At 42.2% G+C, this 72,089-nt stretch overlaps 2 protein-coding genes across 3 annotated transcripts; both read left to right on the top strand.

Moving 5' to 3' along the window:
- The first annotated feature begins 207 nt into the window (after nt 1-207).
- On the top strand, nt 208-27,699 carry slc4a1b (solute carrier family 4 member 1b (Diego blood group)). The gene is made up of 16 exons (XM_038990452.1): nt 208-367; nt 5,303-5,438; nt 8,933-9,002; nt 9,163-9,205; nt 9,651-9,835; nt 10,218-10,428; nt 13,371-13,574; nt 13,850-13,998; nt 14,753-14,947; nt 15,333-15,581; nt 15,922-16,011; nt 16,364-16,530; nt 17,198-17,439; nt 26,261-26,430; nt 26,812-26,985; nt 27,411-27,699. Exons 1-16 carry the CDS (start codon nt 208-210, stop codon nt 27,489-27,491), a joined length of 2,526 nt encoding a protein of 841 aa, XP_038846380.1. The 3' UTR covers nt 27,492-27,699.
- A 4,380-nt stretch (nt 27,700-32,079) lies between these two features.
- On the top strand, nt 32,080-50,553 carry LOC120046376 (nucleolar transcription factor 1-like). 2 transcript variants are annotated; one of them, XM_038991558.1, is made up of 16 exons: nt 32,080-32,128; nt 32,609-32,705; nt 33,174-33,346; nt 33,802-33,885; nt 36,831-36,986; nt 37,162-37,226; nt 37,329-37,452; nt 37,796-37,915; nt 39,273-39,394; nt 41,792-41,939; nt 45,765-45,847; nt 46,083-46,278; nt 46,518-46,565; nt 47,836-47,895; nt 49,643-49,708; nt 49,804-50,553. In XM_038991558.1, exons 2-16 carry the CDS (start codon nt 32,657-32,659, stop codon nt 49,888-49,890), a joined length of 1,581 nt encoding a protein of 526 aa, XP_038847486.1. In that variant the 5' UTR covers nt 32,080-32,128; nt 32,609-32,656; the 3' UTR covers nt 49,891-50,553. The 2 variants fall into 2 exon arrangements, with proteins under 2 accessions (XP_038847486.1, XP_038847485.1); XM_038991557.1 differs by having other exon boundaries at nt 32,086-32,162.
- Nucleotides 50,554-72,089: the final 21,536 nt, after the last annotated feature.

Here is a 72,089-nt window from a genome sequence, read left to right as displayed (position 1 = left end):
CCTGTGGCTCCCATAGGCCTACTGCTATATTACTTCATCTGTCCATATATATTTACATTGATACATGCTGGAGAATTAAGCAAAAGATTTGGGGGACAATGTGTGTTAATTTGGGAACTCACTTAGTCCACATGCGATCCCTCTCAATTCCACACTGCCAATATCTTGTGTCTCCCCATGCAGGCCTACGTGGAGCTGAACGAGCTGATGAATGACCAGCAGAACCAGCAGGGCTTCTGGCAGGAGACGGGCCGATGGGTGGGCCATGAGGAGAGCTACGACCCCGAGGCCGGGGGTTGGGGACCCTCACACATCTCCTACCTCACCTTCAAGAGCCTCATCCAGCTGCGCCGCACCATGAACACAGGTCAGAACAGGGCCGTGTTTATTAGGGTACACAGTGGAAAATGTTCTGAAACGCTTTGCAATGGAAAACAAAAATGTACATTTCTTAGTCCAGGTAGAACCTTGTGTTTTGTCCCATGGTTGTGTTCATTAGGCACCAAACTGAAGAAAATGTACTGAAACAGGGAGGAACTACCTGGGCTTGTCCATTGAGAAATGCTCATTTTCATTTTAAGTTCTGAAATGTTTTAAGACGTTTTCCGTTGCATGCCCTAATGCAGCGTTTACAAACTAGGGGTTGCAACCCCATGTAGGTCGCTTGATTTGAAAATAGGGTCACGAGAGAAACTCTGGAGAAAAATTGCTGCTTGGTTCATAGAACCATTGTGATGTGAGTAACCTTTGATATCCGCTGAACAGGTCGTGACAAACAAAGCGGTTTCTGTTTACTTCCTACAAATGTCGCTCTAACTTGTGAACGGTTGGAGCTATAAGCTATTACAATGCTCACAAGCCACACACAGGACCAGCCACGCACAGGACCAGGCACCAAATCAGACTCAGGGGGGAAAAGAACATCATCATTGAAAGCGATGATGGTGTTCTTTTCTACACAGAATGTCATGCACAATTATTGCCTGATAATCTTCTGAACTTCCTAATATCTTTCTGATGCATTTCAGTCACTTCAAACCATACTTCCTTCAGATTGAAGTACTGTCAGACTGATTTGTAATAGACTGTCATAGCGCCCAAATAAAACATGAAACATTAGCTATTGATTACATCACTTTCTTTACATGGTGAGGTCGTAAAAAAAATATATATTTATATTTATCAAAATGGGGTCACTGGCCAAAAACATTTGGGAACACGACCCAGTATAGAGTTGAATGGAGGAAAAGGTCCCATTCCAATAGTTTTCAAATTAGTTCTTCCTCCTTATCTCGTAGAAGTATTACTTATCTGAATGGAATTTATTTGAATTTGAATGGAATAGAATAGAATAGAATAGAATGGACTGAAAAGCCTGCCAACTGGGCACGCCATGTCATTTCAAAGTGGACGTTTGGGTAATATTTGGTTGAGATTTCAACCATTATTCACAGACTCAAAAAGACAGCCAGAAGTTTTGTAAATTCCCAATATGTTATCAATATGCTTTCAAACATCTAAAACACAACTAAATTCCAATGGAAAAACAATATCTGCTTTTTAGTTTAGGTGTCATCTAAATGTCTTATCTGCGCTTTCAACCATTTAAAAGCACAACAAAGTTCAAATGGCAATACAATGGCAGATATGTTGTATTTATACACTGTGTTTCATCAAATAGCACAGCCAAATAACCTGGATTGCAGTTGAGATTACATTAAAAGTACATATTGCAGAGCCTCCCGAGTGGCGCAGCGGTCTAAAGCACTGCATCGCGTCACTACACAGGCGTCACTACATAGGAGTCACTACAGACCCGGGTTTGATCCCAGCTGTGTCGCAGCCGGTCGCGACCGGGAGACCCATGAGGCGGTGCACAATTGGCCCAGTGTCGTCTGGGTTAGAGAGGGGTTTGCCTGGCCAGGATGTCCATGTCCCATTGCGCTCTAGTGACTCCTTGCGGCGGGCCAGGCGCATGCACGCTGACTTTGGTCGCCAGCTGTATGGTGGTTGTTCCGACACATTGGTGAAGCTGAGTTCCGGGTTAAGCGAGCAGTGTGTCAAGAAGCATTGCAACTTGGCGGGGTCATGTTTCGGAATATGCATGGCTCTCGACCTTCGCCTCTCCCGAGTCCGTACGTGAGTTGCAGCAATGGGACAAAACTGTAACTACCAATTGGGGTGAAAAAAAGTACACGAAGTGATCAACGCTGTTCAAGATTCTGCACAGATTACAGCAAGTGTGAAGATCTCCACAACTTGCGACCTTTACATGCTATCTTGAACATGAATACTTTCTATGATTAAGTAGGAAGACATTTATACTAGTTACAGTAAACTAAACTCAAAATGTAGCCATGGATGTGTTACACATTTTAAGGTTGAAAAAATACTGTTACATTAATTTCTATGATAGCCTTAACTTTAAGCTGTTTACTGTAATACAAAAATACAGTGGCAAGAAAAGTATGTGAACCCTTTGGAATTACCTGGATTTCTGCATAACTGGGTCATAAAATTTGATCTGATCTTCATCTAAGTCACAACAATAGGCAAACACAGTGTGCTTAAACTAATAACACACAAATGATTGTATTTTTCTTGTCTATATTGAATTCATAATTTAAACATTCACAGTGCAGGTTGGGAAAAGTTTGTGAACCCCTAGGCTAACGACTTCTCCAAAAGTTAATTGGAGTCAGGAGTCAGCTAACCTGGAGTCCAATCAATGAGACAAGATTGGAGATGTTGGTTAGAGCTGCCCTGTCCCATAAAAAACAGTGTTTGCAATTCACAAGAAGCATTGCCTGATGTGAACCATGCCTCAAACAAAAGAGATCTCATAAGACCTAAGATTAATAATTGTTGACTTGCATAAAGCTGGAAAGGGTTACAAAAGTATCTCTAAAAGCCTTGATGTTCATCAGTCCACTGTAAGACAAAATGTCTGTAAATGGAGAAAGTTTAGCACTGTTACTACTCTCCCTAGGAGTGGCCGTCCTGCAAAGATGACTGCAAGAGCACCGCACTGAATGCTCAGTGAGGTTAAGAAGAATCCTAGAGTGTCAGCTAAAGACTTACAGAAATCTCTGGAACATGCTAACATCTCTGTTGACGAGTCTACGATACGTAAAACACTAAACAAGATTGGTGTTCATGGGAGGACCCCACGGAAGAAGCCACTGCTGTCCAAAAAAAACATTGCTGCACATTTGAAGTTCGCAAAAGAGCACCTGGATGTTACACAGCGCTACTGGCAAAATATTCTGTGGACAGATTAAACTAAAGTTGAGTTGTTTGGAAGGAAAACACAACACTACGTGTGGAGAAAAAAAGGGACAGCGCACCAACATCAAAACCTCATCCCAACTGTAAAGTATGGTGGAGGGAGCATCATGGTTTGGGCCTGCTTTGCTGCCTTAGGGCCTGGACAACTTGCTATCATCGACGGAAAAATTATTTCCCAAGTTTATCAACTGGGCGGCAGGGTAGCCTAGTGGTTAGAGCGTTGGGCTAGTAACCGAAAGGTTGCAAGTTCAAATCCCCGAGCTGACAAGGTACAAATCTGTCGTTCTGCCCCTGAACAAGGCAGTTAACCCACTGTTCCTAGGCCGTCATTGAAAAATAAGAGTTTGTTCTTAACTGACTTGCCTAGTTAAATAAAGGTTAAAATTTAAGTCGCTCTGGATAAGAGCGTCTGCTAAATGACTTAAATGTAAATCAAGACATTTTGCTGGAGAATGTAAGGCTATCTGTCCGTGAATTGAAGCTCAACAGAAGTTGGGTGATGCAACAGGGCAACAACCCAAAGCATATAAGTAAATCAACAACAAAATGGCTTCAATAGAAGAAAATACGCCTTCTGGAGTGGCCCAGTTAGAGTCCTGACCTCAACCCGATTTGAGATGCTGTGGCATGACCTCAAGAGAGCGGTACACACCAGACATCCCAAGAATATTGCTGAACTGAAACAGTTATGTAAAGAGGAATGATCCAAAATTCCTCCTGACCTTTGTGCAGGTCTGATCCGCAACTACAGAAAACATTTGGTTGAGGTTATTACTGCCAAAGGAGGGTCAACCAGTTATTAAATAGGGTTCACATACTTTTTGCAATGTGAATGTTTACACGGTGTGTTCAATAAAGACATGAAAACGTGTAATTGTTTGTGTGTTAGTTTAATCAGAGTGTGTTTCTCTACTGTTGTGACCTAGATGAAGATAAGTAAAAATTTGATGACCAATTTATGCAGAAATCGAGGTAACTCCAAAGGGTTCACATACTTTGTCTTGCCACTGTATTGTTGAATTGTGTTTGGTTGACAACGCAGGAGAGTTTCATCTGAGCCACTGGCTTTATCCTATTCTTTAACTTTAATTTTTTGTTGAGATGAAGACGTGAATCCAACATATCAATTATTAATTTGTAGACAAACTGGAATTAAAGGCAGACTAAGTCAGTGGCACAGATGGAGCTATCCAAGCAGAAGATACATCTCCTTCAAACACAACTCAATATCCAGTTTGTCTCAAAATTAATAATTTGATACTGTATGTGCGATTCACATCTCCATCTCAACCAAAAATCTAAGTTAAAGAAGAGGACAAAATCTTATCAAACTTGAAATGCACTTGAAATAAAGTTTGATTTCATTTAGTCCTATTCTTTCACTTAGATGTTTGGTTGAGATGGTGACATCCAACGTATTAATGATTACATTGAAGCAATGTTGATTCAATCAGTTTGTGCCCAGTGGGTACTTCCTTCTTCTTTTAGTGAGGTAATCAGTGATCTGGATTGGCAAAAGCTATGTTGTAACTCTGCCTTTGTTGCAGTAGCTGCCTTGTAAAGGGACAGGAAGCATTTATTGAAAAGTGTTTGAACAGGTTTGAAGATGAGTGAATATCATCAAGATGAGATCTTGAGAGAAATGATCATATTTTGACCTTGAAGCTCGAGTGAGCTCCGTCAACTGCCCTCTAACTATAGAACCCGTCCGAACCTGTATTTCTAGGTTGTGTTGCAATATAAGAGGAAATTACCTATAGGGGTACTGCACCTGCATATTCCTTCCCATATAACCAGTCTACATCAATGTCCTGATTCAGAGGGGTTGGGTTAAATGCGGAAGACACATTTCAGTTTAATGCATTCAGTTGTGCAACTGACTCTGTATCCCCTTTCTGTTTCCCTTCCTTCGTAGTTACGCTCTCTCTTCCACCCCTCTTACATCCTTCATTCTTATTTTAACCCTGGCACTGTCCAACCTCTCACCCTGTGATGTTTCCTGTGGATTGTTCAGGTGTGGTGATGCTAGACCGGGTGGAGCGCAGTCTCTCCGACATCGCTGAGAAGATAGTGGACGAGTTGATCAGCAAGAAAGAGATCAGGCCCAGCGATCGGGATGGGGTGCTCCGTTCCCTGCTCCAAAACCGCAGGTAAAGTTCACTAAGTGTTCACTAAGCTACGCTTGTATGATTAGTCACCTTGCCTAAGACTTGAAGACTTGTGTTTGCTGTCTAAGTAAACGTCTAGGCTTTAGCGCAATGGGTTCAGATGGTCTTTGTATCGGAGGTGGTTCAAAGCCAAGCCATACCACTGTCCATATAAATACTAACTAAGGGACCAGTGAGGAGGAAGGGGAGGAGCATCCCACTCAGTGATTTTAATTTTTTAATTTTCAAAAAGTTATTATTTTTAGATAAAATTATACTAAATATATTCACAACACCAAATAACTGCTAAAACACATGGTTTTGCAGTGAAGATCTACAGTAGCCTCAAAAGCACCCTCTAGGGTAGCACCATGGTGTAGCCTGAGGACAGGTATTTTCTGTCCTCCTCTGGGTACATTGACTTCAATACAAAGCCTAGGAGGCTCATGGTTCTCACCCCCTTCGATAGACTTACACAGTAATCATGGCAACTTCTGAAGGACATCCTCCAACCTATCAGAGCTCTTGCAGTATGAACTGACATGTTGCCCATCCAATCAAAGAATCAGAGAATCTACTGAAAGCTACAGCTACCTAGTACTACAGTGCATGAAGTGTGGTGAGTAGTTGATTCAAAGAGAGAGAAAAACAATAGTTGAACAGTTTTGGGTAAATACATTTCTTCAAAAATGAAGGAGAAGCAGCAGAGACAGAGAGAAAGCTAGCTATATTTTGTTGTACTTATTTCTTCCTTGTTAACCTGTCACTTACTTAGCTAATGCAGCTAATTTAGCCTACTCAACATGTTGACTCAGAGAGGAATGCTATTTATGTTAGCTAGCAGACTAAGGCTTTCCAACACTGCAACTCTTCCAAGTCAAGGTAAACTTGAGGTTTTATTAATTTATGCTAAACTGCTTGCTGTACGCTGTACTGCATGATTGTACACATGGATTGGATTGTGAGTTTACTAACGCGTTAATTTTAGTTTGTTGACAATAACATTAATAGGGTGAAAATTATGTAGGCTGTGTAGCAGCTAACGGTTATGATATGAAGGTTTGGCTTGGAGAGGGTTTTGCGCCTGGTCAGACAGCTGTTTTGTTGTGCAATGAAGTCCACAAGCGAAGGGAAAAGGTGAGAGGAGGAGAGCATGTAGATTCGAAAAGGAATTATACAACGAGCAAAGTGATGATGCTATATATGGCTGCTATGAAAGTGAACTCTATACGCAGGTGATCAGGGTGTATTCATTCCGCCAATTCTGTTGCAAAACGTTCCTTAAACGGAAGCAAACGGAACGAAATGGGGAGGGACATACCTGAATTTGTTCAATAGAAACTCTCTGTTTTTTTGCAACAGTTTGGACTAATGATTACACCCCAGATCAGCTAGAAGCAGGCAAGAATGTGCAAGGTGGTATTGAATGTGTCACTGTCTGTCACCTTGATTACTCCAATTCGTCTCCCGACGGATGTACCCACATTATAAACTTTCATTTGAAGGCTAGGTTGTAGCAACCTCATGATGGTTATAGGGCAAATTTGAGTATCATGTAGTAGCCTAAACCTATTGATGTTACATTGAGTTAAGTGAATGGAATATGAATGACAGTCATTCAATATGCAGTAGTAGAAATAAAGCCATACTGTAAGGATCGACGCTGGAGACGAGAAGCAGGTACAGGGAGTGAACATTTAATAACCATGGACAAGAACAGAATACAGACAGCGTCTGGACAGGGGGAACGGAAATGACAATAATGCTGACACGGGGATGAAACAGACAGATATAGAGAAGGCAATCAAAACGGGAAGGAGTCCAGGTGAGTCCAATGAGCGCTGATGTGCGTAATGATGGTGACAGGTATGCATAATGAAAGGCCGCCTGGCGCCCTTGAGCGCCAGAGAGGGAGAGTGGGAGCAGGCGTGACAGTACCCACCCTCTAGGGACGCCACCCGGCGTCACACCAGGGCGAGCCTGACGGGCCGGGCGAGGCATGGGCGTTGGACAAGCCGGCTGGGGGAGTAGAAGCCCGACGAGCCGGCAGAGGCATGGGAGCCATGAGAGCCGGCTGAAGTGTGAAAGCCTGACGATCCCGCTGAGGCGTGGGAGCCTGATGGGCTGGCTGAGGCATGACGTGGGATGGGAGCCTGCCAACCCAACCGGGGCAAGGAAACCTCTCGAGCTAGCTAAGGCGTGGAAGCCCGAGAAGCCAGCTGAGTCACCCTCGATTCCATTGGCGATGGCACCCAGACCCGACGTCACCAACAAAACAAAAAACAAAAACCTCCTTGAGGCTTCGTAAAGGGGTGTCAGCATTCTGTAAGGATCGACGCTGGAGACGAGAAGCAGGTACAGGGAGTGAACATTTAAGGACCACGGACAGGAACAGAATACAGACAGCGTCTGGACAGGGGAAACGGAAATGACAATAATGCTGACACGGGGATGAAACAGAGGAAACAGACAGATATAGGGAAGGCAATAAAAACGTGAAGGAGTCCAGGTGGGTCCAATGAGCGCTGATGTGCGTAACGATGGTGACAGGTGTGCATAATGAAAGGCCGCCTGGCGCCCTTGAGCGCCAGAGAGGGAGAGTGGGAGCAGGCGTGACAGTACCCCACCCTCTAGGGACGCCACCCGGCGTCACACCAGGGCGAGCCTGACGGGCCGGGCGAGGCATGGGCGTTGGACAAGCCGGCTGGGGGAGTAGAAGCCCGACGAGCCGGCAGAGGCATGGGAGCCATGAGAGCCGGCTGAAGTGTGAAAGCCTGACGATCCCGCTGAGGCGTGGGAGCCTGATGGGCTGGCTGAGGCATGACGTGGGATGGGAGCCTGCCAACCCAACCGGGGCAAGGAAACCTCTCGAGCTAGCTAAGGCGTGGAAGCCCGAGAAGCCAGCTGAGTCACCCTCGATTCCATTGGCGATGGCACCCAGACCCGACGTCACCAACAAAACAAAAAACAAAAACCTCCTTGAGGCTTCGTATAGGGGTGTCAGCATTCTGTAAGGATCAACGCTGGAGACGAGAAGCAGGTACAGGGAGTGAACATTTAAGGACCACGGACAGGAACAGAATACAGACAGTGTCTGGACAGGGGAAACGGAAATGACAATAATGCTGACACGGGGATGAAACAGAGGAAACAGACAGATATAGGGAAGGCAATAAAAACGTGAAAGAGTCCAGGTGGGTCCAATGAGCGCTGATGTGCGTAACGATGGTGACAGGTGTGCGTAATGAAAGGCTGCCTGGCACCCTCGAGCTCCAGAGAGGGATAGCGGGAGCAGGCGTGACACATACTCATTTTTAAAAATGCCACTGACCACCGCTGTTAGGGACAGACCAGGGGCCAGTTAAACCAGTTGAGTGTATGCCTGCTCGTAACTCTAAAACTGACATAGAATGGGGACCTGTTACATTACCTAGGCATAAGCCTTTCTGTGAGCTATACATACAGTACATGAATATAAGGTGTGATTCTCTCCCCAGCCAAACCGCAGTAGAGAGCCAACCCTTGGTTGTGGGGGCGGAGATGCAGACATTTTCTGTCAAAGAGAGGGTACGTGTAATGGGTCATTCAGCCAGCAGTCACCCTAAACAGTAATAGATCAACAATACCAACATTTAAAAACACACAAATTCAATGTCAATGTGTTCAAACAGCCATTTTAGATAATTGATTTGACTAAATACAATACACATCACTTTTCTTTCCTCAGAGAGATGCAACTGACACTGTAGAGGCCTCTATGGTGCTTGTTGGTAAGTGCAAATCTGAATTGGTTATCAGTACACTGTGTGTGTGTGTGTGTGTGTGTGTGTGTGTGTGTGTGTGTGTGTGTGTGTGTGTGTGTGTGTGTGTGTGTGTGTGTGTGTGTGTGTGTGTGTGTGTGTGTGTGTGTGTGTGTGTGTGTGTGTGTGCACGCATCTTCATGCCTGTCTATGTTTATGCATACTCATACCTCGCAGGAGGTTGGTGGCACCTTAATTGGGGAGGATGGCTCATAATAATGGCTGGAATGGAGGGAATGGAGTGGTATAAAACACATGGAAACCATACTGTATGTTTGATGAGTTCGATACGATTCCATTGATTCCGTTCCAGCCATTACTATGAGCCAGTCCTCCCCAATTACGGTGCCATCAACATCCTGTGTCATACCTATGTACGCTTATGTATGTTTGTTTGTGTGTGTATGTGTACCAGGAGCTCTGGACTTCCTGGAGAGGCCCACAGTGGCATTTGTGCGTCTGAAGGAGGCTCAGGTTCTGGATTCGGCCCTGGAGGCCCCAGTGCCAGTCCGCTTCGTCTTTATCCTGGTGGGCCCTACCAAGAGTGACATGGACTACCACGAAACCGGCCGCGCAATGGCAGCACTCATGGCCGACAAAGTGAGTTAGCAAATTAAAAGGTCCAATGAAAGAGCAGGAAGTGGAGATGAGCGAAACTGTACAGGAAATGAGAGCAGGTAAACAGGAAATGGTAATCATCAAAAACGGGATTCATGACACATTGTTTAACCAGCATCAGTACATGTCTGTAAAATATGGGTGTTTCGAGGACTACAACCATGATACACTCTCCATTTAGGAGAAATGCAAAACAATTTCTCCATTGAGCATGTTAATTATTCCAGGACTAGGCTTAATCTGTGTCAGGGAAACAGGCCCAAAGTATATAACTTCACAACAATACAAAAAGACACTAGACATCATCCTCATACTTTCTCACATCCCCATTTCTTTCCCCTCTCTTCTTTTCCCTCTATCCCAGGTGTTCAACCAGGCGGCGTTCCAAGCGCAGGGCGAACGGGAGCTGATGGACGCCGTGGCTGACTTTATGGACTGCAGCATCGTGATCCCTCCCACGGAGATCCAGGACGGGGCGATGCTCCAGTCCATCATCGGCTTCCAGAAGAAACTGCTGCAGGAGAGGCTCCGTCCCTCCGACCCCGTGTTACGTCTGGACTTGAAGCCCCGCAAATGTGGGTGGAGGCTCATTAACATATTCTACAATAATACAATGGATTAGAATGAATTAAAATAGCATCAATACATGAGCATACACATACATAAGTGTTGCAAAAACCCACTTGCATCCATAGCACCTATTTTGTAGTTGGTTAATGGAGGTCTCCCTTTGATTAAAAAAAACATACAGTTGAAGTCGGAAGTTTACATACACTTAGGTCGGAGTCAATAAAACTTGTTTTTCAACCACTCCACAAATTTCTTGTTTACAAACTATAGTTTTGGCAAGTCGGTTAGGACATCTACTTTGTACATGACACAAGTCATTTTTACAACAATTGTTTACAGACAGATTATTTCACTTATAATTCACTGTATCACAATTCCAGTGGGTCAGAAGATTACATACACTAAGTTGACTGTGCCTTTAAACAGCTTGGAAAATTCCAGAAAATGATGTCATGGCTTTAGAAGCTTCTGATAGGCTAATTGACATAATTTGAGTCAATTGGAGGTGTTCCTGTAGATGTATTTCAAGGCCTGTTTGGCCATAATGACCATCATTATGTTTGGAGGAAAAAGGGGGCCGCTTGCAAGCCGAAGAACACCATCCCAACCGTGAAGCACGGGGGTGGCAGCATCATGTTGTGGGGTGCTTTGCTGCAGGAGGGATAGGTGCACTTCACAAAATAAATGGCAACATGAGGGAGTAAAATTATGTGGATATATTGAAGCAACATCTCAAGACATCAGTCAGGAAGTTAAAGCTGGTCGCAAATGGGTCTTCCAAATGGACAATGACCCCAAGAAATCTTCCAAAGTTGTGGCAAAATGGCTTAAGGACAACAAAGTCAAGGTATTGGAGTGGCCATCACAAAGCCCTGACCTCAATCCTATAGAAAATGTGTGGGCAGAACTAAAAAAGCGTGTGCGAGCAAGGAGGCCTACGAACCTGACTCAGTTACACCAGCTCTGTCAGGAGGAATGGGCCAAAATTCACCCAACTTATTGTGGGAAGCTTGTGAAAGGCTCCCCGAAATGTTTGACCCAAGTTAAACAATTTAAAGGCAACGCTACCAATACTGATTGAGTGTAAGTAAACTTCTGCCCCACTGGGAATGTGATGAAAGAAATAAAAGCTGAAATAAATCATTATCTTAACTATTGTTCTGACATTTCACATTCTTAAAATAAAGTGGTGATCCTAACTGACCTAAGACAGGGAAATGATAAAATGTCAGGAATTGTGAAAAACTGAGTTTAAATGTATTTGGCTAAAGTGTATGTAAACTTCCAACTTCAACTGTAACCTTTTCCCCCAACAAAAATTCATATCAGTGTTCCTCTCTAATTTAAATATGTTTTATTAGAAGTACAGTACCAGTCAAAAGTTTGGACACACCAACTCATTCCAGGGTTTTTCTTTATTTTTACTATTTTCTACATTGTAGAATAATAGTGAAGACATCAAAACTATGAAATAACACATATATGGAATCATGTGGTAACCAAAAATGTGTTGAACAAATCAAAATATATTTTATATTTCAAAGTAGCCACCCTTTGCCTTGATGACAGCATTCCACACTCTTGGCATTCTCTCAACCAGCTTCATGAGGTAGTCACCTGGAATGCATTTCAATTAACAGGTGTGCCTTGTTAATTTGTGGAATTTCTTTCATTCTTAATGCGTTTGAGCCAATGAGTTGTGTTGTAACAAGGTAGGGGTGGTATACAGAAGATTGCCCTATTTGGTAAAAGTCCAAGTCCATATTATGGCAAGAACAGCTCAAATAAGCAAAGAGAAACGACAGTCCATCATTTCTTTAAGACACAAAGGTCAGTCAATGCGGAACATTTCAAGAACTTTGAAAGTTTCCTTATGTGCAGTCGTAAAACCCATCAAGCGCTATGATGAAACTGTCTCTCACGACCACCACAGGAAAGGAACACCCAGAGTTACCTCTGCTGCAGAGGACAAGTTCATTACAGTTCACTGCACCTCAGATTGCAACCAAAATAAATGCTTCACAGAGTTCAAGTAACAGACACATCTCAACATCAACTTTTCATGAGAGACTGCATAAATCAGGCCTTCATGGTCAAATTGCTGAAAAGAAACCACTACTAAAGGACACCAATAAGACGAAGAGACTTGCTTGGGCCAAGAAACACGAGCAATGGACATTAGAGTGGTGGAAATGTGTCCTTTGGTCTGATGAGTCCAAATTTGAGATTTTTGGTTCCATCTGCCGTGTCTTTGTGAGACGCAGAGTAGGTGAACGGATGATCTACGCATGTGTGGTTCCCACTGTGAAGCATGAAAGAGCAGGTGTGGGGGTGCTTTGCGGGTGTCACTGTCTGTGATTTTATGTAGTATTCAAGGCACACTTAACCAGCATGGTTACCATAGCATTCTGCAGCAATACACCATCCCATCTGGTTTGCGCTTAGTGGGACTATCATTTGTTTTTCAACAGGACAATTACCCAAAGCACACCTCCAGGCTGTGCAAGGGCTAATTGACCAAGGAGAGTGATGGAGTGCTGCATCAGATGACCTGGCCTTCACAATCACCCGACCTCAACCAATTGAGAGGGTTTGGGATGAGTTGGACCGCAAAGTGAAGAAAAAGCAGCCAACAAGTGCTCAGCATATGTGGGAACTCTTTCAAGACTTTTGGAAAAGCATTCCTCGTGAAGCTGGTTGAGAGAATGCCAAGAGTGTGGAATGCCGTCATCAAGGCAAAGGGAGCTACTTTGAAGAATCTAAAATCTAAAATATATTTGATTACATATTTGTTATTTCATAGTTTTGATGTCTTCACTATTATTCTACAGCGTAGAAAATAGTACAAATGTAGAGAAACCCTTGAATGAGTAGGTGTGTCCAAACTTTTGACTGGTACTGTATACTCCAAACCTTCCCAGCTTAGCTATACCTAATCTTTTCCTAGCTTCCAAACCATCTGGGCCTGCTCCTGAGGATCCTCTGGTTCGTACGGGTCGGCCGTTCGGCGGGATGATACGAGATGCGAAGAGACGCTACGAGCACTATGTGAGTGACTTCACCGATGCCCTCAACGCTCAAGTTCTCGCCGCTATCATCTTCATCTACTTCGCTGCCCTGTCCCCTGCCGTCACCTTCGGAGGATTGCTAGGTAAATACTGTCTGTGTGTGTGTTGTACATGCTTGATTACGTGTTCGCATGTATGTGTGTGTGTGTGTGTGTATATACATGTGTGTTCGTGTTATCTATGTGTCAGAGTGAGCCTGTCAGGTGTGCCAGATGGGTGTGATTTGTACTTTGGGGACTATTCCATTGGGTTAGGCAAGCTCAATCTAATGCAACTAAAATATTTGAAAGAAAACAAATACTATTCAAACCCATGTCTGTAACGCCATAACCTCTCCTTTCCCACTTCCCTACTTCAGCTGATAAGGTGGACAACATGATGGGTGTGTCTGAGCTCCTGGTCTCCACCTGTGTCCAGGGAGTCATTTTCTGCTGCATCGCAGCCCAGCCAGTCCTGGTCATCGGCTTCTCAGGCCCACTTCTGGTGTTTGAGGAGGCCTTCTTTGCCGTGAGTGACTCCTCTTGTAACGCAGCACCTGCAAAATGACTAAAGAGCTATGGCTCTCTATATCTGATTGAGATAAAACTGATATTCCATCGTGCATGCAACGATGCATCTTATTCAAGTGTTTTTGTTAGTGTTTTTTTTTCTTTCTGTTATGTATGTGGTGTCATATCTGTTTCATCATATTTAATGAAATGTATGATGAATAGTAAATGGTCATATGAGAATGCTAAAGATGTGCATACGGCATATCCTATTAGTCCAGGCAATATGTGACAAATTCTAGGTGATATATTCACTTTTTAATAAAAGTATGAAACTTGGTACACTTGTACAGTTTGGGGCCCTGATTATTTTCAAATATGGAGCCAGGTGGTTGTGGCGGAATAGCAAAATGGCCACCATGGCCGCCTGGAGTGATTTTTGAAGTTGTGCATGGCATCATTGTAAACATAGGAGTAGACGTAGAACATTTTATGTTATTATGTTTGGTTTTGGAGATATGAGGTAAAATACATTATTTGGTTATGTAGGAATGGAAAATGGCCACCACAGCCGTCCTGAGTTGTTTTTGTGATGGATCCATATCTGAAAATGTTCAGGGCTCCAAACTGTTGAAGTGTACTAAGTTTCATGTTTTTATGAAAAATTTCACATCATTTTCACATATCGCTTTGACTACAGTATATGTAGAATACCACTAAATATCACTGACCACTGGCAATAACCTGGAGTCTTTCCATTCCATTCCATTCAGTTCTGTAAGTCTCAGGACATTGAGTACATTGTGGGGCGTGTGTGGGTGGGCGTGTGGCTGGTGGTCATCGTGGTGGTCATCGTGGCGTTCGAGGGCAGTTTCTTGGTCCGCTTCATCTCCCGCTTCACCCAGGAGATCTTCTCCATCCTTATCTCCCTCATCTTCATCTATGAGACCTTCGCCAAGCTGGGCAGGGTATACATCACCATCCCACCTCTGTCCATCCTGTTACATGACACTACTCAACTGTCATTAATGTTACATTAATTCAGTCTACTGTCATTGTTTTTCCATTACATTACTCCACTGTCATTACTGTTACATTACGTTAATCCACTGTCATTACATTACATTTCTCCACTGTCAATACTGTTACATTACATTATTACACTGTCATTACTGTTACATTACTCCACTGTCTCCAATCCTATTGCTCTCTCTTAAATTTATTTCAATATCCATTACTGGTATTTGACTCAAAGGACCGGAGAAATAAATCATTGTTTTTGCTAAAAAATAGGAATGTAAATACAGCTTTTTCAAAAAGCACAATCAACATTCATCCAATCGCTGTCTGTAGATTTTCAAGGCCCACCCATTGATCCTGAACTACGACCACCTCAACAACACGGTGGAGGACCCATGGCACCCAGTGGTGATCCACAACCACCTGTATGACAACAGCACGGGCAACACCACCACCACAATCAACATCCTGGACCGGGCCTACCCCAACACGGCCCTGCTCTCCATGTGCCTCATGTTTGGATGCTTCTTAATCGCCTTCTTCCTGCGCCAGTTCAAGAACGGGACCTTCCTACCTGGAAAGGTAATGATATTAATTAATACATGTTTATTCGACAATTGAATGTACATTGAAAGTGGCCTCAGCTATTTGAATACAACAATGCACACATTGAGGATAACGTCAACAGACTCATTTCAATTGTAGCATGGTTTCCTTTCAATAGGGCTTGTATCTTTAGTTTTAACAATGTTTTTTACATTCCCATCCCCTCCCGGATTGGGGATCAATAAAGTTCAACTCAATTAAATTATTCAAGTGCTATAAGCACTTTAAATTATAAGACAGGGTACTCGGCACTAGCCTTGGAACCAGTCAGATACACTTGTCAAGCTTTGTTGTTATGTGTTTGTCTGCCTTTCAGATCAGGCGCTTGATTGGGGACTTTGGGGTGCCCATTGCTATTTTCTTAATGTGTGTTGTGGACATCAACATAGAGGATGCGTACACCCAGGTTAGTCCTTGCTAGCCTGGTCTCAGATATGTTTGTGCTCTTTCCAACTCCATTGCTCTGTCATTGTCGGACCAAACATGTTGGTATGGTGGCACAAACAGACTGGCACTCAAGCTAAGTCCTTATTTCTATGACTTCTATGACATTTCTGGAAATGTTCAGACTACACAAAATTATAAACCATATTTTATAAAGTATTTTCAACCCTACTTTCAACTAAAGTATAAATTCACTTTGTTATAGAATAAACTTGTAGTGTGAGTTGAGCATAATAAGCGTAACTTACCTGAGGTAGGAATAGATCAAATTAATTAAAAGTTCGCCACCCTAACTGGTGTCTTTCCCTGCTTAGAAATTGGCAGTACCCAAGGGTCTGACGGTGTCAAACCCTGCTGCCAGAGGTTGGCTCATCAACCCGTTTGGCGAACACAAGACTTTCCCCGTGTGGGTCATGTTCGCTTGCTGTGTGCCCGCTTGTCTCGTCTTCATCCTCATCTTCCTCGAGTCCCAGATCACCACGTGAGTGACGGCTGTCAATCAGTAATCAGGCGATTTACAACGTTTACAGTTTAAAATCAGGCCATTTGCCAAAAATCTGGTTATTTAACTTGTAAATCAGGCCATTTACAAGTGAAATTGTGTGATTGTGAAATAAGTCATTGGATAGAAATTTCAGTTACAAAAGTAACTGAGATATGGAATAATAATTGATTGTGGAAACATACTCAGAGAGCAATATGCTTGTGTAACGGATGTGAAATGGCTAGCTAGTTAGCGGGTACGCGCTACTAGCGTTTCAATCAGTTACGTCACTTGCTCTGAAACCTAGAAGTAGTGTTGCACCTTGCTCTGCAAGGGCCGTGGCTTTTGTGGAGCGATGGGTAACGACGCTTCGTGGGTGTCAGTTGTTGATGTGGTTCGCGCCCGGGTATGGGCGAGGGGACGGTTTAAAGTTATACTGTTACACTTGTATCTCCACCTTGCCCTCAGAAAGGCTACTGTAGGTTGTAGGGGCTAGGTTGTTTTTTTCTGGACAGGGTTACATTATGATGGCCCTGTCCAAAACCCCTATTCCCCATCTCCTACACATTTGTTTCTAAGGATTGTTTCTGGACAAGGCCATAGATACACAATCCTTACCCCTAACCTTTACCCATAACCAAACCTTTATTTTCTTCCTTGTCAGTCTGATTGTGAGTAAGCCGGAGAGGAAGATGGTCAAGGGATCCGGCTTCCATCTGGACCTCCTCATCCTGGTGGGCATGGGCGGGTTTGGTGCCATTTTTGGCGTGCCGTGGCTGAGTGCCACCACCGTGCGTTCGGTTACCCACGCCAACGCCCTCACCGTCATGAGCAAGGGGCCCAAGCCGGAGATCGAGAAGGTTGTGGAGCAGAGGGTCAGTGGGATTCTGGTGGCTCTGCTCGTCGGTGAGTGACCTCACTACTTGATCACAGCGGTGGAAAAAGTACCCAATTGTCATACTTGAGTAAAAGTAAAGATACTGTACCTTAATAGAAAATGACTCAAGTAAAAGGTCACCAGGTAAAATACTCCTTGAGTAAAAGTCTAAAAGTATATGATTTTAAATATACTTAAGGATCAAAAGTTAATGTAATTGCAAAAATATACTTTAGTATCGAAAGCAAATGTATAAATCATTTCCAATTCCTTATATTAAGCAAACCAGACGGCACCATTTTCTTTTCTTTTTTTATGGATAGCCGGGCACACTCCAACACTCAGACACCACTTACAAACGAAGCATGTGTGTTTAGTGAGTCCGTCAGATCAGAAGCAGTACAGATGACCAGGGATGTTCTCTTGATAAGTACATGACTTGAACCATTTTCCTGTCCTGCTAAGCATCCAAAATGTAACGAGCACTTTTGGGTGTCAGGGAAAATGTATGGAGTAAAAAGTACATTATTTTCTTTTGGAATGTAGTGAAAAAAAAGTCAAAGTTGTCAATAATATAAATAGTCATGTAAAGTACAGAGACCCGCCAAAAATACTTAAGTAGTGCTTTATTAAAGTATTTTGACTTAATGTAGTTGTAACGATCTGGGTGTCGTGGGTGTGAAGTCAGGCGCAGGAAACAGAGAGTTCAAGGTAGTGCTCTTTAATGCACACACGGCGGACATAGGCCACCCCACGAAACACTGGGTGCTGAAAAACAAATGCCCCAAACACGGGGACTAAAACAATCCAGCAAAACCCACGAACAGGAACAAACACGTTCGTGTCCAACATACACAAATGTTACCACAAACAATCCCGCACAAAGAAACAGGCGGGCCGGCTGACTAATAAAGCCCAACTAATCACCACAAACGCATAACAGGTGTAACCAATAAAGAGACAAGGAGGGGGAGGAAAGAATCAGTGGCAGCTAGTAGGCCGGCGACAACGACCGCCGAGCGCCACCCGAACGGGAAGGGGAGCCACCTTCGGTCGGAGTCGTGACAGTAGTTCAAAATACATTCTGAAATACATTAAATAATGTATTTTAGAATATATGTTTAATGTATTTATCGCTATATTTGGTAAATACAAAAAAATGCATTTAAATGTATTTCTAAGAAATATATTTTTTTATTAAAATATATGGAAAATATAAAAAATGTGCCAAATCGTATTGTAACGAAATGGTGACTGTCCTAACAATGTAACTTTAAAGATGCACTACGCAGGAATCGCGCCGCCATTTCCTGGTTGCTAAAATTCTAATAGTTTGCCTAATTTCAGTTTATGTGACAAAACAAGCAAGTATAGTGTAGAGCAGTGGTTCCCAAACTTTTATAGTCCCGTACCCCTTCAAATATTCAACCTCCAGCTGCGTACCCCCTCTAGCACCAGGGTCAGCTCACTCTCAATGTTGTTTTTTGCCATCATTGTAAGCCTGCCACACACACACTATACAATACATTTATTAAGCATAAGAATGAGTGTGAGTTTTTGTCACAACCCGGCTGGTGGGAAGTGACAAAGAGCTCTTATCGGACCAGGGCACAAATAATAATATAATAATAATCAATAATTGTGCTCTTTATTTATCAATCTTGCATATAAAAACGTATTTGTTCATCAAAAATTGTGAATAACTTACCACAGGTTAATGAGAAGCGTGTGGGCCTCCCTGGTGGCGCAGTGGTCTAAGGCACTGCATCGCAGTGCTAGCTGTGCCACCAGAGATTCTGGGTTTGAGCCCAGGCTCTGTCGCAGCCGGCCGCAACCGGGAGGTCCATGGGGCGATGCACAATTGACACAGCATCGTCCGGGTTAGGGAGGGTTTGGCCCGGCAGGGATATCCTTGTCGCATCGCGCACTAGCGACTCCTGTGGCGGGCCAGCGCAGTGCACGCTGACCAGGTCGCCAGGTGTACGGTGTTTCCTCCGACACATTGGTGCGGCTGGCTTCCGGGTTGGATGTGCATTGTGTCAAGAAGCAGTGCGGCTAGGTTGGGTTGTGTTTCGGAGGACCCATGGCTCTCGACCTTCGCCTCTCCCGAGTCTGTATGGGAGTTGCAGCGATGAGACAAGACTGTAACTACTACCAATTGGATACCACGAAATTGGGGTAAAAATAAATAAATAAATACATAAATGAGAAGGGTGTGTTTGAAAGGATGCACATAACTCTGCAATGTTGGGTTGTATCGGAGAGTCTCAGTTTTATATCATTTTCCACACACAGTTTGTGCTTGCATTTAGTTTTCATGCTAGTGAGGTCTGAGAATCCACTCTCACATAGGTACGTGGTTGCAAAGGGCATCAGTGTCTTAACAGCACAATTTGCCAAGGCAAGAAACTCTGAGCATGTTCCAACATGTTTTAAGCAGACCACCATAGTCCCTGTGCCTAAGAATACCAAGGTAACCTGCCTAAACGACTACCGACTTGTAGCACTCACGTCTGTAGCCATGAAATGCTTTGAAAGGCTGGTCATGGCTCACATCCACACCATTATCCCAGAAACCCTAGACCCACTCCAATTTGCATACCACCCCAACAGATCCACAGATGATGCAATCTCTATTGCACTCCACACTGCCCTTTCACACCTGGACAAATGGAACACCTATGTGAGAATGCTATTCATTGACTACAGCTCAGCATTCAACACCATAGTGCCCGCAAAGCTCATCAATAAGCTAAGGACCCTGGGACTAAAAACCTCCCTCTGCAACTGGATCCTGGACTTCCTGACGGGCCGCCCCAGGTGGTAAGGCTAGGTAACAACACATCCGCCATGCTGATCCTCAACACAGGGGCCCCTCAGGGTTGCGTGTTCAGTCCTCTCCTGTATTCCCTGTTCACCCATGACTGCACGGCCAGGCACGACTCCAGCACCCTCATTAAGTTTGCCAATGACATAACAGTGGTAGGCCTGATCACCGACAAAGACGTGACAGCCTATAGGGAGACCTGGCCGTGTGGTGCCAGGACAACAACCTCTCCCTCAACATGATCAAGACAAAGGAGATGATTGTGGACTACAGGAAAAAGTGGACCGAGCACGCCCCCATTCTCAGCGACTGGGCTGCAGTGGAGCATGTTGAGAGCTTCAAGTTCCTTGATGTCCACATCACCAACAATCGAACATGGTCCAAGCACACCAAGACAGTCATTAAGAGGGCACAACAAAACATATTCCCCCTCAGGAGGCTGAAAAGATTTTACATAGGTCCTCAGATCCACCACCATACAGCTGCACCATCGATAGCATCCTGACTGGTGGCATCACTGCCTGGTATGGCAACTGCTCGGCCTCCGACCGCAAGGCACGAACAGCCCTAGTACATCACCTTGGCCATGCTTCTTGCCATCCAGGACCTCTATACCAGGCGGTGTCAGAGGAAGACCCTAAGACTCCAGCCACCCTAGTCATAGACTGTTCTCTCTGCTACAGCACGCAAGCGGTATCAGAGCACCAAGTCTAGGTCCAAGAGGCTTCTAAACAGCTTCTACCCCCAAGCCATAAGACTCCTGAACACCTAATCAAATGGCTACCCAGACTATTTGTATTTTGCACACAAAGCAATCATACAATGATGGAAAGACCTGTGTGTTGTCCTTGTTAATGCAGACAGAAAAGAGCTCCAACTTCTTAATCATAGCCTCAATTGTGTCCCACACGTTGAATATAGTTGTGGAGAGTTCCTGTAATCCTATATTCAGATCATTCAGGCAAGAAAAACATCACCCAGATAGGCCAGTCGTGTGAGAAACTCATCATCATGCAAGTGGTCAGACAAGTGAAAATGATGGTCAATAAAGAAAACTTTAAGCTCGTCTCTCAATTCAAAAAAACGTGTCAGTACTTTGCCCCTTGTTAACCAGCGTTACATGGTCGCTGCCCATATCATTGCATAATGCAGAAAATAAACGAGAGTTTAGAGGCCTTGCTTTAACAAAGTTAACCATTTTCACGGTAGTGTCCAAAACGCCTTTCAAGCTGTCAGGCATTCCCTTGGCAGCAAGAGCCTCTCGGTGGATGCTGCAGTGTACCCAAGTAGTGTCGGGAGCAACTGCTTGCACGCGCGTTACCACTCCACTATGTCACCCCTGTCATGGCTTTTGCGCCATCTGTACAGAAAACAACAAATCTTGACCACCAAAGTCCATTTGATGTCACAAAGCTGTCTAGTACTTTAAAAATATCCTCTCATGTTGTCCTGGTTTCCAGTGGTTTGCAGAAGAGGATGTCTTCCTTAACTCTCTGAACCACCCATCCCGGATCCGGGATCATTGTCATCAGAAACGCTGACTAGCATAGCCTAGCATAGCGCCACAGGTAAATAATATAATATAATATCATGAAATCACAAGTCCAATACAGCAAATGAAAGATAAACATCTTGTGAATCCAGCCAACATGTCCGATTTTTAAAATGTTTTACAGTGAAAACACAACATACACAACATGTTAGCTCACCACCATATCCAAAAAAACACAGCCATTTTTTCACAGCAAAGATAGCTTTCACAAAACCCACAAATAGAGATAAAATTAATCACTAACCTTTGAACATCTTCATCAGATGACAGTCATATGACATCATGTTATACAATACATTTATGTTTTTTTCGATAATGTGCATATTTATATCCCCAAATCTTGGTTTTACATTGGCGCCATGTTCAGAAATGGCTCCAAAATAGCCAGAATAATTACAGAGAGCAACGTGAAATACAGAAATACTCATCATAAAACTTTGATGAAAGATACATGTTGTACATATAATTAAAGATAAACATCTTGTGAATCCAGCCAACATGTCCGATTTTTTTAATGTTTTACAGCGAAAACACAACATATATTTATGTTAGCTCACCACCATATCCAAAAAAACACAGCCATTTTTTCACAGCAAAGATAGCTTTCACAAAACCCACAAATAGAGATAAAATTAATCACTAACCTTTGAACATCTTCATCAGATGAAAGTCATATGACATCATGTTATACAATACATTTATGTTTTTTTCGATAATGTGCATATTTATAGCCACAAATCGTGGTTTTACATTGGCGCCATGTTCAGAAATGGCTCCAAAATAGCCAGAATAATTACAGAGAGTAACGTGAAATACAGAAATACTCATCATAAAACTTTGATGAAAGATACATGTTTTACATATAATTAAAGATACACTGGTTCTTAATGCAACCGCTGTGTTAGATTTAAAAAAATAACTTTAGTAAAAAGCATCCCATGCAATAATCTGAGACGGCGCTCAGCCATTCTCCGCCATGTTGGAGTCAACAGAAATACGAAATTACATCATAAATATTCCCTTACCTTTGATGAACTTTCATCAGAATGCAGTGCCAGGAATCCTAGTTCCACAATAAATCGTTGTTTTGTTTTATAATGTCCATTACTTCTGTTGAATTAGCAACTTTGGCTAGCATGTGTAGTTCACGTGTCCATACAAATTTACGCTAATGAACGAAAACTTTAAAAAGTGATATTACAAATCGAATAAACTGGTCAAACTCAGTTGAGAATCAATCTTCAGGATGTTTTTCTCATATATATCCAATAACGTCCCAAACGGAGCATTTCTTCATGTCTATATAACCCATGGCAGAGAAGGACATCACATGCCCAGTGTGCGTGACCAAGAACTGGCAATCTGCCTGACCAGTCACTCCAATGGCTCTCATCCGGTCCCACATCAAGCTAAACGCTTCATTCCACGGTCTACTGCCTGTTGACATCTAGTGGAAGGCGTATGAAGTGCATACAGATCCATAAATATAGGAGAATTGAATAGGCGATGACTTTCACAGCGACCCATTTCAGAATTTTCACTTCCTGTTTGGAAGTTTGCCTGCCATATGAGTTCTGTTTTACTCACAGATATAATTCAAACAGTTTTAGAAACTTCGGATTGTTTTCTATCCAATAGTAATAATAATATGCATATCATATGATCTAGGACAGAGTACGAGGCCATTCAATTTGGGCACCAATTCATCCAAAAGTGAAAATGTCGCCCCCTATCCTAGAGAAGTTAATTGACCCCCCAAAAACATAATGGACACATACCAGGAGCTGTGCCAGGCCCGCCACATCTGTTGACTCATCCAGCTGTAACGCATATAATTCACTGTCTTGTATGCGAAGCAGTAATTGTTTCTAAACATCTCCTGCCGTGTCACTGATGCGTCGTGAAACAGTGTTGTTTGATGAAGGCATTCTCTGTATAGTTTTTTTGGCCTTTCCCCCCAGCATTGTCCCAGCCATATCCGCAGTAGCAGGAAGAATTAAGTCCTCCACAATAGTATGGGGCTTGCCTGTCCTAGTCACTCGGTAGCTCACCATATAAGACGCTTCTAGCCCCTTCTTATTAATGGTATCTGTTGATTTTATACATGTCTTACTACTCAAAAGTCATCTTTATTCTCGCTCAAAAAACTCCCATGGCTTATTTTTCAATTTGTCATGTTTCGTTTCTAAATGTCTGCTTAAGAGTGAAGGTTTCCCGTGAGAGAGTAACGGTTAATGTGATTGGATGTTAATTGTTTGACTAGGCTACCTGTATTTGACATTGTGTTGTTATTTCGCTGAACACTAGATGGTTTGATTTTATTTTTGCTAGTGAAACGAGGCTACTCAGGCGAGAAAAAAACTCACCCAAATGTATAGCCTCGTTGTAAAATATAAATGTACTGTTTGAAAAGAAGAATTTGAATCACATTTTTATTTGGCGTACCTCCGACGGCGTTGCGCGTACCCCTGTGAATTATAATATCTTCCACAAGCAAAAATATAGTATTTTTAAATGTTTGAAGCTGGTGTACAAAACCGAAAGTAAAATACGCAAAAACAAAACTTAAGAATGGGAAGCATAGAAATAGAGCTCATGGAACAGATCTACTGCTTCTTAGACTTCCTTTCAATGAGAATGACAGATCTACACTGAACAAAAAGATACACGCAACATGCAACAATTCCAACGATTTTACTGAGATACAGTTCATATAAGGAAATCAGTGAATTGAAAATAATTCATTAGGCCCTAATCTATGGATTTCACATGACTGGCAATAAGATATGCATCTGTTGGTCACATATACCTTTACAAAAGGTAGGGGCACAAAGTGAGGTCCATACAGAAATGGTTTGTCGAGATCGGTGTCGACCCCATCAAACAGCTTTGGGATAAATTGGAATGCCAACTGCGAGCCAGAATGCAAACTAATCGCCCAACAAGTCCCCGCAGCAATGTTCCAACATCTAGTAGAAAGCCTTCCCAGAAGAGCGGAGGCTGTTATAGCAGCAAAGAGAGGACCAACTATTAATGCCCATGATTTTGGAATGAGATGTTCGACGAACAGGTGACCACATACCTGCTCTAGAGAACTCTGGAACAACGGTACAGTGAAGCCTAATCATTACAACAATTATTAACTTGTTTTAAAAAATTGGCCCCACTGGTGCTCCCAAAATTACATTTCAGGTCGCACAGCCAAATATATAAGAGCATATGCGACCAAAATGGTACCACTTAAGAGCCCTGGTTGTAAGGTATAACAATAACCATAGGAGCCACGAAAATAATTTGTACACTATGTTCGGTTTCCTTTCGAAGTCAAAATCACCACAGAAACAACCTTTCGAAATGGCAATAAACAACCATATTTTCAGGGGAACAAGTACAAAGATATAGCTGTCTGATTATCACCTGCCATATGCAGAGTACATGACCTGATGTTTACTAATTCCAGTGGTGGAAAAAGTACCCAATTGTCATACGTGAGTAAAAGTAAAAAAGTAAACCTTAATAGAAAATGGCTGAAGTAAGAAAGTAACTCAGTATAATAGTAGTTGAGTAATAGTATAAAATTATTTGGTTTTAAATATACTTAAGTATCAAAAGTAAAAGTATAAATCATTTCAAATTCCTTATACTAAGCAAACCAGGAAGCACACTTTTTAGATTTTTTTTTAAGGATAGCCAGGGGCACACTCCAACACTGTTTAGTGAGTCTACCAGATCAGAGGAAGTAAGCATGACCAGGGATGTTCTCTTGATAAGTGCGTGAATGGGACTATTTTCCTGTCCTGGTAAATATTCAAAATGTAACGAGTACTTTTAGGTGTCAGGAAAAATATTTTAAGTAAAAAGGACATTATTTTCTTTCGTAATGTAGTGGAGTAAAAGTAAAATGTGTCAAAAATATAAATAGTAAAGATACCAAGAAAAAAACTGCTTAAGTAGTGCTTTAAAGTAGCTTTACTTAAATATTTTACACCACTGACTAAATACAAAAACCTTGAGAAACATACACATAGGATATAGCCATAAACCAGGGGAGGCTGGTGGGGGGAGTTATAGGAGGACGGGCTCATTGTAATGGCTGGAATGGTATAAATGGAACAGAGTTAAACACATTGTTTCCATGGGTTTGATGTGTTTAGTACCATTCCATTGATTCCATTCCAGACATTACAATGAGCCATTCCTCCCTATAACTCCGCCAACCAGCCTCCACTGCCACACACAATACAGTAACTGTTCACTGTGTCCTTTTTGCAGTATTATTGATAGATAGTGGCCCATTTTATACTGTAGTATTGTTTTCCCTAGGTAAAAACAGATCTAGGATCATTTTCACCCCCCAATCCTAACCTTAACCATTAGTGGGGGAAATGCAAAACTGACCCCATCAGTGTTTAGGGGAATCTTCATCCTTCACCTGTATTGACAAAGCTAATTAATACCTGTTTGTATCCAGGTCTGTCCATTCTCATGGAGCCCATCCTGAAGATGATTCCGATGACGGCTCTGTTCGGGATCTTCCTCTACATGGGAATCACCTCGCTCAACGGGATCCAGTTGTGGGATCGCATTCTGCTCCTGCTCGTCCCCAAGAAATACCACCCCAATGAGCCCTACGCCACCAGGGTATATTAACAGACAGCAAATCCCTGACACAGTATGCCCACTGTATCAGGGATCTGGGCAAAATGTGGCATATGATGTGACGTCTTTATGACACCATTTTCTAGTTATAAACTGTTTTTTGGTTGAGAAGAGGCAATATAACCAGATTACAACCAACTGGACTCTTACAACCAGTTAAAGACTAGATCAAGACGCCATGGGAAAGATGTCATATTTTGGTTATGATGTGTTTGTTTTTGTAGGTCAGATTACCAGATTACGATATCACGCTGCATGCCTCTGTATTCTTGTGTATTGGCTAGGACTCCCTCAAAAAGGAGATGGTATTAGTAAATAAATAAGAATCAGAATTCCCTTTCGCCCTATTCATACTTGCACTAGGTGTCAACGGGCAGGATGCACCTATACACAGCCATCCAGGTGGTGTGTCTTGCAGTGCTGTGGATCGTCAAGTCCAGCCCGGCCTCCCTGGCCCTGCCTTTCGTTCTCATCCTCACTATCCCCCTCCGCATGGCCATGACCGGACGCTTCTTCACCGAACTGGAGATGAAATGTGTAAGTAGACATCAGGGTGTTGTGTGTGTGGTCCTATTATTAAAGCTTGGTGCTGGTATTGGTAAAGTTGTGTGTTCAATTCCCGAAGGGGATCAGATACACATACGAAAAAAGGAATGCACCCACTGTACTACAAGTTGCTTTGAATAAAATGATCTACTAAGTGGCATATTATTATTATTTGTACAATACAGAACAATACAGTACAATGAAGCATACCTACAGACAACCTCACTCCCACCCTCATCTATACCATGATGTTCATCATTGAGGGTTGAATCTTCATTTGAAATCAGTCAATCGAAGGCCTTTGTTTGGTTTGGTCTCATACATAAAGCAACCAATGAGCACAATGTTTGTTGAGGTTGACATCGAATGAGATTGTTCCTTACTGTTATGTATTTCCTTGCTCTGTTGTGTTTCAGTTGGACGCCGACGACGCTAAGGTGACATTTGAGGAGGAACCTGGACAGGATGTCTACAATGAAACTCAGATGCCATTGTAGACATCTGGACCCGTCATTTTTATCCAAAAGCCCTTTATTTTATTTATCTGACATGACAAAGTATTTTAATAGGATTCTTGTTTTTGTCGACTACCGTATGAACTGACATATATATCTTTTGGACTGTTTTTAAACCATCATGAAGCCCAAATAGTAGGTTATGACCCTTAGATTTCAAATATAAGAAATTGTCAGTAAAAGAAAATTATTTTTTAAAGAGTTGAATATACCTTCTGTATATTTGCCTATTTCTTTCCAGTCAAACATTCCTGCAGCCATATATGTGTGTATTTATGCAGCAAACAGCTCTCCCCGTCATAATAATACTTTGGCCTATGATAGTGTGTTAATTTCATATTGCCCTATTGACTTTCCACCTTTGTAAGGCCTTTAAAAAGGTTTTGACTTAGAACTATTATCTTGCAAAAAAATTGTACAAGAAGGCTTCATTCCATATAAGAATGATGTTTTGCACATCTGCCCACTATTATGGTATTTTTTAACAGTTGAGCTGAAAAGCAGACCGCTGTAGACTGAGGCCATATCAGTGTCAATATCTTTCACATTGTTAAGGAGTTTTATCCATGAATTACAAACCTACCATATGACTGAAGAAGCAAAATCACTCAAACTTGCCTTTCGGATAACTTTTAGGTATTGTTTTACGTATTGATATGAAATACCATGGAGATGGGATAAATTCTTAAAATGCTTTTATTTTAATTTAAGCACCTGGGGATTGTGGAATGTTATTGATTTAAATATTGTATAAGAGAGATTTGAACAATAGAGCTCGCAAGCTTGTAGTCCTAAAAATAGAAATGAGTAACCTCTGGTTTGTTTAGCCATTCCTATGGGGAAAATTAATGGGGAAAGAATGTTTTGGGATAAATTTTGAAAAAAAGTTTGAGGAGATCTTATAAGTTTTGTTCTATGAGATAATATCAGTCAGTTAGCATGACCTTTATGAATTATGAAGCCTTTATGTGCTGTATGTGCTTGTTTTGATTACATAAATGCTTCGACATTCACAAAAAATTACGTTAGCGGATGAAGATTATCTCATAGAACAAACGTTAAGATCTCCTAAACCTGTGTTTGCTACAGACCTTATTTTCAGCGTTTATCCAAAACCCCTCTAAAATAACCATTCATTTTCGCATAGGCTTTGGCAAACAAAATGTGGTGGTTAGTGCCTATAGAAAGACACCATTACTATTATCTATATGTACATACATCAAAGCTAAAATCATAAATTAAAAGTATATTTGAAGAGAGGATGGAGGTATGCATAGGGGTGTGTTTAATTGAACTTTTTATTGATAGGTCTGACAGTGTTTCTTTGTTGTTGTGATCTCTTCTCAACATCAATTAAATGCTTAAAAAAAATATACATATAGTGATTTCACTTTTTTTGTATTCGTCACTAATCGGATGCCGTCGGTAAATCTTCCCTTTCGTCCATCTGATTGGTTACTTTGCACTGACCCGCTCATACTTAAAAAAAAAAATGTTTTAATTTTTTAAATTTAAACACGGACATATGAGAGAAGGTAACTTGCATTGGCAGGGGGTACGTTAGAGATGGCGTCCCTTAATGAAGCAAGAAAGAGATTTCACTGCGGAAAAGTGGAATATTTTCACAAGGAGTCGTTTAATTGGATTTCGGAGGAGGAATGGAGGGAAAAAGAGAGGTAGAAGAGTTGAAGAGAATGAGCGAGGCAGAGGTAGAATCTGTTGAAGATGGCAGAAAATAGGGAGGAGATGTGTCGTAGAAGATTGGTGTTAGGTGCAAACAGTGTTCCCTACACCAGATCGAGTTCTGGGGGTGAAATGGAAGTGAATGAGGGCGAGTTAAGTGAGGTGGAAAGTGTGGTGAAGACGGAGCCTAATCCATTTGTGGTTTCAGGGTGGGTGGGGAAGGAGTTGGTTTGAGTTGAATCAGCGTGGAATTATGATAAACTGGAATTTTTCTTCAAAACAGGTTGTAAAAGCATGTTAGACATTTATAGAATAAATCATACCTAGTTTGATTCTGTGACAAACAGTGAATTAGTTATTGATTTATACAGCTTTAAATAGCATTTTAAAGATTGTGTGTATTTCCATCAACTGGATAAAAAAGAATATCTAAACAAAGGTCTAGCATACTTTTACAACACTTATAGAATAAACCATATCAATTTTTATGTTTCTGTGATAATCAATTAAATAGTTGGTTAGAAGTTAGTTCGTTAGCTAACTATAACTAGTAATCTGTGAATGAATGTTTTCCCTCTACAGTATGTGGTTAATTTTCAGAATGAGATAATTAGGTGACAATGAGGCGTTGCTTGTTAAACAAGTGTAGCTGGGCCTGTCTTAAGATGGATGTCACTATAGAGGTGAAAGGAACACCACACACATTCCCTCTTTCTCACTTTTACAATACAGTGGCTAAAAAGGGGTATGCCAGGTGTACTCTCTGCCTGAAAGAGATAAATTATGCCAACAAAGGGTATAATTCTCTGGTGGCACAGATGTCCACTGGCAGAAAGTGTACAATGTAATAATGTTCAGTGTAGCCCAAAGATATTGCTTTTGTTGTGTTGAACTTGACAGTAACACTTGTGAGTGAGGGGGGATTCTTACATTTTTACTCAGTGAACGTTATTTTTGCACACATGTAGCCTTGTGCACTTGATCGATGTCTATAGTGGCCACTATAATAGAGCAAAAATAGAATGCATGTTTGTTTCATTCTATTTCTACGTTATGTTTTTTTCCCCCCAAGTGCAATATTTAGGTGTGTGTGTGTGGTCACAAGCGTTCTATTATAAAGGCTGTCATGGGCTAACTGCAATATTAATGTATTGTTCTTTCTCATTTGCAGTAGGCAACAAGTCTAGGCAACAAATAACATTGGATTGCTTTCTTTACATTTTTTAGCTGTGAGTTAGGTTCACATTAACCACTTATTTTACACACAGAGACTGATCATGTAAATCATATTCTTTGTTGTTTAATTAGTTAAAACCTGCATTTCCCCCTAGCAGGATTTTTTTGCATGTTTCAGTGCAACAAAAAAAAAGTGTCACCCATCCCTGCTTTAGTCAGAACTGACTTTTTGTAGCACGTTAGAAACATTAACATAGCAGGTTAGGATAATTAGGTTAGGGAATGGGTTAACTAAAATGCAAAAAAAAAAAATCTACCTTTGACAAAAGCTGTATTCCAGTTGAGTGTGGATTCTGGGGACGAACCGTTTTTATTATGGTGTTTAAGACAACTGGAAACACGAAAAACTGAACTAATTAAAATCATGACATCAGTGATCATATCGGAAAGCCGGAGCTGTAGAAAGATGCTGGAGTTCCTGAGTGATTTACTCAGTCGGAGCTAATTTTTTCTGAGTTCACAGTTGTCTTGAACGCACTGAAGTTGGAGGTCGAGACTTGTCGTGGGAAACGACCAATCGGAGGAGAGAGTGTGACTATGCGCCTGACCAGCTTGTAGGGGCAGACTATTTATTTATACACTAGATGACTAATAGAGGGCGCTGTGTTGAAGCCTCCGTGCCTCCATCTTGACAATCCCCCTTCCCCCTTGTTAAAATATATTTTGGAAGCTATAGAAATGCATTTATTAATGTCTCCATTTATTTTTGCCACATTTATTCTATTACAGACACCTAAATGCATACTTTTACAACAAAATACTTAAACATGTAATTTTGTCCTTTAAATATTTTAATTGAAATACTGTAGAATTCAATTAATTCCTATGAAGAACTGCTTCTACTGGGGAGTGCCAATATGGCCAACCTGTGACATCAAATGGTCGTCACTAGTTACGAAAGCCACAAAGTCATAAGCCCCACCTATTTCTATAATTGATCTTTTTTATTTTAACTAAACAATTCCGTTAAGAACAATTTCTTATTTTACAATGACGGCCTACCCTGGCTAAACCCTCCCCCAACCCAGAAGACGCTGGGCCAATTGTGTGCTGCCCTATGGGACCCCGATAACGGCCGATTGTGATAGACCGCTCCGCCACTCGGGAGCTCTATCTTCTTAAAATCTTATTTCAAACCTAACTTTAACCACTCTGCTAACCTTATGCATAACCCTAACCTTTAAATTAAGAAAACATCACATTTTTACAATATAGCCAATTTGTATATATACATCTAGTGCTTCTACACCTGCATTGCTTGCTGTTTGGGGTTTTAGGCTGCGTTTCTGTACAACACTTTGTGACATCAGCTGATGTAAGAGGGGCTTTATACATACTTTTATTGATATAAGTCATCGGGACGAATGGATTCGGTTCTCTCAGTTGAGTTTTGTCAGTTGTCATAATGAGCCCTCCAGCCAGCTTGTGGCTAGAAACTTCAGCAATAATTTTAAACTCGTCTGCCGAAATTGGGATTTGGGAGTGTTCAGGGTCATTCCGTTTTTATCGGACTACAAAAGCAATACATGTGATTTTTAGCTGTCATTTTGGCCAGATTAGCAACACTATCTAGCACCTTCTCGTTTACTTACTATGTCACATTTTTTTGGTTAAATAACTACGTTAACCTATCACAAGACGGCAACTCCGTATGCATCCGGTTTTCAGAGATACAACACCATTGCACTGGATTCACACCGGTTAGTCGTTACTTTAGCCAGCCTACATGTCAAGGTGACATCCATATTCTAAATGGTTATTTCTAAATTGTTCCCACTTTTATAAGTGTTAACTAGCGCCATGCTGCTGCTGTTAGCATAATATACCTAGCTGGGAAGGGCTCATCAGGACGACTCGACTGTCTGAACCGAATTACATTCGTCTCCACTCGACTCCCAGTTTCAACTGCGCAACCCTACGTCATCAATTTCGGCACCAGGCGTTTCCATATAGCCTATCCCAATGAAAATTCGCAACTTTAGCTAGCTATGTATATCATTTGTTTATAAATTTTGTATTTCATTTAGCTAAACATTATTGCTTGCACCAGGACCATGAAAGGGGAACGTCTCACGTGCTTACAATGACCACACGAATGCATTTTAAATAGCCATGTGGTTCTTTAGCAACTAAGCTAGCTAACGTTACTCACATAGCCGCTAACGTTAGTTGTGTTTCAGCATCATTCAAAGGGCTATTACTCGTGCAAACATCGCCACTAGTTTGTGATGGACTTTACAGAGGAAGGAGAAATGGAGACAAGCGATAAAGAACAAGGTAAGTAATGTATGAAGGTTTTTTCAAGACTTAACGAACTATTTCCGGGGTGTGAAGTGACTTGACCAGCTGGCTGGGATCATTGAGTTGTGAATTTTGGATAAGAGTTAAAGCAACCGTTTTGTATGTAGCTCAATGAGGCATGTTTATCTTTGTTCACTGTAAATTAGCTTGAAATGCAGTAAGGTTTTGCCTGTCACTCTGTCATTTCCCCTTGTCTGTCTCTTCTGTGGACTGTGTTTGTTTTACTCGTTGGTTCTGTCTGACTGGTCATCTGTCTAGTTGTGGTTGTCAGTATGTCTGTCTATATGGCTGTCTATCTGTGTTGTCGATACATATGTCTGTCTGGTTGGTCGTCTGTTTGATTTCTTAGACATCTGTCTGACTGGTTTGCTGTCTGTCTGACCGTCTGTTTGTGTCTGACTGACTGGTTGGTCATCTGTCTGTATGTCTGTCCTTTGGTTACAGCCTGGGGTAGGGAGGACCTGATAACGCTCCTGCATGGTATCAAAGAAAACATTCCCAAAGGTGACATGAGTATTTACACTAAAGGGGAGAGGACACTGGAGTGGGACAAGGTGGCTTTTGGTCCCTACTCTCCACAGATGTGTCATCAGAAGTGGAAGGACCTATCAAAAAAGGTGGGTGACTTCTGGCCTAGAAACCCTAGCCTGGTCCCAGATCTGTTTGCACTGTATCGTTGAGTTGGCTATACAGAACTAACATATCTGGGACCAGGATAGGCAATTTCTCCTGAGACAGACAGCGTTTCATCTTAGTTGGCTCCCTTGCTATCCATTAAGTAAATTAGTTAGGCTACTCTTGCATGTTTGTTCTTGGTTCTCATGGAATATGAAATACCAGTCAAAATATTCATACATTGGTTCACATGAACATAGTACAGAGATATACAAAGTAATGTCTATCATTTACATTTTAGTCATTTAGCAGACACTCTTATCCAGAGTGCGGACATTTTCGTACTGGTCCCTCGTGGAAATCGAACCCGCAATCCCGACGTTGCAAGCACCATGCTCTACCAACTGAGCCACATGGGATACTATCAAAACATACTATCTCTGTGTTTCTCTCTAAGGTGCGCAAGATTCGTTCTCTAGCAGAGCTGGTCACTGAAGCTGAGGTTGCCTGTGAAAACCCTTTCCAGGGCAAGAACTGGAAGGTAAGTGAGAACTCTGTCTAACTCCTGTAAATGTCCCTTTTAAACCTATAGAATGCTGCTTAAAGTAATAGAGTAGAACAGGGATCTCCAACCTTTCCTAGCACGAGAGCTACTTTAAAAAAAATTAAACATAGCAAGCTACTAATTATTCTCTAGCTTTCAAATAGGGACATTCTTCTCTTCTCCCCTGCAACTCTTCCCTGTCCTTAGTGTTCCAAGAGAAAGTAGTGCACTATGTTTTCTGTCAATATACAGTACCAGTCAAAAGTTTGGACACCTACTCATTCAAGGGATTTTCTTTATTTGTACTATTTTCTGCATTGTACAATACGTGAAGACATCAAAACGTTGAAATAACTCATATGGATTCATGTAGTAACCAAAAATGTGTTAAACAAATAAAAATGTATTTATATTTTAGATTCTTCAAAGTAGCCACTCTTTGCCTTGATGACAGCTTTGCACACGCTTGGCATTCTCTCAACCAGTGTCACCAGGAAAGCACCATCACACCTCCTCCATGCTTCTCAGTGGGAACCACACATGCAGAGATCATCCGTTCACCCACACCGCGTCTCACAAAGAGATGGCGGTTCAAACCAAAAATCTCAAATTTGGACTCATCAGACCAGAGGACAGATTTCCACCGGTCTAATGTCCATTTCTCGTGTTTCTTGGCCTAAGCAAGTCTCTTCTTCTTATTGGTGTCCTTTAGTAGTGGTTTCTTTGCAGCAATTCGGCAATGAAGGCCAGACTCACACAGTCTCCTCTGAACAGTTGATGTTGAGATGTCTGTCTAACTCTGAAGCATTTATTTGGGCTGCAATTTCTAAGGCTGGTAACTCTAATGAGCTTAACCTCTGCAGCAGAGGTAACTCTGGGTCTTCCTTTCCTGTGGTGGTCTTCATGAGAGACAGTTTCATCATAGAAGTTGATGTTTTTTGCGACTGCACTTGAAGAACATTTAAAAGTTCTTGGAATGCTCCAAATTGACAGACCTTCGTGCCTTGAAGTAATAGACTGTCGTTTTTCTTTGCTTATTTGAGATGTTCTTGCCATAATATGGACTTTGTCTTTTAGGGCTAGCTTCTGTATACCTTGTCACAACACAACTGATTGGCTCAAATGCATTAAGAAGGAAAGAAATTCCACAAATGAACATTTAACAAGGCACACCTGTTAATTGAAATGCATTCTAGGTGACTACCTAATGATTCTGGTTGAGAGAAGAGTGTGCAAAGCTGTCACCAACACTTTTTTTGGTTACTACATGATTCCATATGTGTTATTACATAGTTTTGATGTCTTCACTATTATTCTACAATGTAGAAAATAGTAAAAATAAAGAAAAACCCTTGAATGAGTAGGTGTCCAAACGTTTGACTGGTACTGTACCTGGTAAAATAATGGTTATTAAACCATTAAGGGAGGGTCGAGAAGAAAACAAACAAATTTAGATTTTCTTTAATTGTGCATCTAGTGAGTGAGGAATGTGCTGGACTAGCAATGATCCTGTGCTGCTGCTGCTCATTTCAATGCAAAATTTGCAAATAACAGATACAAATTATATACTTACTCATGATATACTTCTGCCAGGTTAGCCTACTTTGCAGTTAACATTTATGTTTAGACGGTTTTGGGGAAAGTATTTCTGTCAACCGACGACGGTTATCACATCAACTGGCTACACTGAGAGTGATAGACAAACGCGCGCACTACACAGACGGGCAATATTGCTGGAAAGTATCTGGCAGATATTGTGTTGTGTTTTGGCTTTTTAAGCCTTTAGTGGCTAACCAGGGGTGGGATTTTTATTTTTTATTTTTTTTAAAACCTTTATTTATCTAGGCAAGTCAGTTAAGAACAAATTCTTATTTTCAATGACTGTAGATTTTTACCTTGTGAATGTTGCGTTGATTAAATGGTAGCTGGGAGCTTGCGGTGTCTGATACTTGTGAGATTTGTTTATGACAGTTTGCAGTGGAACGTGAAAAATTGCATGTGCTTTCAGAACTGTTTGGCGAGCTACTCATAGGTGGGCTGTGAGCTACTGGTAGCTCGTGATCTACCTGTTGGAGACCCTGGAGTAGACCTAGAAGCTTCCACCTGCTGTAGGCATTGAACATATCACCCTCCCTAGGAGAGGGGGTGACCTCGACAATTTATTGGTATAATGAGATGCTGCCTGGATCTTTAATTTAAAGACTCTTTCTCCCTTCGGTCTCAACGTAGACTTTGATCTGAAGCCATTCTTGTGATTATTGTGATTTTGCTATTTCTTGTAAATGTTTGTAGGCCTATGTATCTATTATCGTATGCTATCCATTCATGTTTTTGTATGTTCTTATATCTGAGAATTAACCAATGATATCAGGCCACACCCGGCCATGATTAGACACTTTATAAACTAGTGACCCGCAGTGTTTGTCATTATACCCTGATGAAGACAGCTTGTCTGTCGAAACGTTGGTTATTAGTTTATTCAAATATTGCATCTGAGCTCCTAAAGTGTGCGGCTCTTCTTTTCTATAGTCATGTGGCAAACTGGTAAAAAATGTTGTTCTTGTCCATTACTTGTTACAGTGCTGTTCCTGTTGGAAAAACAATATCCTATGTATAAATACAGTAATGTACAAGGGCAAAAAAATATATGTTTTGAGCACATAGTGTTTTTTTTAGACACAAGCACAAACTTCATGGAGTAGGCCATTCAATGAGTTGGTCTGATGGTGCCATCTGGTTTTCATCGACCTCCCCCATGCTTGAAGAACAATAGAGGAGCAATTGAGAAGGAAAGAGGAAAGGCCCACCGTCACACTTGTGCCATGTCAGAGATGTGCCTTTTGTAAACTGAATTGGGTGGTGAATTAGCTGAAAAGGAGACCGGAGTAGGACTTTAAGAGGATGTTTTACATATTGGAGAAATCTTCTCTGTTCTTTTGCAGATACACCCTGACTTCCCAAAGAGACCTGCCCCGCCAAGCAGCATCTTCATCAGAGAAAACTTTAAAAAGTTTGCGAAGCAGCAGCCTGAAATTACAACTTCTGAGCTTTTAAAGTTAATCAATGAGAAGTATAATGAGCTCCCAGAGCACGAGAAGGTGTGTCAGTGTCTGAAGTGCTTTTTATAGTCATAATGGCAATGATCTCCTATTTTCAAGTTGCTATAGCACAATTTATTTATCCTCGAATTCTTTGGTTTGAGTTAGACTAAGATACCTTTGTGACCTATACACTTGACTGACTGGTTGATTACTTCCTATTTCTGGTTTATAGGCAAGTTATATTGCGAAATTCCAGAAGGAGAAGGAAATGTATGAGAAAAGCATGAAGAAGTTGAGGTAAGACTGTATTGAGCTGTCTGTTGCTCTCTTGATGTCATAGATACATGTTTGTTTGTTATTTGACTTTCTAAAGTCTCAACTGAACCAATGCTCCTCCAGGAAAGAGTACCCTGGGGGGAAGAAGGTACGGAGAGACTATTTAAAGAACATAAAAGGGCCCCTCACACCCCACGGGCTCTGGTACCGCAACGAGAGGAGGATATTCCTTCTAGCCAACCCAGATGTGAGTGTCATAGCTGTCAACCAATCTAATGTAATCTGTTCAAGGCTTATTTTTTTTGTTGTTGAAATATTCTACAAGGATAGCTAGTGGAGGGGTGGGAGATGTTAATCAGCAAGGGCCGGTGTGTCTTCAGAGTTCAGCAATCTGCTTCTACTAAACAACTTGTTATGGCATATTCTTTATATAGAGGAATGACTGATTATCCTGACCTCCCACTGACTGTTCCAATTCACAATTAATTTAATTTAACTGTAATTTATACAGGTTAGTCTTGCTGATGAATCTACATTGCATGAGAAACACATGAACTGCAGGTGATATAGCATCATGTCTCTCTCCACAGGCCAAAGGAGGCTGTATCAGGCAGAGTATTGAGCAGAAGCAGCGCTGGTCCGAGCTACCTGACGAGGAGAAACTCAAGTGGATCAATCTCTCTCTGGAGCAACGGAGACAGTATGAGGAGGTGGGTGTTTTGCTGATTTCTTTATGGCCTAGAATACAAGATTACTGAGTTACAGTTCATATAAGGAAGTCAGTCTATTGAAATCAATTCATTAGGCCCTAATCTATAGATTTCACGACAGGGCAGGGGCGCAGCCATAGGTGGGCCTGGGAGGGCATAGGCCTACCAATTTGGGAGCCAGGCCTACCCAATCAGAATGAGTTTCTCCCCACAAAAGGACTTTATTACAGACAGAAATGCTCCTCAGTTTCATTAGCTGTCCGGGTGGCTGGTCATAGACGATCCCGCAGGTGAAGAAGCCGGAAGTGGAGGTCCTGGGCTGGCCTGGTTACATGTGGTCTGCAGTTCTGAGGCTGGTTGGACGTATTGCCAAAATCTCTAAAACAAAGTTGGAAGTGGCTTATAGTAAAGAAATTAAAATTACATTTTCTGGCAACAGCTCTAGTGGACATTCCTGCAGTCGGCATGCCAATTACACGCTCCCTCAAAACTTGAGAAATATGTGGCAATGTGTTGTGTGACAACTGCACAGTGACCTTCCATTGTTCCCAGCACAAGGTGCACCTGTGTAATGATCATGCTCTTTAATCCGCTTTTTGAAGTGGATTTACTTGGCAAAGGAGAAATGCTCACTAGCTGGGATGTAAACAAATTTGTGCACAGTTTGAGAAAAAATAAGCTTTTTGTACATACAGAACATTTCTGGGGTCTTTTTAATTCTGCTCATGATACATGTGACCAACACTTTACATGTTGCGTTTATATTTTTGTTCAGTATATTGTTAGACTCTGGGTTAAACTTGGAACATTGTTATACCATAGACATGATACATCAGGAGTAATACTATAGTATGTGAGGAGTGATGGAGACTGGTTTTTACATCAGAAGTTAATGGTTATCTGTAGGAGCCCAGGTGGCTTTGGAATGTGCTGGGTAGAGGGGAGGCAGTCACGGGAGTGCTATAGGGGATACGGGTGGAGAGCTTTAGATTAGGCATCAAGGGGATTGAGGTCAGGTCACCTTAAGGGAGGAGGAGCGGTTTATTACCCCGTCACTTCGTCTTCCTGTCGAACCATAAAAGATGTAAGGATTGGAGAGGAGGAGTGCAGCTAAATTGGAGTATATATACTTGTGTTGGTGGAAACATGTTTTGTCTAATGCAGCTGTATTGATCCTCTGGGAAGAGTGAACTTGGTTAAGCTTTCATAGTGTCTGTTGAGGTTTTTACTCTGAGAACTAGAAGCTAACAATATGTTCACTGTTCCACAATGCAAAGTTCCAGGACACATTTATGTTTTAGGTTGTTGATTTTGCATCACATGAATCGCTCAACCATGAACAACTCTCATGTTGCAGGAGGAGATGGAGGAGCACCCAGAGAATAACGGGAGTCGGAGGGCCAAGCATAAGCCGCTTCTGCGCAAGAGTGAGAGACTGTTGAAGGACTTGGCAGACGGCAAGCCTGACAAACCCCCATCGTAAGTCACTGGGCCTGCCTTTACCATAAAGGGCTACCTTTGCCAAAGTAGTAACTGTTGCATGAGTAAACAGAAAGATAGTCGCACACTCTAAATATGCACCCAATAATTGAATGGGTGAACAACGTTTCGGCACATAGTGCCTTCTTCAGGCTTGAACGTTGGTGTTAACCCATACAATTATTATGAGCATATTTACAGTATTTTTATTTATTTTTACTCAAGTATACTGTTCCGTAAGTCAGCAGCTCTCCAACATTATTGGGTCCACTCATGCCTTTTACAGATCTATTGCATGAGTGGCAATTCATTTTCCAATATAGATACGTTCAATATGCAGTGAATTCAGAAAGTATTCAGACCCCTTGACTTTTTCCACATTTTGTTACGTTACTGCCTTTTTATAAAATGTCTACTTTTTTCCCCCTTATCAATCTACACAATACCCCATAATGACTAAGTGAAAACAGGGTTTTAGAAATTTTGGCAAATTCATAAAAAATAAACAAATACCTTTATTTACATAAGTATTTAGAACCTTTTGATATTAGACTCTAAATTAAGTTCAGGGGCATCCTCTTTCCATTGATCCTCCTTGAGATGTTTCTACAACTTGATTGGAGTCCACCTGTGGTAAATTCAATTGATTCGACATGATTTGGGAAGGCACATGCCTGTCTATATAAGGTCACACAATTGACAGTGTATGTCAGAGCAAAAACCAAGCCATGAGGTCGAAGGAATTGTCCGTAGAGCTCCGAGACAGGATTGTTTCGACGCTCAGATCTTGGTACGGTAACCATAACATTTTTGCAGCATTGAAGGTCCCCAAGAACACAGTGGCCTCCATCATTCTTAAATGGATGAAGTTTGGAACCACCAAGACTCTTCCTAGAGCTGGCTGAATCATCGGGGGAGAACTGAGAAATCGGGAGAGAAGGGCCTTGGTCAGGGAGGTGACCAAGAACCCGATGGTCACTCTTACCGAGCTCTAGAGTACCTCTATGGAGATGGGAGAACCTTCCAGAAGGACAACCATCTCTGCAGCACTCCGCCATCAGGCCTTTATGGTAGAGTGGCTAGACGGAAGGCACATGACAGCCCGCTTGGAGTTTGCCAAACAACACCTTAAGGACTCCGACCATGAGAAACAAGATTCTTTGGTCTGATGAAACCAAGATTGAACTCTTTGGCCTGAATGCCAAGTGTCACATCTGGAGGAAACCTGGCACCATCCCTATGGTGAAGCATGGTGGTGGCAGCATCATGCTTTTGGGATGTTTTTCAGCTGTAGGGACTGGGAGACTAGTCAGGATTGAGGGAAAGATGAACAGAGAACATCAGTCTCAACGTCAACAGTGAAGAGGCGACTCCGGGATGCTGGCCTTATGGCTTTTTCTTTGCAACTCTGCCCAGTAGGCCAGCATCCCGGAGTCGCCTCTTCACTGTTGACGTTTAGAGTGGTGTTTTGCGGGTACAATTTAATGAAGTTTCCAGTTAAAGACTTGTGAGGCGTCTTTCTCAAACTAGACACTCTAGTATACTTGTCCTCTTGCTCAGTTGTGCACCGGGGCCTCCCACTCCTCTTTCTATTCTGGTTAGAGCCAGTTTGCGCTGTTCTATGAAGGGAGTAGTACACAGCGTTGTACGAGATCTTTCTTGGCAATTTCTTGCATGGAATAGCCTTCATTTCTCAGAAAAAGAATAGACTGACGAGTTTCAGAAGAATGTTCTTTGTTTCTGGCCATTTTGTGTCTGTAACGCTCCAGATACTCAACTAGTCTAAAGAAGGCCAGTTTTATTGCTTCTTTAATCAGACCAACAGTTTTCAGCTGTGCATACATAATTGCAAAAGGGTTTTCTAATGATCAATTAGCCTTTTAAAATCAGAAACTTTGATTAGCTAACACAACGTACTGTTGGAACACAGGAGTGATGGTGGCTAATAATGGGCGCCTGTACGCCTATGTAGATATTCCATTCAAAATCTGCCGTTTCCAGCTACAATAGTCATTTACAACATTAACAATGTCTACAGTGTATTTCTGATCAATTTGATGTTATTTTAATGGACCAAAAAATGTGCTTTTCTATCAAAATCAAGGAAATTTCTAAATGACCCCAAACTTTTGTACGGTAGTGTATGTAAATGTAATATTTTAGATTAGTATTTTTTTTATAAAGTTGACAAAATGTTAAACAGTCTATTGTTTGTAGATTGGGGGGGGGTTTAATACATTTTAGAATAAGGCTGTAATGTTACCAAATCAGGAAAAGTTCAAGGGGTCTGAATACTTTCTGAATGCACTGTAAATGGCCATGTCATATTTACAGTGATGGAGTTTGTGGTCATACCTGCTTTTTTAAGGTTGAGTTAACCATGTGTTTGTGGTTTAGGAAGGGTTACAACCTTTTCTGTAAGGAACAGAAAGCCACCATACTGGGAGAGGGAGTCCCTAACAACCAGTATTTTGTGGTTTGCTCCCAGCGCTGGAAAACAATGACAACGCGTAAAAAGGAAGCCTACCAGAGACGCTGTGACAAGGTTAATTGGAGAACATGCATGCTCCTTTCAACTCTTTTAGGTATTTCGTATGTATTTTCATGTTTGGGGGCAAGTCTGTTGAAGCTGCTCTTTTAATCTCTTATTGTGAAGACAGACATGAAATGTCTGACCTCCAATTAAACTTTCTGTGTACATTTTTTTTTTTTTATCAACGTGAACCAATTTGTGTAAGTTCTCTTAATTTCAAAAACTGTCTACTTGTGTGAACACATTATTTACAGAAACATGTGTAATGACTGATTAGCATGTTAGGTGAACACTTAAACTGATTATACACTAGTAGTTTTGAGGCAATATTTCTGAGAAATGTTGCTGGTAACAGAGTGGAGTATGAGATACTGGCGCAATAATGAGCAATATGTACATGAATAATATATATACACTACCGGTCAAAAGTTTTAGAACACTGACTCATTCAAGGGTTTTCTCTTCTTTTTACTATTTTCTACATTGTAGAAAAGTAGTGACGACAAACTCTGAAATAACAAATGGAATTGTGTTAAGTCGTCGCCAAATGTTTTGAGAATGAAACCAATATTAATTTCCACAAAGTTTACTGCTTCAGTGTCTTTAGATATTTTTGTCAGATGTTACTATGGAATACTGAAGTTTAAGTACAAGCATTTCATAAGTGTCAAAGGCTTTTGTTGACAATTACATGAAGTTGATGCAAAGAGTCAATATTTGCAATGTTGACCCTTCTTTTTCAAGACCTCTGCAATCCGCCCTGGCATGCTGACAATTAACTTGTGGGCCACATCCTGACTGATGGCAGCCCATTCTTGCATAATCAATGCTTGGAGTTTGTCAGAATTTGTGGGTTTTTCTTTGTCCACCCGCCTCTTGAGGATTGACCACAAGTTCTCAATGGGATTAAGGTCTGGGGAGTTTCCTGGCCATGGACCCAAAATATTGATGTTTTTTTCCCCGAGCCACTTAGTTATCACTTTTGCCTTATGGCAAGGTGCTGCATCATGCTGGAAAAGGCATTGTTCATCACCAAACTGTTCCTGGATGGTTGGGAAAAGTTGCTCTCGGAGGATGTGTTGGTACCATTCTTTATTCATGGCTGTGTTCTTAGGCAAAATTGTGCGTGAGCCCACTCCCTTGGCTGAGAAGCAACCCCACACATGAATGGTGTCAGGATGCTTTACTGTTGGCATGACACAGGATTGATGGTAGCGCTCACCTTGTCTTCTCCAGACAAGCTTTTTTCCGGATGCCCCAAACAATCGGAAAGGGGATTCATCAGAGAAAATTACTTTACCCCAGTCCTCAGCAGTACCTTTTGCAGAATATCAGTCTGTCCCTGATGTTTTTCCTGGAGAGAAGTGGCTTCTTTGATGCCCTTCTTGACACCAGGCCATCCTCCAAAAGTCTTCGCCTCACTGTGTGTGCAGATGCACTCACACCTGCCTGCTGCCATTCCTGAGCAAGCTCTATACTGGTGGTGCCCCGAACCCGCAGCTGAATCAACTTTAGGAGACGGTCCTGGCGCTTGCTGGACTTTCTTGGGCGCCCTGAAGCCTTCTTCACAACAATTGAACCGTTCTCCTTGAAGTTCTTGATGATCTGATAAATGGTTGATTTAGGTGCAATCTTACTGGCAGCAATATCCTTGCCTGTGAAGCCCTTTTTGTGCAAAGCAATGATGACGGCATGTGTTTCCTTGCAGGTAACCATGGATGACAGAGGAAGAACATTACATTTACATTTAAGTCATTTAGCAGACGCTCTTATCCAGAGCGACTTACAAATTGGAAAGTTCATACATATTCATCCTGGTCCCCCCGTGGGGAATGAACCCACAACCCTGGCGTTGCAAGCGCCATGCTCTACCAACTGAGCCACACGGGACCACAAGAACAAGAAGAACAATGATTCCAAGCACCACCCTCCTTTTGAAGCTTCCAGTCTGTTATTCGAACTCAATCAGCATGACAGAGTGATCTCCAGCCTTGTCCTCTTCAACACTCACACCTGTGTTAACGAGAGAATCACTGACATGATTTCAGCTAGTCCATTTGTGGCAGGGCTGAAATGCAGTGGAAATGTTTTTTTTTTAAATTAATTGCAAGTCATCTGATCACACTTCATAACATTCTGGAGTATATGCAAATTGCATTATACAAACTGAGGCAGCAGACTTTGTGAAAATTAATATTTGTGTCATTCTCAAAATGTCATTCTCTTTTGGCCACAATTGTATTTAAGGTCCCACAGTTGACAGTGCATGTCAGAGCAAAAACAAAGCAATGAGGCCGAAGGAATTGTCCGTAGAGCGCAGAGACAGGATTGTGTCGAGGCACCGATCTGTGGAAGGGTACCAAAACATTTCTGCAGCATTGAAGGTCCCCAAGAACACAGTGGCCTCCTTTGTTCTTAAATGGATGAAGTTTGAAACCACCAAGACTCTTCCTAGAGCTGGCTGCCCGGCCAAACTGAGCAATTGAGGGAGAACGGCCTTGGTCAGGGAGGTGACCAAGAACTTGATGGTCACTCTGACTGAGCTCCAGAGTTCCTCTGTGGAGATGGGAGAACCTTCCGGAAGGACAACCATCTCTGCAGCACTCCGCCACTCAGGCCTTTATGGTAGAGTGGCCAGATGGAAACCTCTCCTCAGTAAACGTCACGACAGCCCTCTTGGAGTTTACCAAAAGGCACCTAAAGGTCCTAAAGAAACAAGATTCTCTGGTCTGATGAACCCAAGATTGAACTCTTTGGCCTGAATGCCAAGCGTCACATTTGGAGGAAACCTGGCACCATCTCTATGATGAAGCATGGTGGTGGCAGTATCATGCCGGAGGGGATATTTTTCTGCAGCAAGGATTGGGATACTAGTCAGGATCGAGGGAATAATGAACAGAGCAAAGTACAGAGCGATAATGCATGTACAATTTACCTCAACATGTACCCCCGCACATTGACTTGGTACCAGTACCCTCTGTATATAGCCTCGTTATTTTATACTTTTGTTTATTTAGTTAATCTTTTCTTAACTATTTATTGAACTGCATTTTTGTTTATGGGCTTGTAAGTAAGCATTTCACGGTCAGGTCTACACCTGTTGTATTCGGCGCATGTGACAAAGAAAATTTTATTTGATCCTTAATGAAACCTCCAGAGCTCTCAGGACCTCAGTCTGGGGTGAAGGTTCACCTTCCAACAGGACAACGACCCTAAGCACACAGCCAAGACAACACAGGAGTGACTTCGGGACAAAATAGCTGTGCACCGACTCTTCCCATCCAACCTGACAGAGCTTGAGAGGATCTGCAGAGAAACTCTCCAAATAGAGGCGTGCCAAGCTTGTAGCGTAATACTCAAGAAGACTTGCGGTTGTAATCGCTGCCAAAGGTGCTTCAGTTTTATTTATTTGCAAAAAAATGTCAATGTTTTGTCATTATGGGGTATCGTGTTTAGATCTATGAGGGGGGGGACTTTTTTCCCATACATTTTAAAGTAATGTTTTAACGTTAAAAAAAAGTCAAGGGTTCTAAATACTTTCCGAATGCACTGTGTGTATTAACGTATCATAAATATTGTAGTGCGGAATCATTTGAGATGTGAATGGCCAACATTTCACTCCAAAACAGGAGTTGATTTTCTCTCACTTGAGCTCAAATGTCTGCTATGTTTTCCAAAATATTTTAATGGGAGATTGAGCACATTGCCAATTTCTACGCTCTGGTTTGAGGATTCCTTAACATTGCTCAGCAATATTGGCCCCAAAAATGACTATTTGTATCGTGGACATTAGTCCTAATGCAGTCAGGAACATGACGTGTGTGTTTGTCCAATCAGACTGTGACAGATAAGGAACAGCAGCGCATTCTGTTGGGGAAAAGGAAAAGTATGTTTCAAGGCGAGCCCAAGAAACCACCTGAGTGAGTATCCCTGGCTGTGGCCCAACTGATCTCTTCATCAGTTATCTGAGTTTGTGAAAGTACTTCTGAAAGAATTACTTCTAATAGTTTTGTGCTGTGCAGATGTATCAGCTAAGAGGAAATTATATGCCTTTCGAAACATATTCAGTCATTATTTCCCCCCATTCCCCAGTGACAGCATTGAGTGTGACCCCAACTTCTAGCTTTGAAAACCTTTCTCCACTTCACTGAACAGGTGGGGTCACACAGTATTTTACAGCGAGAAGATGGCGGAGCTGAGAGCCAAGTCGAGCCACCTCAGCTCCAGGAAGTGCATGGCCAGGGTCAGCCCACTGTGGAGGAAGCTGGCCCAGAAGGAAAAGGAGCACTACCAGAGAATAGCCCAGGAGAGGGCTAGGGAGTACCAAGTAGAGCTACGCAGCTGGTTTAATGTAAAGTCCATTCACTCTCTGGTTGTTTCCCACTTGGCACCCTATTCCCTAATCCCTATACAGTGTACTACTTTTGACCAGAGCCAGTAGAGCTCTGGTCAGAAGTAGTGCACTTAGGAATAGGATGCCATTTGGGACAAACCCTCTTTTTAGATTAAATATGACCACTGTTGTGAGTTGAGGTCTATCTGTAAAGTTTTTACTGTTAACTGGTGGTCTTACTATTTAACATTTTTCAGACCATGTCCCCAAAGGAACAGGCAAAGTACTTGGATCAAAATCCAAATGTAAGTAGAGATAAAACCGAGAGGAAATTGAGGTGTGTGTGTGTGTGTACAAAGGCCCTATAAAATGTTAGATTTTATTTTTCCGGATTCTGTTTAGTTTTTCCCAAATTCCCCTTTCTCAATTTAGTTTTTTCAGGTTTCCATTTATCCCAGTTCTTTTCAGTTTTTCCCTCTCAAAAGCACACTTTTTTTTTTTTTTTGAAAAAAAAAATGAATTTGATGTTGTAAGTCCACAACAGTTCTTAAACCACATCAGGTGACCACTTTTTAGGTCTAGAAGGAATTTAGATGTTGAGTGTAGTTAGTTAATTTATTTATTTAAAAAATATATTTATTTTTTACCCCCTTTTTCTCCTCAATTTCGTGGTATCCAATTGTTAGTAGTTACTGTCTTGTCGCCACAACTCCCGTACGGACTCAGGAGAGGCGAAGGTCGAGAGCCATGCGTCCTCCGAAACAACCCAACCAAGCCGCACTGCTTTTTAACACAGCGCGCATCCAACCCGGAAGCCAGCCGCACCAATGTGTCGGAGGAAACACCGTACACCTAGCGACCTGGTCAGCGTGCACTGCACCCGGCCCACCACAGGAGTCGCTAGTGTGCGATGAGACAAGTATATCCCTGCCGGCCAAACCCTCCCTAAACCGGACGACGCTAGGCCAATTGTGCGACAGAGCCTGGGCTCAAACCCAGAGTCTCTGGTGGCACAGCCTTAGACCACTGCGCCACCCGGGAGGCCCTTAGCTAGTTAACCTTTAATTCGAGTGCGGACCTAGCAAGAGGCTGTTGTTTTTGTAGCACACGTGATGGTAGAGTTTGCGAAACAAATACCCTCTTGATTGACGCAAATAATCATGATATCATTCTGCCAGGTAAGCATAGGCTACTTTGTAGTTAACGTTTTAATTTCTTTTTTTCATTAGCATCATCACTAACGGCTATACAACGTGGTAGACGCACGCACCAGTCATACACAGACGTGGAATTATTTTTGCCGCTTCAGAAAGTTGCAGGAAATACGAATCACTGATGCATTCTGTTCATGTCTTATAATAAACTTGGGGAAGTTTAATTAATTTTCAATACATTTAGTTGATTCCCTAGTTCAGTACATTTTGGAATATTCTTGAATTCTGTTTTACTGTCTGGATTCCGTGATTCCTTGCGATTTCCCGGCACCACGGATTTTATACTGGCCGTGTGTGTGTGTCTGTCTGGTTGCGATTGGCGTGAGTTATCTTTAGCGTTGATCTTGTATCTGTTCTTCAGAAATTGAAAATCCTCGACAACCCAAAGCAGGGAAGGATGGCAAAGAAGGGCAGAACATCAGTAAGTTAACACACCACACATTATCACCTCCACAACACCACACCGTGACGACAAAAGAAACTATTCACTCCCCTTGACTTTTTCCACATTTTGTTGTGTTACATCCCAAATTTAAAACATATTAAATGTACTTTTTGTCACTGGCCTGCACACTATGCCCCATAATGTCAAAGTGGAATCACGTTTTTCAAAATTCATAAAAAATGAAAAGCTGAAATGTCTTGCATGGTATTCAACTCATTTTGTTATGGCAAGCCTAAATAAGTTTAGGAGTAAAAATGCAAAAAGGTGGGGGGTACCTAGTCAGTTGTACAACTGAATTCATTCAACTGAAATGTGTCTTCCGCATTTAACCCAACCCCTCTGAATCAGAGAGGTGCGGGGGGGCTGCCTTAATCGACCTCCACGCCCGGGGAACATTGGGTTAACTGCCTTGCTCAGGGGCAGAATGATAGGTTTTTTCCTTGTCAGCTTGGGGATTCAATCCAGCAACCTTTCGGTTACTGCCTTCGGAAAATATTCAGACCCCTTTATCCATATTTTGTTACGTTACAGCCTTATTCTAAAATGGATTAAATAGTTTTTTTTTCTCATCAATCTACACATAATAGCCCATAATGTCAAAGTGAAAACAGGTTTTTAGAAATGTTTGCAAAAAAAATACCTTATTTACATACACTATTGTTCAAAATTACACACACAAAAAACATCAAATTGACTCTGAGGTCATTAAAGATCCCATGGCACTTATCGTAAGAGATGGGGTGTTAACCCCGGTGTCCTGGGTAAATTCCCAATCTGGCCCTCAAATCATCATGGTCACCTAATAATCCCCAGTTTACAATTGGCTCATTCATCCCCCTCCTCTCCCCTGTAACTATTCTCCAGGTCGTTGCTGTAAATGAGAACGTGTTCAGTCAATTTACCTGGTAAAATAACTAATAAATAAAATAAAAAAAATTAAGTTTGGCGTCACTTAGAAAGAAAAGCAAAAAAAATGTGTCCATTAAAATAACATCAAATTGATCAGAAGTACAGTGTAGACATTGTTAATGTTGTAAATGACTATTGTAGCTGGAAACGGCGTCATACCCAAGAAGACTCGAGGCTGTAATCCCCGAAGGTGCTTTAACAAAGTACGGAGTAAAAGGTCTGAATACTTATGTAAATGTGATATTTCAGTTTATTTATTTATTATTATAGATTTGCAACAAATTAACCTGTTTTTGTTTTGTCATTATGGGTTATCGTGTGTAGATTTATGAGGGGGGGGAAACTATTTAATACATTTTAGAGTAAGGTCTGAATACTTTCCGAATGCCCTGTGTATATAGTTTCAAACATAGTGTATGCACATCAAGTGACTTGCAGGTGCTGGGTACAAAAAGTAAACTCATGTTGTAAAGATTAGATACCTGCACGCTGACAAATGCTCTAGTTTCTTTGTACAACATCAGCCTGACGAAGACCTTCGGGTCGAAGCATTGCACAATAAAACTCCTGGAGCATTCATTGGGCATTGTTTATTTAATATCTCTAATACTTACCAACAGTACTGCAACAAGTGCTCCTATGGGGTGGAATCCTAACTTGACATGGTCTGTGTCCCAAATGGCATCCTGTTACGTTTAAAGTGCACTACTTTTGACCAGGGCCTATAGGGTTAGGCATCATTTCAATGTAAGGGTTAAATCCCTCACTGATGTCCAATGAGGATTTCATCCAGTATCAGCATGTTTCTCTCTAGGATTCAGAGGATGACGACCTGGAGGGCGACATCGACACATCCAGTGATGAAGATGACTCGGATGAGGTTAGAATAGACACATTGTTTTTATTTAATCAAGCCTTTATTTTGGGACAATTCGCCAAGATAAGTGTTAACACTGATCTTATGTACCTTTTTAGGATGCCGAACATATGACGGAAAAGGAGAATTGGTCAGGGTGCTCCAGTATTAGCTCCAGTTCCGAAGAGGACTCCGATATGGAATGATACACACTGTCCATAACCTAATGACTGAATTAATGTCATTGACACTTGTCCCAATAAACTCAGGTGTTTATTTTGAGCCTTGGACTTTTTTTTATTTATTTTTTTACTTTTTTTTAACTAGGCAAGTCAGTTAAGAACATATTCTTATTTTCAATGATGGCCTAGGAACAGTGGGTTAACTGCCTTGTTCAGGGCAGAACCACTAGGCTACCTGCCGCCCTGTTCAGATGGCGTGAGGAAATGCATCCTTCATTCCTCCCTTCCTTGAAGAAATCACAGATCTGAAATAAGCAGATTTTTTTTATTTTTAAGAGGACTGATTCAGAATGATGCACACTGCCCATAACCTAATGTCACTGTGCTTGCTTGTTGGATATACCATTAGTCTTCGATCACTGAATTCCAATGGGACTACCTCAATCTCCCTTTCTTCGGGAGGAGAGACTCTAAGGTATTCATGTCAATGATTCTAGTTTTGTTGACTCTTCAGGATAAAATGGTAATGAGTTGAAATGTTTCTGCTGTTTTATGATTTTTGATTAGGGGACTCAATCTGCCTAGACAGTTTTATTGCTTGGCCATTGAGTAACAGTGGCATAACATTCAGTATCTTGTATCAATGTTCACTGTTATTAAAAACAATCTGAATTTTCCTGTGTGGTAGTTAAATGTGAAAGGACCATTTATTCATTGATTTACTCATCAGTTTCCATCAAAACAACTCTCTTACCCATGATGTAATTTAGTGCTGCAGATTATGATGTTTCATGTAAAGTTTGAGAATCATATTGCTGTTCTATCAGTATCCTCTATGAACATGAAGTGGACAAGAGGTAAGATACATTAAATTGCCAGTCGATGTTATTTGATGTAGTCTGACATCCGTTCACAAGTTCAATGGTTTTAGCTGCGCCAGGTGAGCCATCATTTTTTTTCTTTTAGATTATCTTTTGAAGTACGTTTTTGTTTGTTCACTATTACACAGAGCTGGGTTATTGTAAGGGCTTACCGGGGCTGAAGCCCCTTGGCCCAGGCCTGTGGGGGGCCCAAGAGGCAGGAGTTTTTTTTGCAAATAAAGGAAATCCATACAGTATATATGTAATATATACAGTACCAGTCAAGTTTGGACACACCTACAAATTCAAAGGTTTTTCTTTTTACTATTTTCTACAAACTTTGAAATGATACATGGGGAGGGGGGGGGGGGAGTGTTAAACAAAATATATTTTATATTTGAGATTCTTCAAAGTAGCCACCCTTTGCCTTGATGACAGCTTTTCACACTCTTGGCATTTGTCACGCAGTCGCCTTGGCATAGATGGTACTAGTGGACCTAAACCATGGAAAATGCACCCCACCATAACATGTTATTTGTATCCCTCATTTATTCAAGTGTTTATTTTATTATGGCAGTCGAGAAGACTGCAATATGGCCAGCATGATTGGGGCGGCAGGGTAGCCTAAATATGAATTTGTTCTTAACTGACTTGCCTAGTTAAATAAAGGTAAAATAAATGACCCAATGACTTTTTCCACATTTTGTTACATTACAGCCTTATTCTAAAATGGATTAAATAAATAATCCTCATCCTCACATAATGACAAAGTGAAAGCAGGTTTTTAGAATTTTTTGCACATTAAAATAAAAAAAACAGAAATACCTTATTTACATAAGTATTCAGACCCATTGCTATGAGACTCGAAATGAAGCTCAGGTGCATCCTGTTCCCATTGATCATCCTTGAGATGTTTCTACAACTTGATTGGAGTCCACCTGTGGTAAATTCTATATAAGATCCCACAGTTGACAGTGCATATCAGAGCAGAAACCAAGCCATGAGGTCGAAAGGAATTATCTGTAGCGCTCTGAGACAGGATTGTGTCGGGGCACAGATCTGGGGAAGGGTAACAAAACATTTCTGCAGCATTGAAGGTCCCCAAGAACGCAGTGACCTCCATTCTTAAATGGAAGAAGTTTGGAACCACCTAGACTCTTCCTAAAGCTGGCTGCCCGGCCAAACTGACCAATCGGGGGGAAGGGCCTTGGTCAGGGAGGTGACCAAGAACCCGAGGGTCACTGACAGAGCTCCAGAGTTCCTCTGTGGAGTTGGGAGAACCTTCCAGAAGGACAACCATCTCTGCAGCACTCCACCGATCAGGCCTTTATGGTAGAGTGAACAGACGGAAGCCACTCCTCAGTAAAAGGCACACAACAGCCCACTTGGAGTTTGCCAAAAGGCACCCAAAGGACTCTTAGACCATGAGAAACAAGGTTCTCTGGTCTGATAAAACCAAGATTGAACTCATTGGCCTGAATAACAAGCGTCACTTCTGGAAGAAACCTGGCACCATCCCTTCGGTGAAGCATGGTGGTGTCAGCATCATGCTGTGGGGATGTTTTTCAGCGGCAGGGACTGGGAGACCAGTCAGGATCGAGGGAAAGATGAACAGAGAAAGTACCTGCTCCAGAGCACTCAGACTGGGGTGAAGGTTCACCTTTCAACAGGCCAACGACCCTAAGCACACAGCCAAGACAGAGCAGAAGCGGCTTCGGGACAAGTCTCTGAATGTCCTTGAGTGGCCCAGCCAGATCCCGGACTTGAACCCGATCAAACATCTCTGCGGAGACCTGAAAATAGCTGTGCATCGACACTCTCCATTCAACCTGACAGAGCTTGAGAGGGTCTGGAGTATTGTGTGTAGATTGAACAGGAAAACTATTATTTAATCCATTTAAAAAATAAGTCTAAAGTAACAATGTGGAAAAAGTCAAGGGGTCTGAATACTTTCTGAATGCACTGTAGATACTTTTGGTTATGTAGTGTATGTGGACACCCGCTCGCAAAGCATCACATTCCAAAATCGTGGGTCCACCTTTGCTATTTATTATAATATTTTTTTTTGTTTAACCTTTAACAAGTCAGTTAAGAACAAATTCTCATTTACAATGACAGCCTACCGGGGAACAGTGGGTTAACTTCCTTGTTCAGGGGCAGAACAACAGATTTGTACCTTGTCAGCTCGGGGATTTGATACAGCAACCTTTCGGTTAAATCAAATCAAATTGTATTAGTCACTTGCCGAATACAACAGGTGTAGACCTTACAGTGAAATGCTTACTTACGAGCACCTAACCAACAATGCAGTTTTAAATAAAATACGGATAAGAATAAGAGAGAAAGTAACAAGTAATTAAAGAGCAGCAGTAAAATAATAGCTAGACTATATACAGGGGGATACCGATACAGAGTCAATGTGCAGGGGCCCCGGTGAGTTGAGGTAGTATGTACATGTAGGTAGAGTTATTAAAGTGACTATGCATAGATGACAACAGAGAGTAGCTGTGGTGTAAATAAGGGAGGTAGGGGGCAATGCAAATAGTCTGGGTAGCCATTTGACTAGATGTTCAGGAGTCTTGTGGCTTGGGGGTAGAAGCTGTTTAGAAACCTTTTGGACCTAGGCTTGGCGCTCCGGTACCGCTTGCCGTGCGGTAGCAGAGAGAACAGTCTATAACTAGGGTGGCTGGAGTCTTTGACCATTTTTATGGTCTTCCTCTGACATCGCCTGGTATAGAGGTCCTGGATGGCAGGAAGCTTGGCCCCGGTGATGTACTGGACCGTTCGCACTACCCTCTGTAGTGCCTTCTGGTTGGATGCCGCCGAGCAGTTGCCAGGCAGTGATGCAACCAGTCAGGATGCTCTCTGGTGCAGCTGTAGAACCTTTTTGAAGATCTGAGAACCCATGTAAAGTCTCCTGAGGGGGAATAAGTTTTGTCGTGCCCTCTTGACAACTGTATTGGTGTGCTTGGACCATGTTAGTTTGTTGGTGATATGGACACCAAGGAACTTGAAGCTCTCAACCTGCTCCAATGCAGCCCCGTCGATGAGAATGGGGGCGTGCTCGGTCCTCTTTTTCCTGTAGTCCACAATCATGAGCACGCACCCCTGAGGGGCCCCTGTGTTGAGGTTCAGCATGGCGGATGTGTTGTTACCTACCCTTATCACCTGGGGGCGGCCCGTCAGGAAGTCCAGAATCCAGTTGCAGAGGGAGGTGTTTAGTCCCCGGGTCCTTAGCTTATTAATGAGCTTTGAGTGCACTATGGTGTTGAACGCTGAGCTGTAGTCAATGAATAGCATTCTCACATAGGTGTTCCTTTTGTCCAGATGGAAAAGGGCAGTGTGGAGTGCAATAGAGATTGCATCATCTGTGGATCTGTTGGGGCGGTATGTAAATTGGAGTGGGTCTAGGGTTTCTGGGATGATGGTGTTGATGTGAGCCATGACCAGCCTTTCAAAGCACCTCATGGCTACAGACATCAGTCATTTGGGCAGGTTACCTTAGTGTTCTTGGGCACAGAGACTATGGTGGTCTGCTTCAAAGATGTTGGTATTACAGACTCGGACAGAGAGAGGTTTGAAAATGTCAGTAAAGACACTTGCCAGTTGGTCAGCGTATGCTCGCAGTACACGTCCTGGTAATCTATCTGGCCATGCGGCCTTGTGGATATTGACCTGTTTTAAGGTCTTACATCAACTGCGGAGAGCATGATCACACAGTCTTCCGGAACAGCTGGTGCTTTCATTCATGTTTCAGTGTTATTTGCCTCAAAGTGAGCATAGAAGTAGTTTAGCTCGTCTGGTAGGCTCGCGTCACTGGGCAGCTCTCGGCTGTGCTTCCCTTTGTAGTCTGTAATGGTTTGCAAGCCCTGCCACATCCGTCAAGCGTCAGAGCCGGTGTAGTACGATTCGATCTTAGTCCTGTATTGATGCTTTGCCTGTTTGATGGTTCGTCGGAGGGCATAGGGAGGGATTTTTTTAAGCTTCCGGGTTAGAGTCCCGCTCCTTGAAAGAGGCAGCTCTAGCCTTTAGCTCAGTGCGGATGCTTCCTGAAATCCATGGCTTCTGGTTGGGGTATGTACATACGGTCACTGTGGGGACGACGTCATCGATGCACTTATTGATGAAGCCAATGACGGATGTGGTGTACTCCTCAATGCCATCGGAGGAGTCCCAGAACATATTCCAGTCTGTGCTAGCAAAAAAGTCCTGTAGCTTAGCATATGCTTCATCTGACCACTTTTTATTGATCTAGTCACGGGTGCTTCCTGTTTTAATTTTTGCTTGTAAGCAGGAATCAGGAGGATAGAATTATGGTCAGATTTGCCAAATGGAGGGCGAGGCAGAGCTTTGTATGCGTCTCTGTGTGTGGAGTATAGGTGGTCCAGAGTTATTTTTCCTCTGGTTGCACATTTAACATGCTGATAGAAATGTTGTAAAACAAATTTAAGTTTCCTTGCATTAAAGTCCCCGGCTACTAGGAGCGCCGCCTCTGGGTGAGCGTTTGCTTATGGCGGAATACAGCTCATTCAATGCTGTCTTACTGCCAACCTCTAACTGTGGTGGTATGTAAACAGCTACGAAAAATACAGATGAAAACTCTCTTGGTAGGTAGTGTGGTCTACACTATTGCTTGCCTGAGATATCTACCTCAGGCGAGCAATAGCTCGAGACTTCCTTAGATATCGTGCACTAGCTGTTATTTACAAAAATACATAGTCCGCCGCCTCTTGTCTTACCAGACGCCACTGTTTTATGCTGCCGGTACATCGTATAACCAGCCAGCTGTATGTTGATATTGTCGTCGTTCAGCCATGACTCCATGAAGCATAAGATGTTACAGTTTTTAATGACCCGTTGGTAGTTTAATCTTCCGCGTAACTCATCGATTTTATTCTCCAAGGATTGCGTGTTTGCTATCAGAATGGAGGGAAGTGGGGGTTTATTCGATCACCTTCTCAGAAGGTAGCCCGCCCTTCAGCTCCTCTTTCTCCGCCTCCTCTTTACGCAGATAACGGGGATCGGGCCTGTTCCCGAGGAAGCAGTATATTCTTCGCGTCGGGCTCGTCAGAGTCATGAAAGTAAAAAAAGGATTCTGCCAGTCCGTGGTGAGTAATCGCAGCCCTGATGTCTAGAAGTTATTTTCGGTCATAAGAGAAGGTAGCGCAACATTATGTACAAAATAAGTTTAAAAAAATATTTACAAAACGCAAATAAACAAACAAAAAAAAAACACAATCGGCTGGGCGCACGTAAAACATCTGCCTTCTTCTCCGGCGCCATCTTACTGGCTCAACGCTCTAACCACTAGGCTACCTGCCGCTATAACAGCCTCCACTCTTCTGGGAAGGCTTTCCACTAGATGTTGGAACATTGCTGCAGGGACTTACTTCCATTCATCCACGAGCTTTAGTGACTGATGTTGGGCGATAAGGTCTGGCTCGCAGTTGGCATTCTAATTCATCCCAAAGGTGTTCGATGGAGTTGAGGTCAGGGCTCTGTGCAGGCCAGTCAAGTTCTTCCACACTGATCTCGACAAACCATTTCTGTATGGACGATTGATGATGATATGATGATTTGTTTTGATTTGATTTTTGTGCTTAGAGTTGTAAAAATGTACCACATACTTGTGAAAATTGCACCAAAGTGATTGAAAAAAATAATATGTGGCACAGGCCTACAGGTAAGCAGGATCAGTCATAATGTTTTCATCTGTTTGTCCAAAAAATCTTATAGGTTCCGTAGGATACCTGCACACGTTCATCCCACAAAATAATTCCAGTTATCTGGGCGTTTTCACGCCAGGACAGCACCCCCAAAATCTTTGTATCTCAGATTTTTCTGACAATTTTAGCATAGAAACTTCATTGGGAGGAAGGATATTTGACATGCTTTTTACATTTGTATCACCCCCGCAAAACATATGATGAAAGTGCCCATTTTAGGGCCGGATTTATTACAATTTCTTTTAAATGTACTCCCCCCCCCCCGATATCCAATTGTTAGCTACAGTCTTGTCCCATCACTGCAACTCCCGTATGGACTCGGGAGAAGCGACGGTCAAGAGCCATGCGTCCTCCGAAAAACCACCCCGCCAAGCCGCAGTGCTTCTTGACATACTGCTCGCTTAACCCGGAAGCCAGCCGCACCAATGTATTGGAGAAAACACCGTGCAGCTGGCAACTGAAGTCAGCGTGCATGCGCCCGGCTGCCACAAGGAGTTGCTTGAGTGCGATGGGACAAGGACATCTCCCCTAACCTGGATGATGCTGGGGCAATTGTATCATGGGTTTCCCGGTCGCGGCCGGCTCAAGTAAGACCCTATGATCCATGAACCATACATGTTACAGACAACATATTGGAGTCATTATGCTCCATATAGCTTGCTCTCAAATATTAAGTATATCTAGATTCAGAGAGGGGGGAAAAATCACATGCATACATTCAACATTAGAAATATTTATATCTCAAAAGTACCCTTTTTGATTTTGTTCATTTTAAGACATATTGTTTGGAACAATATACTCTACAAGTACAACAAATTTCCAGAGTGGGCTCTGCAAATGTTGCCGTTAAACATTTTATGAGCACCACCAATACAGTGAATGGGAAAATGGATTCAAAGGGATCTCCCTCTGCTGGTGATTTGCTGAATGTGCAATCCTTAAGGAGGGTTGTGATTGGTTAATGACCTATAATGTCAATTTCAGTGTATAAAATGTGTCATATCTTCAAAATCACCAGAGATTTTATCTGCCTCTGAGCGACAGAGCCCAGCCTGGGAGACGGCATATTAAGTCTTTACCCAACAAAGTCAAATTAGGATGTGTAAGTTATCCTGTGAGAGCTTTAGTAGCAAACCCATTATAGTGTTTTAGCTGCTTAGCTTATGGCCATGTTGCAGCAGTGTGTAGGAGGAGATTCCTAGATGTGAGAAGTGTGCAGGAGGGCATGAGAAAGGAATGTGTAGTGCAGGATACTGTTGAGGGGAGGATGGCTCATAATAATGGCTGGAACAGAGAGATTGGAATGGCATCAAACACATGAAAACCATGTCTTTGATGTATTTGATACCATTCCACCTATTCGGCTCCAGCCATTACCAAGAGCCCGTCCTCCCCAATTAAGGTTCCACCAACCTCCTGTGATGTGTAGTATTGGTGTAAAAAGCTGTGTGTTAACTGTAGGGGTACCCATTTTGCTGGAGATCAGAAGTGTCCGTCAGACAAAGGCAGGTCGAGGTTGCCAGGGTCAGAGTAGTACAGAAGGTGACGCATGCTGAAGCAGTGAAAAGATTAATAGAGAAAGATGGGTCCAGGGCAAGGGATCCTAAGAGGCTCCCTGTGAGTAAGCCGAGGCCAATAGAGAGTGATCGGAATAACATGTGCTTCAGTAAGGTTGGCTTCTTAGCGTTCACAGCCATGGTTATCAACTGTACCGCAGAAATGGAACGTAAAATCACAGAAAATATATGTTGTGGTGGCAGCTGAAGAGAAGTACTTGGGTGTACAAGATTTTACTGCAGAAGAGTTACATGGTGTGTTGAACGATAGTGTCCCGTCCTCCCAGGCTGTCGGCCTGGTGTAGGATCAGATAGAGCAAAGGTAGTGGAGTAGTGGTGAGGTTTTAATTGGTGTAGGGTTAGCTGGTAGAGCAATTTTTCTTCCTTTTCCCTATCCTTTTTTCCCTCCTCTTTTTGTGTCACAAAGTGTAATGAATTCATACTCCAGGGCCCAGTTTCCCAATAGCGATGGAACTTAGGCTCACAAGTGTTTTAACCATGCATCTTTCCTACAACGGCTGAAGATGTAACATGCATTTCCCAAAACGCCACGCAGAGAGAACGTTGGATCGTGTGTCTGTTGATACTTTAAAGTATTGAAAGAAAGAGACGCTGCTCTCGGATCAGCTTTCTCCATTCGAATCTTTCTTTAACATGAATAATTATTTCACAATACTGACGACGGATCAGATCCTATAGAGATATTACCACCTACAGCTGCAAATATGAGGCGGCTTATTCTAATGCTTACCCAATAAAAAGACACTAAATCACCAATTTGGCACATCATTGCACACGTTAGGCTACAAATCATGAAATATATTGAGACCAATTACCGGCAGTAGCCTAAAAGTAGCAAAATAGAACTCAATTGATTGAACATGAAATGTAGTTCATGATTGAAATAGGCCTATAGTGGACTGTTTATATTTTAATGCAGTCATCTCGGTTTTCATTTGAAGCGTCTTTTTATACGTTGCTTGTTTGTATCAATTGCAAAGACATTGGCAACTTTGTATTTGCAGTCCTCTTTGTTCTGAAGTTGCCTGTGGATGGATAAACCATGGGATTCTATGTTTAGCGGAGGATCTTCTGTGTATAAAGTCACGCGGGAGGGCAAAACAGCATCTACAGCTGTTCTATGGGTGGTCTGAGGCAGGCGTTAGATTAAAAACGTTTTAAAAGTGCTACTTTAATAACTGTGGTTTTGGGAAACAGCCTGGAGATTTAACAATTCTCCTACGAAGTTTCTAACGGTGAACTTAGCCTTAAGATGCTTTTGGGAAACTGGACCCAGAAAAGTAGGCCGACACAGCCCACACAGTAGGTGGTGGCATGCACCTTTAACGTATGTTTGTAGACCGTCATAATACCATAGAAGAAGACGGCATATTAAAGGGGAGGGTCTAGTGAATCCAGCAGTCATGGTTTCATTTCACTTTGATATTCTTAGCTGGATTTAGAGTGCTCAACAGGAAAAAATACGAAACAATTTTGTAAAATTGAAACACAGCCACTTTGGGGCCAAATTTGCACTGTCACTAAATATGATCATATTTATTTTTACAGTTATAAGGAAGATGAAATCTTATAGTAAGTTGTTGATAATTTGATTGTTACTATATTTATAAAGCGTTTCAATCATTTCAAACCGTATTCCCCCACTTTTGTTGAATAGGGAAAATATAATATTAGATTTAGTATATTTGTACTATGTACTTGAGCTTGTGTCCTCAAAAGTGAGTAAACCTCAGCAATTTATAATAATTTTTTACCAAAAAGGTGAGTTCCAGACCTTTCTAGAACTATGCAGCATTACCAGTTATTGTCTCATGAAAAATTTGAACTTTTGGGTATGTCTATTTAAGCGGAAATCAACATTTTGCCATAACATTCACGAGTTTTAATCAAATGGCTATCATCTCTAGAGAAGAGAAAACACATCAAGTTTTTTGACAGACTGCGGAGAAAGAGGCTTTACAGTCACCAGGGCCATTGCAGCATCTTTACAATTTGAGTGGTTAAAAAGCCCTTAATGATGTGACACATCGTTTTGGCTGGTCTGAGGCTGGGGTAACAGTGCTGTAGTGCTGTCTCTGGATGTGTGGTTCAACAGAGAGTGATGACAGGGCTCAAAGCTCGTGTGCCCTCTGCTCTGGGTGCTCCTCCACTGGCAAGGACTGGATAGAGCTGGCCTGAGCATAGGAGGGATCTCCATTGTTTGCCTCTGGCTGGTAGTGTCCATAGTAATAGCTGTTCCTACAGTTGACACAATAACAGGTTGATATACCACAAGGAGCCCAGTGGTCGCTCCATGGGGAAACAAGGTAACTTGACTCACTCCCTCCTATTCAGTGAGAATCACATTAAACATTGGACTCACCGGAGGTGTGTAGATAGTACCCGATGATGTACAGTGAGCTACAAAAGTATTGAGACGGTGACACATTTGTTGCTGTTTTGTCTCTGTACTCCAGCACTTTGGTGATGATACAACGACTTTGAGGTTAAAGTGCAGACTGCCAGCTTTATTATGAGGGTATTTTCATCCATATCGGGTGAACCATTTAGAAAGCACTTTTTGTACATAGTCCCCACATTTTAGGGAACCAAAAGTATTGGGACAAATTCACTTATATGTGTATAAAAGTAGTAAAAATGTAAGTATTTGGTCCCATATTCATAGCACCCAATGACTACATCAAGCTTGTAACTGTACACATGTGTTTGATGCATTTGCTGTTTGTTTTGGTTGTGTTTCAGATTATTTTGTACCCAACAGAAATGAATGGTAAATAATGTATTGTCATTTTGGATGAACTATTATTGTAAATAAGAATAGAATATGTTTCTAAACACTTCTACATTAATGTGGATGCTACCATGATGGGGGGTATGACATTTTTTGGGGGGGTATGATATTTGTGTGTCTGACTTTCTCACATAAAACGTTTCATTAAATGAATCAAAATAATTAAGTCAGTCCGAGAAATATATCATATTAACGCACAGTATTTATCCTCTTTCTTACATGATTCTGTATTTGGATAGAAAGCAAGCATATAGAGTCACAGGAAGTGTGTAGCAGGCTCTAACGTGTGTGTGCGTTCTCAGATCAGTAGTGCAGGGGACTGGTTCGGGCGCATGTCTTCATTCCCTGGGCAACACCTCTTCTCTGTTTGTCGTCCCTTCCGTGCTCTCCCTCCTCTTTTCTCCTGTCATCTGCCTGATGCCTCTCTCTTCAAAGTTTACTATAATAGGACAAAACAAGTATTTTCCCGATGTAGCTGGCCTATGACTCTCTGACATTTATAAAAGTGAAATAAAAATAATAACATGACCATGTTAAGTTTTGCAATGTTAATGACAATGGATTACTGATCGACTAGCGGCAGACGTGACAAAGTGTTCACCATCCATTTTAACTATGTTGAAATTTAATTATAATCGCTGGAAACTCACTATGATAGGACAAGACAAGTATTTTCCCAATGTTGTAGCTGGCATAATGTGGGCATGTTTTGATTTGCAATGTTAATGACAATGATTTAGTGATCTACTAGTAGCACATATATGGCACATTTTTAATCATCCATTTTTACTGTGTTAAAATTGAATTATGTTCCCTCAAAAAAGTTCACTGTGATATACAGTAAACTAGTGTTTTTTCCAATCTTGTAGCAGGCATAATATGGGCATATTATGCTTTACAATGTTAATGACAATGGATTAGTGATCTTCTAGTGGGCGACGTGACAAAATGTTTTTATTTGATTTGCTTTTTAATTGATTTATTAGGATCCCCATTAGCCGACGCCAATGGCGACAGCTAGTCTTACTGGGGTTCAGACACGTAACGAAAAAGACATAACAGACAAAATACTTTACAATTGTCATACATTTAAAAACATGAACATGTAGAGTGTGTGTATCTTTCAGTTACACATACATGTCAGTACTTACACACAACAAGTAGGTCACATGGGGGAGAGGCGTTGTGCCGTGTGGTATTGCTTTATTTGTTTTTGGAAACCAGGTTTGCTGTTCACTTGCGCTATATAAGATGGAAGGGAGTTCCATGCATTCATGGCTCTGTATAATACAGTACGTTTCCTTGAAATTGTTATAGACCTGGAGACTGAAAAGACCCCTGGTGGCATGTCTGGTGGGGTAAATGTGTGTGTCAGTGCTGTGTGTAAGTTGACTATGCAAACAATTTGGAATTTCCAACACAATGTTTCTTATAAAAACAAGAAGTGACACAGTCAGTCTGTCATGCCCTGACCTTAGTATTCTATGTTTTCTGTATTATTTTGGTCAGGTCAGGGTGTGACGAGGGTGGGTATGCTTGTTTTGTCTTGTGTAGGGTTTTTGTAGATCTAGGGTTTTTTGTAAGTCTAGGTAATTGTAGGTCTATGGTGACCTGAATTGGTTCCCAATCAGAGGCAGCTGTTTATCGTTGTCTCTGATTGGGGATCCTATTTAGGTTGCCATTTTCCCTTTTGGTTTGTTGGGTTCTTGTCTATGTGTAGTTGCCTGTCAGCACTTGTTTTGTATAGCTTCACATTCGTTTTGTTATTTTGTTAGTTTGTTCAGTGTTCTTTCTTCATTAAAATAAGAATGTATGCATATCACGCTGCGCCTTGGTCTCCTCATTACAACGAACGTGACAGTCTTTCATCAACTCTTGGCCAAGAGAGACTGGCATGCTTATTAATAATACTAGCCCTCTGATTACAATGAAGAGCAAGATGTGATGATCTGTTCTGGGCCAGCTGCAGCTTAATTAGTTCTATCTTAGTAGCACTTGACCATATGTGTAGGCTCGACACTGGTAGAGACGAGAAGCAGGTACAGGGAGTGAACATTTAATTATCAACCGACATGGAACAGGACATGAACGCATAACGACATTAACGCAGACACAGGGAACAAATGGGGGAGCAGACAGTTATAGACTGGGCAATCAACAAAGGGAAGGAGTCCAGGTGAGTCCAATGAGCGCTGCTGCGCGTAATGATGGTGACCAGTGTGCGTAATGAAGAGCAGCGTGACAGTACCCCTCCCGGAGCAGGCGTGACAGTACCCCTCCCGGCGTCCCACCTGGGCGAGCCTGACGAGCCGGCCGAGGTATGGGCGCTGGACAAGCCGGCTGGGGCGTAGAAGCCCAACGAACCGGCAGATGCGTGGGAGCCTGATGATCCCGCTGAGGCGTGAAAGCCCGACGATCCCGCTGAGGCGTGGGAGCCCGACGAACCGACTGAGGCGTGGGAGCCTGATGAGCCGGCTGAAGCATGACGTGGGGTGGGAGCCTACTGAGCCCACCGAGGCAAGACAACCTCTCGAGCCAGCTAAGGCGTGGAAGCCCTGACGACCTAGCTGAGGCACACCCGGTTCCCTCGCCACAGGCACCGGGACACGACGTCACCAACCAACACTCCCTGATGCTTCTTTTAGTGGTGTCTGCATTCTGTAAGGCTCGACGCTGGTAGAGACGAGAAGCAGGTACAGGGAGTGAACATTTAATTATCAATGGACATGGAACGGAACAGGACAGGACAGCATCTGGACATGAACATATAACGGCATTAATGCAGACACAGGGAACAAACGGGGGAGGAGACAGTTATAGACAGGGCAATCAACAAAGGGAAGGAGTCCAGGTGAGTCCAATGAGCGCTGCTGCGTGTAGCAGGATATTCCTCATCAATCTACACACAATACCCCATATTGACAAAGCAAAAGCAGGTTTTTAGAAATTTTAGCAAATGTATTAAAAATAAAAAACAGAAATATCACATTTACATAAGTATTCAGACCCTTTACTTTGTTGAAGAACCTTGGGTAGTGTGTCTCAAGTCTTCTTGGGTACAAGCTTGGCACACCTGTATTGGGGATTTTCTCCCATTCTCTGCAGATCCTCAAGCGCTGTCAGGTTAGATGGGGAGCGTCGCTGCACAGCTATTTTCAGGTGTCTCTAGAGATGTTCGATTGGATTCAAGGCCAGGCTCTGGGTGGGCCACTCAAGGACATTCAGACTTGTTTTTTAATTACATTTTTTAAACCTTTATTTAACTAGGCAAGTCAGTTAATTAAGAACAAATTCTTATTTGTACAGGCTGTCATTGTAAATAACAATTTGTTCTTATCCGTAGGCCTCCTGCGGGGACGGGGATTAAAAATTAAAAATATTGCACAAAACACACATGACAAGAGAGACAACAAAACACTACATAAAGAGAGGCATAAGACTGTTGTTGTGTGGCAGCAACACATGGCAGCAACACATGACAACACAGAATGGTAACAACTAAACATGACAACAACATGGTAGCAACACAACATGGCAGCAGCACAAAATGGTAGCAGCACAAAACATAGAACAAACAATATTTGGCACAGACAACATCACAAAGGTCAAGAAGTTAGAGACAACAATACATCACGCAAAGCAGCCACAACTGTCAGTATTGAGTCTTTGAATGGAGAGATTGAGATAAAACTGTCCAGTTTGAGTGTTTGTTGCAGCTCGTTCCAGTCGCTAGCTGCAGCAAACTGAAAAGACGAGTGACCCAGGGATGTGTGTGCTTTGAGGACCTTTAACAGAATGTGACTGGCAGAACGTGTGTTGTATGTGGAGGATGAGGGCTGCAGTAGATATCTCAGATAGGGGGGAGTGAGGCATAAGAGGGTTTTATAAATAAGCATCAACAAGTGGGTCTTGCGACGGGTATACAGAGAGAACCAGTTTAGAGGAGTATAGAGTGCAGTGATGTGTCCTATAAGGAGCATTGTTGGCAAATATGAAGGCCGAATGGTAAAGAACATCTAGCCGCTCTAGAGTACCCTTTCCTGTCGATCTATAAATTACGTCTCCGTAGTCTAGCATGGGTAGGATGGTCATCTGAATCAGGGTTAGTTTGGCAGCTGGGGTGAAAGAGGAGTGATTACGATAGAGGAAACCAAGTCTAGATTTAACCTTAGCCTGCAGCTTTGATATGCGCTGAGACAAGGACAGTGTACCGTCTAGCCATACTCCCAAGTACTTGTATGAGGTCACTACCTCAAGCTCTTAACCCTCAGAGGTAGTAATCACACCTGTGGGGAGAGGTGCATTCTTCTTACCAAGCCACATGACCTTTGTTTTGGAGGTGTTCAGAACAATGTTAATGGCAGAGAAAGCTTGTTGTAGAGCGTTTAACACAAAATCTGGGGAGGGGCCAGCTGAGTATAAGACTTGTGTCATCTGCATATAAATGGATGAGAGAGCTGCCTGAGCTATGTTGTTGGGCCTAGGATTGAGCCTTGGGGTACTCCCTTGGTGACAGGCAGTGGCTGAGACAGCAGATGTTCTGACTTTAACCTCTAACGCCTCACAAACCCGGATCCGGGATCCCCCCCATCAAAAAAGCTGACTAGCATAGCCTAGCCTAAAGCCACAGGGATATCATATAATAAAATGTTCATGAAATCACAAGTCCAAGACACCAAATGAAAGATACACATCTTGTGAATCCAGCCATCATTTCTGATTTTTAAAATGTTTTACAAGGAAGACACAATATGTAAATCTATTAGCTAACCACGTTAGCAAAAGACACCACTTTTTTTACTCCACCAGTTTTTTACTCCATCAGTAGCTATCACAAATTCGACCAAATAAAGATATAAATAGCCACTAACCAAGAAACAACTTCATCAGATGACAGTCTGATAACATATTTATTGTATAGCATATGTTTTGTTAGAAAAATGTGCATATTTCAGGTATAAATCATAGTTTACCATTGCAGCCACCATCACAACTCTCACCAAAGCGACTAGAATAACTACAGAGACCATCGTGTATTACCTAATTACTCATCATAAAACATTTCTTAAAAATACACAGCGTACAGCAGATGAAAGACACAGATCTTGTGAATCCAGCCAATATTTCAGATTTTCTAAGTGTTTTACAGCGAAAACACAATATAGCGTTATATTAGCTTACCACAATAGCAAACATCACAACAGCATTGATTCAAGGCAAAAATAGCGATAACGTATAAACCACCAAAATATATTAATTTTTTCACTAACCTTCTCAGAATTCTTCAGATGACAGTCCTATAACATCATATTACACAATGCATATAGAGTTTGTTCGAAAATGTGCATATTTAGCGGCACAAATCATGGTTATACAATGTGATTAGTGGCCAAAACTTCAAGCAATCTGTCCGGCGCCATCTTGGAGAGGCACCTATTCTAATCGAAAACTATTCATAAACTTGACTAAAAAATACAAGTTGGACAGCAAATGAAAGACAAATTAGTTCTTAATGCAATCGCTGTGTTACATTTTTAAAATTAACGTTACTTCAAGCATACAGCGTGCGCTAAAGCGAGACCGCACCGAAATTCATGGCGGAATTATTATTTGACATTTGTCAACATAAATACGAATTAACAACATAAAGATTGCTTACTATTTGCCGAGCTTCCATCAGAATCTTGGGCAAGGTGTCCTTTCTCCAGAACAATCGTCTTTTGGTTGAAAGATGTCCTCTTCTCATGTGGAAAAAGCAGCTAACGATAGCCACCCACTGGAGAGGTGCCCAACTAGTGAAAGCGCGTCACAAAGAAATCCAGGAAAATCGCAATAAACTGATATAAACTGCTATAAGTCGGTTTAAATTAACTACCTTATGATGTCTTTAACACCTATAACGAATAAAAACATGACCGGAGATATAGAACTGCTAAAACGAAAGCGTTTGCAGGACGCCATTGTGATGTCCTCTTGCGCCAGATGAATGGTACTTCCGTTCCATGATCATTTATAGTGGCCCAGATTGCGCAATCCACTCCATTCAAATTCTCCCCGCTTACTGACATCTAGAGGAAGGCGTATGCAGTGCATGTAGCCCGATGGCTTACATGGGGACTTATAAACTGACCTCAGAACAGGGACCTCGATTTCTGAAATCTCACTCCCTGACAGGAAATGTGCTGCAGAATGAGTTCTGTTTCACTCAGAGAAATAATTCAAATTCAGATTGCATACCAGAGAGGATACTATAGACATCAAGAAAGCCAGTCAGTTGATTATTGCCAAGTTTTTCCAACACGTTTCATAAACAGGGCAAAATAGAAATAGGCCTATAACAGTTAGGATCAGCTTGATCTTCCCCTTTAAATAAAGGACGCACCGTGGCTGCCTTCCAAGCAATGGGAACCTCCCCAAAGAGGAGAGACAGCCTTGGCGATGATAGGGACAGCAACCTTAAAGAAGAAAGAGTCTAAACCATCTGACCCAGATGTTTTTGGGGGGTTAAGTTTAAGGAGCTCCGTTAGCACCTCAGACTAAGTGACCGCCTGCAGGGAGAAACTTTGTAGGGGGAAAAGAGGGAGGAGCATCAGGGCTAGTTGCATTAGAAGAGGTGGGAGGTGAGTAAATGTTGGACGGGCAAGGGGGCATGGCTTAGTCAAATAGGAATTCTGACTTAATGAAGTGGTGATTAAAGAGCTCAGCCATGTGCTTCTTGTCAGTAACAACCACAACATCAACGTTAAGGGACATAGGCTGTGAGGAAGAGGGTTTATTCTCCAGGTCTTTAACCATTTTCCAGAACTTTTGGAGGTTAGACCCAGAGAGAGAGAGAGAGAGAGAGAACTGCTCCTTAAACTAACTAACTTTGGCCTTCCGGATAGCCTGAGTGCACTTATTACTCATTTGCCTGAACGAGAGCCAGTCAGCCTGAGTATGCGTGTCACCTAGCAGGACAAATTCAGACTTAGTGTAAGGGGCTAGGAGAGATCTTAGGGCAGGTAGGATACAGGCCGGTGCTGATGGAAGACGATAACACCCAGCAACAGTCAACAAAGAGCTATTTGAAAGTTTAATGCTTAAAACCAGCAAATCAAATTGTTTGGGGACAGACTTGGTGAAGACAACCGAGCACTGAAGGTGATCCTTGGTAAAGATTGCCACTCCCCCAACTTTGGAAGATCTGTCTTGCCGAAAAAGGTTATATCCAGAAAGGTTAACATCAGTATTCAAAACACTCTTCCTTAACCACGTCTCAGTAATGACCAACACATCTGGATTGGAGCTGGGAACCCACACTTTCAATTGATCCATTTTAGGTAATAAGCTTCTAGTGTTAACGCGCAGAAAACCCAGGCTTTTATGAGAGCAATTCCGAAGCCACTCCTGTATTGTCTTGGCTGTTTGCTTAGGGTGGTTGTCCTGTTGGAAGATGAACCTTCGCCCCATTCTGAGATTCTGAGCACTCTTGAGCACGTTTTCATCAAGGATCTCTCTGTCCTTTGCTCCGTTTATCTTTCCCTCAATCCTGAGTAGTCTCCCAGTCCCTGCCTCTGAAAAACATCCCCACAGCATGATGCTGCCACCACCGTGCTTCACCGTAGGGATGGTGTCAGGTATCCTCCAGACGTGACATTTGGCATTCAGGCCAAAGAGTTTTATCTTGCTTTCATCAGACCAGAGAATCTTGTTGCTCATGGTCTGAGAGTCCTTTAAGTGCCCTTTGGCAAACTCCAAGATGGCTGTCATGTGCCTTTTACTGAGGAGTGGCTTCCTTCTGGCCACTCTACCATAAAGGCTTGATTGGTGGAGTGCTGCAGAGATGGTTGTCCTTCTGGAAGGATTTCTGGAACTCTGTCAGAGTGACCATTGGGTCCTTCTCCCCCAATTGCTCAGTTTGGCTGGGCTGCCAGCTGTTGGAAGAGTCTTGGTGGTTGCAAACTTCTTCCATTTAAGAATGATGGAGGCCACTGTGTTCTTGTGGACCTTCAATGCTGCAGACATTTTTGGGCACCCTTCCCCAGATCTGTGTCTCGACACAATCCTGTCTCGGAGCTCTACGGATAATTCATTCGACCTCATGGCTTGGTTTTTGCTCTGACATGCACTGTCAACTGTGGGTGCTCATATAGATAGGTGTGTGCCTTTCCAAATCATGTCCAATCAATTGAATTTACCACAGGTGGACTTCAATTAAGTTATTCTAGTCTCATAGCATATGATCTGAATACTTATGTAAATAAGGTATTTCTGTTTTTTAAAACCTGTTTTCAATTTGTCATTATGGGGTATTGTATGTAGATTGATGAGGAAAATGTTTTATTTTATCCATTTTAGAATAAGGCTGTAACGTAACAAAATGTGGTAAAAGGGAAGGCGTCTGTATAAGCACTGTATACAGTAACATCTCCCCCATAAGCATTCCTGTCTCTTCTATATATGTTATATCCTTGTATTGCTACTGCTGTATCATCAAATGAAAAAAATCTAAGTGAGTCTCAGAAATGGCCAATATATGAATGTTATCTGATGTTAGCAAGTTATTGATTTCATAAACCTTGTTTCTAAGGGTACATATAGTCGTGGCCAAAAGTTTTGAGAATGACACAAATATAAATTTTCACAAAGTCTGCTGCCTCAGTTTGTATGATGTCAATTTGCATATACTCCAGAATGTTATGAAGAGTGATCAGATGAATTGCAATTAATTGCAAAGTCCCTCTTTGCCATGCAAATTTCCTCTGCATTTCAGCCCTGCCACAAAAGGACCAGCTGACATCATGTCAGTGATTCTCTCGTTAACACAGGTATGAGTGTTGACGAGGACAAGGCTGGAGATCACTCTGTCATGCTGATTGAGTTCGAATAACAGACTGGAAGCTTCAAAAGGAGGGTGGTGCTTGGAATCATTGTTTTTCCTCTGTCAACCATGGTTACCTGCTTGGAAACACGTGCCGTCATCATTGCTTTGCACAAAAAGTGCTTCACAGGCAAGGATATTGCTGCCAGTAAGATTGCACCTAAATCAACCATTTATCAGATCATCAAGAACTTCAAGGAGAGCGGTTCAATTGTTGTGAAGAAGGCTTCAGGGCGCCCAAGAAAGTCCAGCAAGCGCCAGGACCGTCTCCTAAAGTTGATTCAGCTGCGGGATCGGGGCACCACCAGTACAGAGCTTGCTCAGGAATGGCAGCAGGCAGGTGTGAGTGCATCTGCACGCACAGTGAGGCGAAGACTTTTGGAGGATGGCCTGGTGTCAAGAAGGGCAGCAAAGAAGCCACTTCTCTCCAGGAAAAACATCAGGTACAGTGATATTCTGCAAAAGGTACAGTGATTGGACTGCTGAGGACTGGTGTAAAGTCATTTTCTCTGATGAATCCCCTTTCCGATTGTTTGGGGCATCCGGAAAAAGCTTGTCTGGAGAAGACAAGGTGAGCGCTACCATCAGTCCTGTGATGTCAACAGTAAAGCATCCTGAGACCGTTCATGTGTGGGGTTGCTTCTCAGCCAAGGGAGTGGGCTCACTCACAATTTTGCCTAAGAACACAGCCATGAATAAAGAATGGTACCAACACATCCTCCGAGAGCAACTTTTCCCAACCATCCAGGAACAGTTTGGTGACGAACAATGCCTTTTCCAGCATGATGGAGCACCTTGCCATAAGGCAAAAGTGATAACTAAGTGGCTCGGGGAACAAAACATCAATATTTTGGGTCCATGGCCAGGAAACTCCCCAGACCTTAATCCCATTGAGAACTTGTGGTCAATCCTCAAGAGGCGGGTGGACAAAGAAAAACCCACAAATTCTTACAAACTCCAAGCATTGATTATGCAAGAATGGGCTGCCATCAGTCAGGATGTGGCCCAGAAGTTAATTGACAGCATGCCAGGGCAGATTGCAGAGGTCTTGAAAAAGAAGGGTCAACACTGCAAGTCCTTTGGATCATCTGACCTACAATTCCTCACAATCAAATGTCGACTGTATTATCTCCCAAGAGAACTCTTCCCGGTTATCGTCACAGCCGTGTATATCCCCCCGCAAGCGGATACCAAGACGGCCATCAAGGAACTTCACTGGACTTTATGCAAACTGGAAACCATATATCCTGAGGCTGCATTTATTGTAGCTGGGGATTTTAACAAGGCTACCTAAATTCTATCAGCATATCGATTGCAGTACACGAGCGAGTAACACACTCGACCACTGCTACTCTAACTTCCGCAATGCATATAAGGCCCTCCCCCTCCCTCGTTTTGGCAAATCTGACCATGACTCCATCTCGTTGCTCCCCTCCTATAGGCAGAAACTAAAACAGGAAGCGTCCGTGCTTAGGTCTATCCAACGCTGGTTTGACCAATCGGATTCCACACTTGAAGATTGCTTCGATCACGTGGACTGGGCTATGTTCCGGGTAGCCTCAGACAATAGCATTGACGTATCGCTGACTCGGTGAGCGAGTTTATAAGGAAGTGTATAGGAGATGTTCTACCCACTGTGACTGCTAAACCTTCCCTAACCAGAAACCGTGGATTGATGGCCACATTCGCGCAAAACTGAAAGCACTTTCAGTGCCTTGCAAAAGTTGTTATCCCCCTTTGTCCTATTTTGTTGCATTACGACCTGTAATTGAAATTGATTTTTATTTGGATTTCATGTAATGGACATACAAAAAATAGTCCAAATTGGTGGAGTGAAATTCAAAAAATAACTTGTTTCAAAAAATTCAACAAAATAACAAACTATGTGGTGCGTGCATATGTATTCATCCCCTTTGCTATGAAGCCCCTAAATAAGATCTGGTGCAACCAATTACCTTCATAAATCACATAATTTGTTAAATAAAGTCCACCTGTGCGCAATCTAAGTGTCACATGAACTGACACATGATCTCAGTGTATATATACACCTGTTCTGAAAGGCCCCAGAGTCTGCAACACCACTAAGCAAGGGGCACCACGAAGACCAAGGAGCTCTCCAAACAGGTAAGGGACAAAGTTGTGGAGAAGTACAGATCAGGATTGGGTTGTAAAAAAATATCCAAAACTTTGAACATCCATGGAGCACCATTAAATCCATTCTTAAAAAATTTAAAGATTATGGCACCACAGCATACCTTTCAAGAGAGGGCCGCCCACCAAAACTCACTGACAAGGCAAGAAGGGCATTAATCAGAGAGGCAACAAAGACACCAAAGATAACCCTGAAGGAGCTCCAGAGCTGAGATTGGAGTATCTGTCCATAGGACCACTTTAAACCGTGCACTCCAC

This window comes from Salvelinus namaycush, chromosome 4 (assembly GCF_016432855.1).
Source record: "Salvelinus namaycush isolate Seneca chromosome 4, SaNama_1.0, whole genome shotgun sequence".
NCBI lineage: Eukaryota > Metazoa > Chordata > Actinopteri > Salmoniformes > Salmonidae > Salvelinus > Salvelinus namaycush.
The sequence above is the reverse complement of the archived record's forward strand: the minus strand, read 5'-3'. Positions and strand labels throughout refer to the sequence as shown.

Excerpts from the sequence above, each read along its gene's own strand:
- slc4a1b (XM_038990452.1), top strand. The coding sequence starts at position 208 with ATGAATGACCAGCAGAACCAGCAGGGCTTCTGGCAGGAGACGGGCCGA. Across the intron at positions 13,575-13,849 it reads CACCTTCGGAGGATTGCTAG|CTGATAAGGTGGACAACATG; the intron begins GTAAATACTGTC and ends TCCCTACTTCAG. Across the intron at positions 26,986-27,410 it reads CCGAACTGGAGATGAAATGT|TTGGACGCCGACGACGCTAA; the intron begins GTAAGTAGACAT and ends GTTGTGTTTCAG.
- LOC120046376 (XM_038991558.1), top strand. The coding sequence starts at position 32,657 with ATGGACTTTACAGAGGAAGGAGAAATGGAGACAAGCGATAAAGAACAA. Across the intron at positions 36,987-37,161 it reads AGCTCCCAGAGCACGAGAAG|GCAAGTTATATTGCGAAATT; the intron begins GTGTGTCAGTGT and ends TCTGGTTTATAG. Across the intron at positions 39,395-41,791 it reads AAGCCTGACAAACCCCCATC|GAAGGGTTACAACCTTTTCT; the intron begins GTAAGTCACTGG and ends TTTGTGGTTTAG.